Source organism: Xenopus laevis, chromosome 1L (assembly GCF_017654675.1).
Source record: "Xenopus laevis strain J_2021 chromosome 1L, Xenopus_laevis_v10.1, whole genome shotgun sequence".
NCBI classification, from domain to species: domain Eukaryota; kingdom Metazoa; phylum Chordata; class Amphibia; order Anura; family Pipidae; genus Xenopus; species Xenopus laevis.
This window is the reverse complement of record NC_054371.1, coordinates 18,620,280-18,684,404: the sequence shown is the minus strand read 5'-3', so window position 1 is coordinate 18,684,404 and position 64,125 is coordinate 18,620,280. Positions and strand designations below refer to the sequence as shown.

Here is a 64,125-nt window from a genome sequence, read left to right as displayed (position 1 = left end):
TGGAAGTTTATAGACTCTGGATGTCAATACTAAACAGAATCACACCTCGGCTTAGTGTACCCACCTCGTTTAGTCTACATAGTAGATCAGTAGTGTCTTTAAGGCAGGTACTAATATTGTTGACGAGCGGCTGCCGGTAACTATCGACAAATTTAGATAAAGGTTCCAAAATGGACCCAATTCCTGACACGATCGGCCTACCTGGGGGGTTTATCAATGTTTTGTGGCTCTTTGGTAGCAAATAGAGTACAGGGGTGTGGGGACACTCGTCTGGGATAAGAAAATCTTTTACATGACCTGGTATAATCCCGTTTTCATGTGCTTAAAGGAGAAGGAAACATAGTCGGTGCAAAAACCCTCCCCCCCTCCCGTGTGTTGCCCACCCTCCCTCCTCCCCCCCTGGCCTACCCGTCCCGCTGGGCAAATGCCCCTAACTTGTTACTTACCCTTCTGCACAGGTCCAGTCCAGGGAGTTCACAGATGACATCTTCTTCCACGCGAACTTCTTCCTGCTTTGACCAGCGTTTTGGTGCATGCGCAGTAGGAGCATTTCGCCGGTACGGATCTACTGCGCATGCGACAAAAGTCACAAAGTTTTCTTCGTGACTTTTGGCGCATTTGCAGTAGATCGTACCGGCAAAATGCTCCTACTGCACATGCGCCGGTCAAAGCAGGAAGAAGATCGCTTGGAAGAAGATGGCGTCGGTGAACTCCGTAGACTGGACCTGCGCAGAAGGGTAAGTAACAAGTTAGGGGCATTTGCCCAGCGGAACGGGTAGGCCAGGGGGGAGGAGGGAGGGTGGAAAACACATGGGAGGGGGGGAGGGTTTTTGCGCCGACTAGGTTTCCTTCTCCTTTAAGTGACCAGCAACTCAATTTCCTTTTTAATGGTACCACTTGGGTAACTGTTGATTTTTTCGTATGGCCAGGTACAGCCAATTGTGCAAAGGCTTCACATAGATATTTTTCTTTATCAATTATCACTATGGCTCCCCTTTGTCTACTTTCCGTATTACAATGGAGGTATTCGATTTTAACCCTTGTATTGCCATTCGCTCTTCAGCTGTAAGGTTCTGGTGGTGTTTACCATTTAAACTCCTTTTGTCCCGTATTTGTTTTACCTCATGTGTAACAATTTTCTAAAAGCCAGACAATGACTCATTATTTACATCAGGGACAAATGTGCTTTTGTTCTTAAAGCGGCACATTTTGTCTTTATGTATTAACCCTTTTTCCTCAATAGGTGGGATACAATTGGCAAAATGTGGCTTTAGTTTAAGATTCCTAATGAATCCTAATGTAGCTACTTCTTTAGTTAGACTTTAGTTCAACTTTAATTTTATTCTGAAAGGTAGTGGAAGCCAGTGAAGGGATTGGCAGAGTGACATGGCAGAGGAAGAGCAGTTGCTGAGGTGAATAAGCCCGGCGGCAGTGTTCATTATGGACTGGAGAGGATCCAAACACACTGAACAGTTATGTCCCATGTGGCCCCCCTTCAGGTCGCTGACTAACTCAGAGTTAGAGAGCTGAAAAGCAGGAAGTAGTGTTCTGGCTATTATGTTACACATCCAGTCACTCCAGCCTTTATACATTACATTTTTGGCTAACTAACTATATTAGAAACATTTTTTATTTTGCACAGTCTATCTATTTACCCAGATTTACTTTTACACTGAACTGTTCCTTTAAAGTTGTTGTTATGGTTGAAGTACGGGTTGTTTAGTTTCTGCAAGTGCAAAGTGCAATTTCAGGTGCAGTCACCACTTTTTTTCCCGACATTGCAGAATTTTTTCCATAACGGAAATGATGCGCATTTGCATGTATGCTTTAACTCAAATCAGACGCCATTGTGCCATGTCGATTTGGCGTCGCTTCCTTAGACGCAAGTTTGCTGCATTAACTGACTGTAGAATCCACAGAGCTAGCGACGCCTGGTGGTGGTAGTGGTGGGTCCAGGATTCCACTGTGTACGTCGGGCTTTGGATGCAGGTTCCTTTGATGAATGGAGTTACTTGTTCAACAGCAAATGCAGAAAGTGAATGACCCCTTATATGTCTTACGTAAAGGACTGCACAGAACCTATGGGCTAAGCAACATGTAGGACATTAACGGTGAAACCTTCGAGAAAACATTTGGATGGCCTCTTGCACAATTATTCTCTGTGCAGTGCCACCCCACTAAGGGTCTAGGGGATAGCATCTCTATTGCACTCTCTTGCACTTGAAGAGCTGAATTTCCAGTTTAAAATTTGACTATTAAAGTTCTTCAATGCAGTGCCCCTGGTTCTAGCTATTATTATTGGTACTTTTTATTTCCACTTATTATTCAAATAACTGCCTGGTTGCTAGGGTAGATTCTTGAGCAACTAGATAGCTTCTCAAATACCAATCTGGAGAGCTGCTGAACGAAAATCTAAATAACTGAAAAAACACACAAAAACAAAATATGAATAGCAATTGCAGATTGTCTCAAAATATTAATATCTACATCATTAAAGGTGAAGTATCCCTCTATGGCTGCTGCCCTGGGACTTTTGGTCCATACAGCTGGACTGCCACATTGTCACATTGTTACTGGAGTTTGATCTGAGCCCATGGTTTGTCCCTCAGCAGGGGCAGATAAAGCAGCAGGCTTCATACCCGGGCCCATCTGGTGGCAGATGAAGGAACACCTTGACATTATAGTGCTAACATTTTCTACAACACAAAGGAGAAAACATCTTGCACAAAGTACAAAGATCTTTTAGATGTTCCCTGAGCAAAGGTAAGTCAGCCTCTTACAGTCAGGTGCTGCCTTCTTTTCACCACTTTCCTACAGAGGATGTAGGGTGCAGTCTTTGAGGGTCTTTTAAGAAACCCACCAGTCTGGTCCTGTGGTCCAAATGTTTGGTATGTAGGTGCATTTCATGCTCTCAACTTAACCACACTCAACTTCCACCCTCCACCTTGTTTATTTATGAGCAGGCAGAGTGCACCTGCAGGGTACGTCGATCATGTTTTCAGGCACAGCAACAAAGACGATATGAAGCACCGAATTAAGGTTTTTAAATAACGGGAAGCAGTCATTAGTGTAACCTTGTTGTGCACAAACCATGATTTTGTCTGATAACTCACCCTCACTTGAAGGTGATTGTGCAGAACTAGAGAGGATATCACCTCTTGTGACCCGGCTGCCTTTATCTGCAGTATAAGAGGGGTATATATATAGTGAATAAAGTACCACCTCTTGTAAAATATAAGGATATTATAAGTTACCGAGGAGTTTCATGACCATATAAAAACACGAGGCCGAAGGCCGAGTGTTTTTATATAGGTCATGGAACTCAGAGGTAACTTATAATATCCTCATATTTTGTAACTGGGGGTACTTTATTAATTATAATACACAAGTCTCAGTGAGTCATGTGACAGAAATGACATCAGAACTCACCATTTATAACTGATGACATCAGAACTCACCGTTTATAAGGATATAATTTACAGGATATTCATGGCTTTTGTGTATTATAGAGATATAATCTGATTATTACCCTTCCCTTCCTTTTTTGACCTGTACCCAAAGGCAAAAGTTGAGGCTTGGAAATGCAGGTGAATTTTTGGAACACTTGCCAACAGAGCAACAAAAGGATAATGTGCTTGGTGAACACTCTACATCAGTGATCCCCAACCAGTAGCTCGTGAGTAACATGTTGCTCTCCAACCCCTTGGATGTTGCTCCCAGTGGCCTCAAAGCAGGAGCTTATTTTTGAATTCCAGGCTTGGAGGCAAGTTTTGGTCGCTTAAAAACCATTTGTACTGCCAAACAGACCCTCCTGTAGACTGTCAGTACACATAGGGGCTACCAATAGCCAATCACAGTCCTTATTTGGCACCACCCAGGAACATTTTTCATTTTTCCAAGTCTTTTTAAATCGGAATGTTGCTCACTTGCACACAGCCCTCTATGACACAAAGTGTATTTCATAGGCGGTGGATGATTTTTATGTTTGAATTCTAGTTAAAGACACTTTCGCCCATTATTTCTGCCCCAGAAAACATGGCAGGATAAATACAGTGAGAATTTAATGGTTAATAGATCCCAAAACACACCGCATGATACATGTGATGCCACGTTCATTTATAATAACCCAGGGCACATGGAAAGAAACATACAGTACAGGTATGGGACCAGTTATCCTGACTGCTCGGGACCTGAGGGTTTCCGTATTAAATAAACCCAATAGGCTGGTTTTGCTTCCAATAAGGATTAATTATATCTTAGTTGGGATCAAGTACAAGCTACTGTTTTATTATTACAGAGAAAATAAGGAATGCTTTTTAAGAAATTCAATTATTTGGATAAAATGGAGTTTATGGGAGACGGCCTTCCACTAATATGGAGCTTTCTGGATAATGGGTTCTGGATAACGGATCACATTCCTGTACATCTTTTATTTAGAAAACATGATCCTAGAAAACATGGCTGGATAAATGCCTATCCCGTGTATAATAATCCCAGGACACATGGTGATATAATTACGTGTCAGTGTCACGTCGAATACACCAGAATACATATCACATGATGAGTTAAATGCAGCATTAATTAATTTCATGTATCATGCCCCCCAGTGTCATAACTAGATGTTACTGGGCTCCACAGCAAATTCAATTTAGGGCTGAAGAACATTGGTAAATTGCCCTATTCTACCAAGATATATTGAAATTGCTGATTAAAGGAACAGTAACACAAAAAAATTAAAGTGTATTAAAGTAATGAAAATATAATATACAGATTTCACTGCACTGGTACAACGGGTGTGTTTGCTTCAGAAAGATTACTATTGTTTATATATACTACTATAGTTTATATAAACAAGCTGCCATTCAAGCACAGGATACACAGTAGATAAAAGATAAGTACTACTATAGTTTATATAAACAAGCTGTTGTGTAGCCATGGGGGCAGCCATTCAAGCACAGGATACACAGTAGTTAACAGATAAGTACTACTATAGTTTATATAAACAAGCTGCTGTGTAGTCATGGGGGCAGCCATTCAAGCACAGGATACACAGTAGATAACAGATAAGTACTACTATAGTTTATATAAACAAGCTGCTGTGTAGTCATGGGGGCAGCCATTCAAGCACAGGATACACAGTAGATAACAGATAAGTACTACTATAGTTTATATAGACAAGCTGCTGTGTAGCCATGGGGGCAGCCATTCAAGCACAGGATACACAGTAGATAACAGATAAGTACTACTATAGTTTATATAAACAAGCTGCTGTGTAGCCATGGGGGCAGCATCAACTTTTACGGCTTCAAAATCGGCGTTTTGCAAATTTTCCGCCCGTTTCGTGCCGAAGCTAAACGGGACAAATTTGCCCCCTTAATGAGAACTGAACATTATACAGGTGTGGAGCCTGTTATCCAGAAACCCGTTATCCAGAAAGCTCCAAATTAGGGAATGCGTCTCCCATAGACTCCATTTTATCCAAATAACCCAAATTTTTAAAAATGATTTCCTTTTTCTCTGTAATAATAAAACAGTAGCTTGTACTTGATCCAAATGAAGATACAATTAATCCTTATTGGAGACAAAACCAGCCTATGAGGTTTATTTAATGTTTATATGTTTTTTTTTTTGAAGACTAAAGGTATGGAGATCCAAAGCATCCGATCATTCTGGATCCCATACCTGTATTGTCATTCCTTCAAAACATTTAGATTTTTTGGTGTTACTGTTCCTTTAATTAGGGTGATACTGAGTGCGCTACACTCCTGGGCCCTGCCTGCAAGTCCCGACTCCAGACCAACTGGTCCTATTTACATCCCATTCCCTCCAAAACAGCTCTCCCCAATACTCATGCAGAAGCCAGTAAGGCGTCAGTACTAGAGGGGATACTCCTCTGTCTTCATGAATGAGCCCCCACATCACATAACGTCAACCTCATCCTTATACCAACCTTTCCTCTACACACATCTGCTGAACTGCTCTACTGTCTCACCCCACGCACCAAATAGCATCAATATCACATGGGCAAACTGCTGACATTCAGGGGCAGATTTAACAAGGGTTGAATTACGAATTTAAAAAACTGCAAAATTCAAATTCAAAAAGAACAACCGAAATTAAAGCGAAGTTTTTTTTGGCCAAATAGGTCCGTTTTCGAACGGATTCGAATCGTACGAATCAAAGTAATAGCGTATTCAAAACATACGATTCAACGTTTTTCCCCCAAAAAACTTTCAAAGTCCACCAATTGATTCCAAATAGGTTCTAGGAGGTCCTCCATAGGCTAAAAACAGCAATTCGGCAAGTTTTAGATGGAAAATGGTCAAGGTTGAATTTTTAAAGAGACAGTACATGATACATTTCGGAATTCGAATTTTCACATTTTTTTCAAATTCGAATCGAATTTGGAGTATTCCCTAGTCGAAGTACACAAAAATTAGCTTGTAATTTGAATTTTTTTAATCTAAATTTCACTTCCATCTTTGATAAATCTGCCCCTTTCTGTAATGACATTTACTGCCTGTAAGTTGTACCTTTTCTACTGACACACATACAGCTGTAATGGAACATCTGCCCTTACATGGTGAGCTGGGGATAATAACGACTCGACTAGTCTTCATCTCAAGACAGCTAATGAAATAAAGGTTATCACCTAAAGCTGAGCTAAGTTGTACAGGTATAGGATCCGTTATCTGGAAATCCATTATCCAGAAATTATGGAAAGGCGTCTCCCAGAGACTCCTTTTTATCCAAATAACCCAATTTTTTTTTTGTTACTTATAATTTTATTGAGAATTTTAAACAAATAAAGCATATACATGACCGTCTGCATAGAATCTTTATAAAGTCATATGCTATAGTGGACACATTTGGTAAATAACCCAATTTTTAATAAACAATTTCCTTTTTCTGTGTAATAATAAAACAGTAGCTTGTACTTGATCCCAACTAAGATATAATTAATCCTTATTGGAAGCAAAACCAGCCTATTGGGTTTATTTAATGTTTCTGAATAAGAGCATTCTGGATATGAGGTCCCACACTTGTACTTGAAATACAGTTCCCAGCATCCCCTAACAGCCTAATGGCTGCTGGTAGGATAGAGTAATTATAGGTTTATTGGTACTGGACTTTAATAGCTAAGGATGTCTACTGTCCATATAATACCATATATAGCATAAAAACTTTTTAAATAATAATAATTATAACAAATAATTTTTCATGAACATACTGTCTATAATTTATTAAAACACCTAATCAGTCAATGTCCCATTGGGCTTCCTACACCTCTTGGACCCCCAGCAGTCACAGGGCTCCTTCCTCTAAAGTTACACCCGTGACTTCGCATTAAAGAGGTATTTCACCTTTAAATTAACTTTAAGGGGTATATTTTATCTCTATTTGAAGTTAGAGATTAGAGGACTGTGGCGACCTCTAACTTCACTCTTTATTAAGTATGTTATAAAGTGTCGTGTTGAGAGTAATTTTACCATTACTTTTCATTATTTATTTTTTTATAGTTTTTATGTTTATATTATTTGTATTTTTTCATCTGACTCTTCCCAATTTTCAAACGGGGGTTACTGACCCCAACAGACAATAACTACAATTTTATTGCTATTGTTACTTTGTTAGGGATGCACTGAATCCACTATTTTGGATTTGGCCGAACCCCCGAATCCTTTGGGAAAGATTCGGCCGAATACCGAACCAAATCTGAATTTGAATATGCAAATTAGGGGTGGGAAGGGGAAAACATTTTTTACTTCCTTGTTTTGTGACAAAAAGTCACAAAATTTGCCTTCCCGACCCTAATTTGTATATGCAAATTAGGATTTGAAATTCGTTTTGGCTGGACAGAAGGATTCGGCCGAATCTGAATCCTGATGAAAAAGGCAGAATCCTGGCCGAATCCCGAACCGAATCCTGGATTCTATCCAGGCTCTCTCCTGTTGATCTTTGTGTCTTTTGTTCCAACCACTACCTGGTTGTTGCTATGGTAAACAATCAATCTAGCAACCAGATAGCTGCTGAAAAACTAAACTGGAGAGCTGCTGAACAAAAACCTAAATAATTGATAAACCACAAATAAAAAAAAATTAAAACCAATTGCAAATTGTCTTAAAATATCAATGTCTACATCATACTAAGGGACCCATTTATTAAACCTCAAATTTATTTGGTCAAGTTTTTAAAGGGGAAAACTCAAATTTTTTTGTGGAAAAAAAGAAAATCTATTTTTTAGAGATTTATTATACCCCAAAGCTGCTAAAAATCTGAATCCAAAAATACTCTCATCTCAAACCTGTCGAGTTCATGTAGAAGTCAATGGCTGATGTCCCTCCGGTGTTTCTTGACATCGTGATCTGCGCTGGATAATCAGATAAAGTCGGGGGTTTTTGTCCGATAATCCAATAAAGTCGAGTTTTCGCTGCGACCAGGCCCAGATTCGTGGAAAGGCCATTTCAGGGGGCGGCATGCTTCCCAACCACACCCACATTGATTCAGAAACATTGGGGATGTGCTGGAGATTTTTTTTTTTTTACATTTCCTGTGCACCAATCCCGATTATTATGAGTGGATAAAAGGGAGGGGATAGGGGCAACGAATGGCAGCGGGCCTAGGGGTGCTCGCTATGTAAATCCGGCCCTGGCTGCGACATTTCGATAAAGTTGAGTTTTTGGAGCGTCAATCGATATGGTTTTTCGTTCTGAAGTTTTCAAGAAAAATTATTGATAAATAAGTTAGATTAGTGGAAGGAAGTTTGGTTGACTTTGGAGGTTATTTACTAAACCTCAAACTTATTCTGGTCGAGGCTTTTTGGCAAAACCTTGAATTTTTAAAAAGAGGAAAAAACGCAAATTTTTCAACATTTATTATACCCGAAACTGCTAAAAGTCTGAATCAGAAAATCCGACAGCTCAAACCTGCCGAGGTCATGTAGAAGTCAATGGCAAACTTCCCTTTTACAATTTGAAGATATTGTGATCTGCACTGGGTTTCATTTGATAATCCTAAAAATTCTGAGTTTTTGGCAGATAACCTGAAATAATTCAAGCAATTTCCCCACCCAACTTTTTTGAGTTATTCTATTGATAAATAAGATATAATTGTGGCTGGGAGTTTGGTCGAGCTTAGTTTACATAAAAGATGAGATAAATTCGAACCCCCTTTGTTTTTATAAAATACTAAGATTAAATTGAGTTTTAGTAAATAACCCCCTAAAAGTTAATTTAAAGGTGAACTACCCCTGTAAAGCTTTATTGATATATTCTGTGGCTGGGAGTTTGTTCGAGCTTGGTTTAATAAAAAGATGAGATAAACTTGAACTCCCTTTGTTTTTATAAAATACTGAGATCAAATTGAGTTTTAGTAAATAACCCCCTAAAAGTTAATTTAAGGGTGAACTACCCCTATAAAGCGTTATTGATATATTCTGTTTGGCCACTAGGGACTGCTCTTGAGTCTTACAACAGCCTGCAGTGCCTGTAGCAATTCATATACAAATAGCTTGTACAAAAACAGTACTTACAGAGCTATTAACCCTTTCCCCTATTTTTTCAGGAGTTAATTTAAAGCTGAACAACCCTTGGAGAGCTACTGCATAAAAAGCTAAATAACTCAAAAAATGAAAAGCCAATTGCAAATGATCTCAGAACATTGCTCTAAACATAATTCTAAAAGATAATTTAAAGAAGAACAACCACTTTAAGGAAATGACTGCCACATCCAGCACAGTGACAGTTGCAGGGTATCCATGTGTACACTTGTGTGTTATTTATCACAACAGACTGGATGGCATTGGCCGTGTCTGTAAGTAGCCCCACGCTGCCTGGAGTGAGTATTGGCACAAATACCTTTTATTAATAGTCTCTAAGTATTCTAGAGGTTGTGGCTAAATTAGCACTTCTAGAAGGTTAAACATTGGTGCAAAACAGGTGCAAAACCATTCACAGATTTTTCCCATATGTTCACATATTTTTATATTCACGACTGCTCCTGCACCACATGTGAAGCAGTAGGAAATTTACCTTTGGGGGAGGGCAGCTATGTTACAACACTGTGCGGTGGATTGATGATGATTTACAATTTATAGATTTTATTTAAAATTGCAGCCTCTCTAAGGAGGAATTGTCTGCCTTTTGGCCCAGTATTAAAAATCATTATATAGTGAGTAAATAGTTACATAGTTACATAGTTACATAGTTAAATTGGGTTGAAAAAAGACAAAGTCCATCAAGTTCAACCCCTCCAAATGAAAACCCAGCATCCATACACACACCCCTCCCTACTTTCACATAAATTCTATATACCCATACCTATACTAACTATAGAGTTTAGTATCACAATAGCCTTTGATATTATGTCTGTCCAAGAAATCATCCAAGTCCCTCTTATAGTCATTAACTGAATCAGCATCACAACATCACCCGGCAGTGCATTCCACAACCTCACTGTCCTGACTGTGAAGAACCCCCTACATTGCTTCAAATGAAATGTGTGTTGTTTTGGCATATAATGGTGAAAACAGTAACAGTAGTTTTGTCCTCACTCCCTTTGTATCCTAATGTGATCCTGTAATGCTTTACAGCTCGGGTTCCAAATACAGGATCAGAATGGGAGCAAAAGTCTTCCTGGTCTTGTGGAAACAACGACTTAAGATGGCCATACACGGAGAGATTCGCTCGTTTGGTGATGTCGCCAAACGAGCGGGTCTCTCCCCGATATGCCCACCTTGAGGTGGGCAATATCAGGCTGATCCGATCGTGGGCCCTAGGCCGACTTTCGGCCAGATCTCGATCGGTGAAGCCCGTCGGGGGGCCCCATACACGGGCCAATAAGCTGCCGACATGGTCTGTCGGCAGCTTTTATTGGCCCGTGTATGGCCACCTTTACCTGTATCAGAACAATGAGCGTTTGCATGTACAGCACGGCAGCCAGTGGTACCTTTAATATTAATAGTTTTAAGATGTTGTACCGTGTTAGCCATTGAAAAAATGCAAAAAAAGTAACGTTTGGTGATACCTTTTATTAGCTAACTGAATAAGTAACAATCGAAAGCTTTCAGAACACAAATATTTGTTTTTGGCCTGACGAAGGGGCCTGTGTGCTCCGAAATCTTGCAATTACTTATTCAGTTAGGCAATAAAAGGAATCACCAAACTTTTCTTTAATATTTAAGCAGAAAAGCAGGAAAACAGAAAATCAAAATCACAGAATGTTAATCCATATGTAGATGGGACAGGGGTCCCAATTACTCCACTTAGATTTCCTCAGACCCAATCAGATTGGGCTCAACCCCTGGCAGCTCCCGATAGGGCACTTGTTACATGTCACTCTTCCTTGCCAGATGGGATCTCGCTTACTATTGGAGGAGAGACTGTATCTTCACCACAAAATAGATTCTTCAAATAACGTGGCCACCAGTGGTTCTGTAAAAGGAGAACAGAGACGTTATTAGGCAAGTAATACTTTACAATGGCTGGTGCTGGTTCTGATGGTACAAGATCAAATCTGTTATTGCTCAAATACTTTATTCTTAATCAGTTGTTACTTCCACAATATCAGCTGTAGCTTTCACAACACACAGAGGTAGGACAGCCTGTCTTGGTGACAATCCCCAGCGCTACAAGAGGCTCAACGTGATGTATTAAGGTGGCCATAGATGTACCAATTACGATCTTTACTGGAAAAGATGTTTTCTGGAAAGATCGTTAGTTTCAATACACACGTGTAGAGCTGAATGGTCAGATATACAGATAGAAACAATAGAATTCTACCTGTATCTGACGATTCAGCACGAACAATGACCAATGTTCAGGTGCCCAATCAAAATTTTCCTCCTGGGCCTATCGATGAGCCGACGGATATCCAAGTTTTCTGTCAATATTGATTAGTTCGTCTCCCACCATACACGCACCGAATATCGTATGAAAATTAGTTTTGTACGATAATATCGGTGCGTCTCTGGCCACTGTTCGGCAGGCATGGATTTGCAGCGAATTTCCGCACTTTGCCGCCCACAAATGTTTTTGCGAAACTGCTGCCATAATTCGCAGTAAAAAAATTAGCTACGACCAAAAAAAAAAAAGAATTGTCGTGCGTCAAAATTATTCCGACGCCCATCGACTTTAATGCATTTGAACAAAAGAGTCGCACATATAAAAATTGTCGCTCACATCAAAATTGTTGCGAATCAAAATAATTTTGACGGCCATTGACTTCAATGCGTTTTGCAAATTTTTCACCGTTTCACAAATTCTTCAGCGAAGCAAAGCGGGACATCACTAATGGCCACCTTTACTCCACAAATTTCTCTATTCCTGAGCCTGACCACTTGAGTCTCTATACTGGCAGCTCTGACACCACAGGGCACTAACACTTATTAGTAGGGATGGGCACATTTTTTCGCCTTGTTTCGCAGCAAAAATGACACCCATAGACTAGTATGGCGTTTTGCGTCAAAAAAAAAAAGACGCACGGTGAATTTTTGGCTAAACGAAACGTGTCAAATTTGCCCATCCCTGCTTATTAGTCTCCTTGTTGGAGCCTCTGACTGCTCTACTAACTATCCCTGATCCTGCCACTGACTCCTAGACTGACTATTACAAATCTATCCTGGCACTTACTTCTCCTATAATGGAACCTACCTCTGTTCCTGGCTCTATGGATCACACCTCACCTCCTCCAGCACGTGGGGGAACAAAGAGAGACAGAGGACATGTTGGCTTCCCTTTTTATAACCAAGGGGTAATCAGATGCCTCGCAGCTCTAATATACACCCAATCTAGCTGGCCAGGAATCCTCCTGGGGTAACTAAGGAATTAAAGGTTAAAAACCCCTCCTTAACATTTTCAAAAGAGGGCAATTATAAAATACCCTTCTCCCACCAGCAAAACACAAATAAGTCCCTAATGGGCAACTCTGGCAACTCTTTTGTGATAAACTAAAAAGGATATGAGTAGCTTTGTCTGACTAGGTGAATAATCATATCATCTGACATTTCTTTGAAACTGGTTCAGTCCAATTAATTTTTGTGGTTTCCTGTAGTGAGCGATCTTTCCTCACCCCTATTTCCTCTTTACAGGGGTGTGCAACCTCTAGTTACTAAGTTATGTATAGTAATGTCATCTTTTTTTTAAACTTATATATATATTAGACGTTTCTCAATAGGGTCAATCTATGATAATGGGGGATGGGAATGTTGGGGTTTACTGCCATTAAAGGAGAACTAAACCATAAAAATGAATAGGGCTAAAAATGTCATATTTTATATAGTGAACGTATTGCACTAGGCTAAGGTTTCAGCTTGTCAATAGCAGCAATGATCCAGGACTTCAAACTTGTCACAGGGGGTCACCATCTTGGAAAGTGTCTGTGACACTCACATGCTCAGTGGGCTCTGATTGGCTGTTGAGAAGCTAAGCTTAGGGCTCGTCACTAATTATCCAGCAGAAAATGAGCTTCCCCTGTAATATAAGCTGATGCTACAGGTTTGCTGATTATTAAATTCTGATGCTAATTGCACTGGTTTCTGTGCTGCCATGTAGTAATTATGTGTATTAATTACTAATCAGCCTTATATTGTGACATTTCTATTCTATGTGTACTGTATATTGTGAGTGGGTCCCTAAGCTCAGTAAGTGACAGCAGCACAGAGCATGTGCAGTGAATCAGCAGAAAAGAAGATGGGGAGCTACTGGGGCATCTTTGGAGACACAGATCTTTACTGCTAAAGGGATGTGGTTGCCTTGGGCTGGTACAGAAGCACAAAACATCATGTACAACATTTCTAGCTACTTCTTTAGTTTAACTTTCCTTGTCCTTTAAGGGATTTGAGGGAAGCACCAAAGCACTGGGGAAGGGTGGGGTAAGATATATAATATCAACTTTAATCCAACCCATATTTATATACCTCATGTTATAATTGCCCCAGGGGCTAAGAACCTTGACCCAATAACATATGAGCAGATTACTGATAAGGATAAAAGCACTTTTTAAATATTCCCTTATCTCTGTTAGAGAAGACTTTGGATTCAAATTAATGCCAAATCCCACAACTGGCCAAATACCTAACCAAATCTGAACCCTAATTGCAAATTCAAGTTTGAGAAAAAAAAGAAATATCATTTGACTTAAATAATTTACACCCCTAAAAAAAAAACTTGAATTTTAACAAAGCAACCCCTTAGGATTCAGCTGAATCCAAGTCCTGCAAAAATTGCTAGGATTCGACTGACTTCAGAACCAAATCCCGGATTCAGTAGGACTTTTACACCTTTCATGAGATTTGGGGTCTACTAGAAAAAAGTCCCCCCCCTATTTTCGCCTTCTCTTTGTACAGGTATGGGATCTGTTATCCAGAAACCTGTTATCCAGAAAGCTCTGAATGGCAGAAAGGCCATTTCCCATAGATTCAATTTTATCCAAATCATTCACATTTTTAAAAATGATTTTCTTTTTCTATGTAATAATAACACAGTAGCTTATACTTGATCCCAACTAAGATATAATTAATCCTTATTGGAAAAAAAAATCCTATTTGGTTTATTTAGGGGCCCGTTTATTAAATTTATCTGGATGAAAACTTGAAATTTTATTTTTAGAGATTTATCATACCACAAAGCTGCTAAAAATCTGAATGTAAAATTACTCCATCTCAAACATGTCAAGGTAATGTAGAAATCAATGGCAGAGGTCCCTGAAGTTGTTTCTTTTGTGATCTGCACTGGATAATCCAATAAAGTCAGGTTGTTTGTCCGATACTCCAAAAAAGTTGCGTTTTTGATCGATTTTGTCTCAACGTTTTATCTCTTTTTCCATGAATTTAACTCATTTATCAATAATTTAGAGAAAAATGATTGATAAATGAGTTAAATTCATGGAAGGAAGTTTGGTGGACTTTTTTTTAATTTAAAAAATTGATCAATTAAAGGATACATTTTAAAGTGATGTGAATTTTTTAAAACTCTAATACATTTGATTTTATTCACAATTCGAATGGTATGTTATTTCTGAAAAAATCCCAATGTCTAAAATTAGATCGAATAGTGCCGACTTGAAAATTTGAATTTGAAATAAATTTTCCTCTGAAAAAGAAAACGTGATTTTTGCACGTCAATTTTGTTTTGACTCACATCAATTTATTTTGGATGCGCATAAAATTTTGTTTTTGACACGCATCAGATTTTTTTTTTACATAGGACATTTTGAACTCGCCAGGTTTTAGGAGGAGAATAGTCAAATCTGAATTTTTGAAGGGTCCAACTGTAATAAATCTCACAATTGAATTTGAGTCTGAATTTGAGCTGGGGAATTTATAAATCAAAATTCAGAGGTTTTAGCAAAAATCCCAATTACAAATTCGAACTTTAGTAAATCTACCCCTATATGTTTAAATGATTTTCTAGTAGACTTAAGGTATGAAGATTCAAATTATGGAAAGATATATTATGATCTGTAGGTCCCAAGCATTCTGGATAACAGGTCCCATACCTGTATGTAATAATATAGCAGTGCCTTGGAGGACTTTATCCCAACTTAGATATAATGAATAATCATATGAACAGGAGAAGTGTATGTGGATTAAAGGTAAAAATGATATTTTCCTGTGAATTTATCTTTAACCCTGTTCAAAATTGAATATAATAAGAAATCAATATAAAGGTGTTGTTCACCTTTAAATTAACTTTTAGGGGCAGATTTATCAAGGGTCGAATTTCGAAGTAAAAAATTGGACCATCGAATTAAAATACTTTGAATTCGAATATCGAATTTGAACTTTTTTTCATGGAATTTGTGTATTCTGCGGTCGAAGTAAAATCGATCGAACGACTAAATATTTTGAATCGAACGGTTAGAACAATTTTATCTTCGACTTCAAAAAATTTTTGACTTTTTTTTTCGGCAGGCTTAATTTGGCGAAGTATTGAAGTCAAAGTTTTTTTTAAAGAGACAGTACTTCGATTATCGATTGTTCGAATATTCAAACTATTTTACTTCGAATCGAATTCGTAGTCGTAGTATCCTAATCGATGGTGGAAGTATCCAAAAAATTACTTTGAATTTGGAATTTTTTTACTTCTACTTCACTTCGACCCTTGATAAATCTGCCCCCAAGTATGATTTGGATATTCTGAGACAATTTTCAATTGGTTTTCATTTTTTTTTATTTGTGTTTTTCTTATTTTTTTATTCAGCAGCTCTCCAATTTCAGTAGTCTGGTTGCTAGGCTCCAAATGACCCTAGCAACCATGCCTTGATGTGAATAAAAGGCTGTAATATGAATAGGAGTGGGCCTAAGGAATAACAATTAGCATCTGTTCATTAGATGGGTGACCCCCGCCCCATTTGAAAACTGGAAAGAGTCAGAAGAAGGCAGCACAGAATTAAAAAAAACTATAAAAAGATAAAATGAAGACCAATTGAAAAGTTGCTTAGAATTAGCCGATCTATAACATACTAAAAGTTAAAGTTTTCAGTGCATTTTACTTTTCTCGTATGTAACAACACACACAGAAACAGACAGGGCCGCACTACAGATGAGACAACAGCTTCCAGCCGTGCTGTAGAATTTCAAATAGTTTCGATAGAAGGCAAAAACATTCTTGTAACCAAAGAGTTAATGTTGCTGGCAGAAGAGGTTGAGCAGCTGCAGAGCCCACCAGCCCCTGTAACCCAGAAGTCAGGTATGAAAACCTACATTCAGCTCAAGCCACATCAAGAATTCCACCAGGTGCAGGTGCACAACCCACGGAGGGGGGGGGAAACGCCACTTCCACAGGGTTCAGCGTCGCTCACATTGTCAACATCGTTTTCCCCCAGAGAAAAAGGGCCTTGTTGTGTATTGCCACTCCTTATAATGGCCAGACAACATTTATATACAGATATGGGACCTGTTATACAGAATGCGCTGAACCTGGAGTTTTCCGGATAACAGATCTTTCCATAATTTGGATCTTCACATCTTAACTCTACTAGAAAATCCTGTAAACATGAATTAACCCCAATAGGCTGGTTTTGCTTCCAATAAGGATTAATTAGATCTTAGTTGGGATCAAGTACAAGTTACTGTTTTATTATTATACAGAAAAGGGAAACCATTTTTAATATGGGAGACAGCCATTCTGTAATTCGGAGCTTTTTGGATAACGAGTTTCTGCATAACAGATCCCATACCTGTATATATTCCCTCCCATGGCAAATTCAGTGGCAGAAATTTTTTGATACAAGATTGCATTGGTTTAATATTTATATTGCTTTCCATTCCCAACATCCCCTATGATTTATTATTATTGATGGGCGAATAAATTCGACTGGCACAAATTTGAGGCGAATTCCCACCTTTCACCTCCGGCGAATAAATCCCGCGAAAATTCGATGGTGAAAATTCACCGGCATCAATTTCCGATTTTCAAGATTTTTTTTTGTGAAAATGGTCGAATTTCAAGATATTTTGCTGAAAACATTTGAATTTCAAAATTTTTTTCAAAATTTTTTTGTGAAAACATTAGAATTTCACGATTATTTTGTAAAAACTTTCAAATTTCACGACTTTTAGTGAAAACGTTCGAATTTCATGATTTTTTGGTGAAAATGGTCGAATTTTCATTTTTTGCGAACTTTCCGATTTCACGATTTTTCCGCAAAATTTTCGTTGTTTGGCGAATGCCGTGGGAAATTCGCAAATTGTCACTGTATAAAATATACATTTTTACCCCTTAAAATGCTGGCTCTTTCTTCGCCCACTCTTTAATAAATTGGAAAGACAATACAGGTATAGGATCCGTTATCCGGAAATCCATTATCCAGAAAGTTCCAAATTACGGAAAGGCCGTCTCTCATAGACTCCATTATAATCAAATGAACCAAAGTTTTCAATATGATTTCCTTTTTCTGTGTAATAATAAAACAGTCGCTTGTACTTAATCCCAACTAAGATATAATTAATCCTTATTGGAAGCAAAACCAGCCTATTGGGTTTATTTAATGTTTATATGATTTTCTAGTAGACTCAAGTTATGAAGATCCAAATTACGGAAAGATCCATTATCCAAAAAACCCCAGGTCCCGAGCATTCTGTATTTCACATTTCACCTTGGTTTCACATGGGAAGGGGAAAACCGAAAAACAGAAGACACTCAGTTTGCCAATTAATATAAATGTGTTTTTCTTGCATCTTTTAAAAGCCTTTGAGAAATTATTTATAACTATACATATCTCAAAGAATATGAAATGAATAAGGAAAGCTGTTTGTAGTTTGTTGCTTTCTGTAGCAATGACAGTTTCCATCAAGCCTAGGAATATACAGGCATGTATGACAATAATAATAATGATATAAAAGGAATTCCATTGGCTCTCATGGGATGTTCAGTAAATGCCACATATAGTAAATGGCAGTTATACTTACCTGGCTCGTATTAAGTGACCAGACGGCATAGGGGTCGGTGGTTTCACTTCTCTTGCCTCTGAGAAGCTGGTTATCTTCAGCAGGGTTGCAGAAATATTAGGAATCTCAGGTTATTTCATTCTTCTGTAAGGCAAGAGCCTAATTGGCTGCAGTGGAAACATTTAGCAGGTGCAGCCAAATTCAGTTTACGTTAAACATTCCCCTTTCTCGTGTTACATTCGTCTGCAGAGAACAGAACTGAAGCCAGGGCTTGCCCCGCGGGGTTTCTTTCATAATATGAATCATATATGTCTAATAAACAGAACTCGTGCCTCGCCACAGAGAGGAAACACGTAGAGTCTACAGGAGTGAATAGTGTTTGTCTCTTCTACAGTTGGAGAATCCCCAGTGGCCGTGGAACAGTTATTATGGTACAGACTAGAAGGAGGCCCTGTTGCACAAGTGGTTTCATTCTGTTTCCTAAAGGAATATTTATTCGGAATATCATGTTTTAAGGTATAAAGCATTAGTCATAGGTTCCCTGCACAGGAACTGTCCCTTCTTCCCAACTGCACCCTCAGAATTCTCCCTCTACCAGTGTTAGATGGGCTGGTGGCCACCATGTCTGCCCAGGGCCATCATTATCTCCATCTATGTTCCAGCATCATGAGTGAATGATCCCTATTTTACACTGCTGTGAAAAAATGTTTGACTTTTACCCTTTTATGCAGCTTTTTGTTATTAGGTTTAATCAGTTTGGCCCTTACAGTCAGTAACTAAGGGCCACCTCCATGTAGAACTACACTGGCTACACATTTCTTTATGTTATACCGGTATGGCACCTGCTATCCAGAATTCTCAGGATCTTCCAGATAACGAATCTTTCTATAATTTGGACCTTCATACCTTCAAGTCTACTAGAAAATCATATAAACATTAAATAAACCCAATAGGCTGGTTTAGCTTCCAATAAGGTATCGTAAGGTGGCCATACACGGGCCGATAAAAGCTGCCAACAGACCATGTCGGCAGTTTATTGGCCCCTTTTAAGGGGCCCCCCGACGGGCTTCACCAATCGAGATCTGGCCGAAAGTCTGCCAGATCTCGATCGGATGGGACAAAAAATCCCGTCGGGTCGCGGCCGCATCTATTCGTTGATGCGGTCCCGTGATCCGACCACCCGTTAGGCATCGTTATGATCCTAGGGCCCACGATCAGATCAGCCCGATATTGCCCACCTCAAGGTGGGCATATCGGAGGGAGATCCGCTTGTTTGGCGACATTGCCAAACGAGTGGATCTCTCCATGTATGGCGACCCTTATTTGGGATCAAGTACAAGCTACTGTTTTATTATTACACAGAAAAAGGAAATTTGTTTTATTTGGATAAAATTTAGTCCGTAATTCTAGTTTTCTGGATAATGGGTTTCCAGATAACAGATCCCACACCTGTATATTCTATATTTCAGCTAAGCATTTCTAGGTTTTTGAGCAGCTCTTTTTCTGGCCAAGCTACACCATATCAACCCAATTCAGTAGTTCAGGACTTTCATTAAGGCCCTTTTTTTTCAGCTGTTTGGCTGTTGCAAGTTTGGGATCATATTTTTACCCAAGTATTGGCCTTCAAAGAGGAATTCATGGTTCATTCAATAGTAACTAGGAGACCAGGTTCTGTGGCATTATTAGATACTTACAGCCACCACCATGCTTGACTGTTGGTAGAAGGTGTGGTGTTCATACAAATGAGGGAAAGTTGTGCTCACCACAAAATTTTTAAAACCATTAGGCGGGGGTGCAATGAGGCTGTGACCTAAAAATACATATAGACAAATACAAGAGTCCTCTGCACTCAACCCATTATCAATATATTTAAGACAGAGACATTTTGTGCATACTGCTACTGAAAGATGCCTTACCCTTTAAACAAAACAGGGATTGTTTGTCCATATATTGCAATATATTTAAGCTGCCAACTACGTCACAGTCATCCCATATCTGGCCAGTCCCAACTCCCACCCTTCCCAGCTATAGTCAGGTGATCCCACTGGTGTCTAATAAAAGGGCAGCCAAGTTTGGGAGTTTTACTTTGAAAGCAGCAAGTAAGTTGCAGGTAAAACTTAGTCCCTGTGTAAAATGTATAATGAAGCAATAGAATTCTTAATGAATCAGATGAAAATTGAGCGTAGGACTGGCCAGATATGGGATGACTGTGACGTAGTTGGCAGCTTAAATATATTGCAATATATGGACAAACAATCCCTGTTTTGTTTAAAGGGTAAGGCATTTTTTAGTAGCAGTATGCACAAATGTCTCTGTCTTAAATATATTGATAATGGGTTGAGTGCAGAGGACTCTTGTATTTGTGTTTATACAAATGGCCTGTAGGTGTCACTGTGCACAAGAGTTATACTGTATACATAGTACTTTCTATACTGCTTAAAAGGATTCAAGTTGAAGTTCCTGTTGAAGTGTAATGGCTGCATAAACCTGCTACTAAAGCACTGTTATACTCTACTCATCCTCGGCTATCAAAACGCAACAAATTGGCGACGAGATGTTTCTTCTACCTCTGCAGCAGCTTGCAGCTTTTCTTCCAAACCCTGGTTAGCCTACCATACCTTTTAATGCTTGGATCCGTATGTTTAAAAATTACATTATTGCTGCTGACCAAGGGGAGATTTCTGCTGCTAGAAAGCACTGTTATACTCTACTCATCCTCGACTACCACAACATAACAGAAGGTTCTGGTTTTCACCAGTTGACCATGTTGTCCAAAATGTTTACTTTTGATTTGTTAGTTCACAGGACATTCTTCTCTAGAAGTATTCAGATACAGCCATATACTTTTTTGTTATAATAGTCATGCTAAGGCTTTTAGTTAGCCGTCGCTTCCACCGACTGACCAGAGGTCTTTAAAATTTTCCCTTGAAGGTTGCCTTGTGTGCTTCCATGAATCACTGTCTTGCCAAGTTGAATAGATCTGTCTACGACTCTATGATTTTAATGGTTGATTATAATTGTTTCTACTTCATGGAAAATAATCTAAAAACAACAACACTGATGTCTCCACTTGTGTCTCAGGCTCCTTTGATAAACTTTTAGACTGAACAAAAAGATCTCCTCTAATATTGTCAAGAACTTCTCCTTTTAAGAGATGTTTTCCTATAAAATTCCAAATTCATATTTATTAATAAAATGTAACATTTGAGTGTGCATCACTAAAAAAGTGAAGATGTCAGCACGGGGCGTACCCTGAGGGGCTTCTTTATAATAACGAAAGAAACGTGTTAAAAAACATACTGTGACATTGGCCACAGAAAGGAAAAATCAGACAGAAGCCCCTTGTTATAAGGATAATGAGTCAAACCAAGAGAGATACACATTACATTTCAGGTTAGTACGAAACTATATACTCCCACCTGCTCTTTTTCAGGTAATTATTTCCCTGATAATTCAGCTCATTAGCCAAAAACAGTGGAAAGGAAACTTAGTTTTTCCTTTCTGTGGGCAAGTTAAATTGGCTTGAAAACATCATTTAAATTGTCCCTTTTCTATGCTGGTCTGGGACAATATGTGGGAATCCTGTGAGCTGCAGTATAGGGCTAGGGCCACACAGGGCCAAAATCAGCCGTCTGAAATACACAGACCAATTTCAGCCCCTACTGTGGGTAATAGCCTGAGCCTTCCTCTTCTGTTCCCATGCAGAACCATTGTGTCGGCTCTGGCGTGAACACACTCTATGGATTTAAGCAAAGAAACGCAAGACTTTATATCGCAGTAGAAGCTTAAATTGGCCTGAATATTTTAGATTCAGAAGGCTGATTTCGGCACCGTGTGGCCCCAGCCTAAGGCCTAGCCATGAAGTATCAGGTCCATCAAAAACTAAAATTTCCATCTGTGCTTGAAATAATAGGGCTTATTTACTAAGGCATGGCTGGGTGCAAAGTACATGAAACAGGGGCAAAAGCAACATACCACCCTCATGTTCTGTCTGGTGCCATAGAAGTGAAGAGCAGAGAGAGGTGTTGTAAGTTGTATGTGACTGTGCCTGCTAATGGCAGATCTATATACTGGAGGGGACTGGCTTGTCACACCTTCATTTCAGACACCTAAGTCAGTGGTGTCAGGGTAGTATCAATCCTGCATAAGACACAGAGCAGAGAAGCACTAACTATGGGCAGGGGCTCAAGCACTAAGTGTATTTCCTCTAACTGTGCACCTTTTAACACTCCAGCAATTAGTTAAAGGAGTTGTTCAGTATAAAATTAAAAACTGGGTAAATAGATAGGCTGTGCAAAATAAATAATGTTTCTAATATAGTTAGTTAGCCAAAAATGTAATGTATAAAGGCTGGAGTGACTGGATGTCTAACATAACAGCCAGAACACTACTTCCTGTTTTTCAGCTCTCTTGCTTTCCACTGATTGGTTACCAGGCAGTAACCAATCAAACTTGAGACTTGAGGGGGGCCACATGGGTCATAACTGTTGCTTTTGAATTTGAGCTGAATGCTGAGGATCAATTGCAAACTCACTGAACAGTTATGTCCCATATGGCCCCCCTTCAAGTCATTGACTAACTCAGAGTTAGAGAGCTGGAAAGCAGGAAGTAGTGTTCTGGCTATTATGTTAGACATCCAGTCACTCCAGCCTTTATACATTACATTTTTGGCTAACTAACTATATTAGAAACATTTTTTTTATTTTGCACAGCCTATTTATTTACCCAGTTTTTATTTTTACACTGAACTGTTCCTTTAATGAGCCTTTAAAATAAAGAAAAGCTGCACGAGTATCTTTTGGACACAAATTTGCAGTTTTTAACTGTTAGGGGGTTATTTGTCAAAAACCGAATTTTTCAAATAAAAAAAGTCAGACCAAACTAGAATCCACAATTTGACTTTCTTTATTATTAAAAAAGCACGATGTACGGAATTGGTTCGGGTAAAAACTCGTTAAAATCTAGCGAAACGCCAATCATATGCTTTTTCCCTGAATGGCTTGATTTTCCAGAAAAGCCCATTTTTTTAGATTTTTTTAGGCTAATTCCAGTGCAGACAACAGAAACTTAGGATAGGGACCTCTGCCATTCACTATCTATAACCTCGGCAATTCTGAGTTGGGGGATTTTCGGATTCAGGGTTTTTGCTGCATCAGTCTTTAATAAATACTCAAACAATTTGAGTTTTTTTAAAAAAAAATTTATTTGAGTTTTGCCCCAAAAATCCAATCGGAGTTTAGAAATGAACCCTTAAATGTCAACTTTTCTAGTGAATAGGCTGCAGGTTTTCTTTCCACACTAACAATCCTGCCCCCCTGTAGCCTGGTTTGGACACTCAAAGTAAGAAGTGGGGACAGTTTTAGATAAAGAAGCACCTACTGCGAGTAGAGGTTCACTCCCCTCCATGTTTGCTGCCATTAAATTGTTTTTAGTTCTGCAATAACATCTACATTGTCCTACCTTGTTAGAGAAGCTCCTTTCCACTATGTGTTCTTCATAGAAATATAACATACCTCCCAACTGTCCCGTTTTCAGTGGGACACACTTGCTTTTGACAACTCAACCCGCAGTCACTGGTTTGTACTGGAAAGTCCCGATTTTCTCCGCACTGAAAAGCTAAAAGACACAATGTTTCTAACTTAATTGGCTTTTGGCAGAGAGCCCAGAACAGCCACGAGGTGCAGATAAGATACTTTGTAACAATTTAGAGATAAGCAAAAAAGTAATTATAGCAATTTAGATAAGGAGGCCCCTTGGGAGAAGTTAGACTCACAGCTTAAAGGGCAATTTACCTTCATTAGCAAAACTGTAAAAATTGAAAAAAAACCCACAGAAATATGTTTAAACTTTCATAACCTGCCAAGTTTTGTAAAATGAACATGGTAATTAGGGTGTGTGACCAAAATGGGCGTGGTCAAAACATTGTCACTGCGCTACGCACGGCAAATTTTTTGTTTTTATTTCCTAAATGTTGGGAAGTATGATTTAAAACTCCCATGTTACCATTTTCTTCCAAACATCCAACACCGACAGCCTCTGACAGGGGGAGGGCTCTGTATTTTTTCCCCCTCGACAAAATAGACCACAAAGTAACTGCATGGCAAAATTCTAGCCCAGATTTGTGGAAAAAGTTCAACCACTGGTAAAACTGCGACATTTTGCAGCAAAACTGGACCTGGTGAAAAAGCTTTCTTATCCCTAATCAGGAAACAGGATTTATTCATCTTACCCGATCATCTTGCAGTTTTGGGCAGGACAGAGAGAAATGTGCGATAAATGACAAACACACGTGTAAGCACACGATAGAACTACAATGAATTAGAGACAGAAATAGTTATGCAAACAATTTATTTACAGCACACGGAGAAGTAATGATAATTGCTGCTAAAATGACATGAAAATCAGGGGTCCGTTTACTAAAGCGCAGTAAATATATTCTCACGATATATAGACAAATTTGGTGCCAAATATGTTTTCGCCAGTTTACTAACCTGCGGTAAATATAAATTTTCAAATTTTCTTGCGCAAAAATATGTTTTTGCCAGCTATCGCATTCGCTGAAAATAACGCTACGTACACATTAACGCCTGGTTTACTAAACAGCGAAATGTGCAAAAGACTAAATTTAAGCAAGAATATTTGCAACATTTAACCGCCACCTATGTAGTGGCGTAAAAGTATTTTTTTTGCCAGAAAATTCTCAAGGGGCAGGAAAAAATACTTTTTTTTTTTACCCATCATTCTTTGCTGACAGGAGAGAGATCTGTAGCTTCTGCTTCTATCTGGTGCAACAGCAGCAGTTTCAGCTCAGAGTCGTATTATTGGCAGCGGCATCACAGTCCAAGGATTCGTCAGCCTCTACGCTTTTTTGGTTTCATTGTGATTGGCGACATTAAACTGTGCATTTCTATGAAGCAAAGATATTGACTGGCATGATTTCTTGTTCATATGATTCTCTTGGGTTTATATGATGCAGACATGTTTGATTGGTGTTACTCTGGTAATGTTGTTGGATGGTATAATCATCAGTCAATAAAGTTTATGAGTTTTGAAGATGCATTTCTGGCCATAAATGTCACAGTAAAATTTGCCATGATAACCGCCATAAAACAAGACTATTTTATAGCATATATATCCGCAAAAACATAATTTGTCGCCAGAAAACTCGCTAAAATTACCGCTAACGTAAGCTGGTTCCATAACGTAGTTACCGCAAGTGATCGCAATGACTTCTGAGCGCATCGCTGTTTAGTAAACGTAGTCGCTGCGAATATTCTGGCGGAAAATTATTCTCAGCGATAACATGCGGAAACGTAAAGTCAGATTTACCGCACTTTTGTAAACAGACCCCAATAACTGATTCTTTACAAGCAGGCGCCATGACAGGGAACGATCTGAACCAAATGCGCTGTCTGACGGGAACAATAATTTCCATTTGTGCATTTAATCCTTTTTGTTACACAGCTCCCATCCCAGACAATCAGAGATCCCCAATAAACAATGGACTTTTCTTATTTACACGCGAAAGGTTAAAAAAAGGTAAGATAGAAAAAAGAAAACACAAGAACAAGATCCCAGTCAGGCAAATTAGGTCTTGCAAGTCTGTCCCACTATGAAACTCTTTCTTATGTGTATGAGGATCAGGGTGCCTGGCCATGGAGAAACATTATAGAAACCAGGGCCATTATACTCAATTCTAAAGAATATCAAGGGCAAGCAGAGGACTTTTAAGGTGAACGTGTCCTCCCTAGTTGTACTGTTCACAGCTATGGAAGGCAGTTTAGTTCTTGTGACGTAGGTAATTTGATTCCCAGTGCACGGAGTCATTTATAACAAAGGAAGGGGTTAAATTCTGGGAAACCAATTATCTGCCTTGCAAGGACCAAACATGGAGAAGGTTCAGTTTCCCTTCTGTTTGCCCTTTTCAACTCATGAAATAACAAAACCACAGCAGAAATAGACAAAAAGTACAAGGTCTATTCATTGCACATATATAGTCTTTAGAAACCGGCATGATGTAAAAGAGTAGTTGACATGAAATTTTTTTACAAATTGTGGCAGTATAGGAAAACTGATAATTGGAAAAAAAAACCATACAAAACAAATAATGAAGACCAATTGAAAAGTTGCTTTGAATAGGTTGATCTATAGCTGTGCTGTCCAACTGGAGGCCTGCAACCCCTGTTTAGCTTGTTTTAAAAGCTATCAGTATGGCCCCTGCATTTTCTCGGAACCGTGCAATGAATGAATGATCCACTAATGTTCTTCTTGATCCAGAAGCTTATTAGTGGGCCCTGACCAAAGGTTGGACCTTCAAGGGGGGCTTCATCTGGAAAAGTCAGACAACTACTGCTCTGCGATTACTTACTCATAACAACCAATCACATTTGCTTTTCTTATTCTACGTTAAAGGGATCCTGTCATCAGAAAACATGTTTTTTTCAAAACACATCAGTTAATAGTGCTGCTCCAGCAGAATTCTGCACTGAAATCCATGTCTCAAAAGAGCAAACAGATTTTTTTATATTCAATTTTGAAATCTGACATGGGGCTAGACATATTGTCAGTTTCCCAGCTGCCCCTGGTCATGTGACTTGTGCTGTACGTTAGGAGAGAAATGCTTTCTGGCAGGCTGCTGTTTTTCCTTCTCAATGTAACTGAATGTGTCTCAGTGGGACATGGGTTTTTACTATTGAGTGTTGTTCTTAGATCTACCAGGTAGCTGTTATCTTGTGTTAGGGAGCTGCTATCTGGTTATCTTCCCATTGTTCTTTTGTTTGGCTGCTGGGGGGGGGGGAAGGGAGGTGGTGATATCACTCCAACTTGCAGTACAGCAGTAAAGAGTGATTGAAGTTTATCAGAGCACAAGTCACATGACATGGGGCAGCTGGGAAATTGACAATATGTCTAGCCCCATGTCAGATTTCAAAATTTAATATAAAAAAATCTGTTTGCTCTTTTGAGAAATGGATTCAGTGCAGAATTCTGCTGGAGCAGCACTATTAACTGATTCATTTTGAAAACATTTTTTTCCCCCATGACAGTATCCCTTTAAGCAGACCTACTGCTGACTGGTTGCTATGGGTTACTAGACCTGGCACAAGCTTTGCACCTGTTACTGTTATGTGCAATAAACAGTGCAATGTAGATTATTCTGGTCACTGCAGAACATTTCTTATAAATTAAACGTTGGAAACTTTGATTTGCTTTTACTGAAGACTTGTAAGAAGCAGAAGCAGCCATTCCAGAAGTCTTGTTTTTCAGTTCTACAGTCTTTTGCAACTCCTACTCCTCTACTTTCTCCAAATCCATTTCATACTGTACCACCATTATAGACAACCAACGAGTAACACTGGCTGCTCAGCTCTGGCTTGTTGTTATGACCTGGACAAGCTTAGTGTGCCTTATTTACAGATGCAGGTGCTAGAGCAGTAACGGGTACCTGCTTATGCTTATTTAGAAAACACTTGTGCCTGGGGACTTGTTGAAACCCCCTACCTTGTGCCTCTAATTGAGAAGAAATTTCAGGGGGCAGGATTGGAGACACCTAGGTGCCGTATATATATATATACAATCTATTGCACAAGGATGGGAGCAGGGTGCAAAAGTGTGAAAAATACTGTGTTTTTAACCGTTTTTTACAGTTTGCACCCTGTCCCACACTTTGTAATTGAGGCACCTTTTATTACATTACATTACTGCTTAAGCTAAGTAGGGCTTCTTTTTACAACAAAAGCTCCATTCCATGCGTGAATTCATGATCAAGTCCTTAACAGCCCTAAGCTGACATTTATGCATTTAAATTCTGAAGAGCTGGTGTTTGCAACTGGCAGCTTCATCTCTTCATGTAACAGCCAATGACAGTCAGAGCCTTCTTTGTATCTAGACCAGCGATATCTTTAGTCTTTGGTTTTGTTGTTTTCAAATGATCATTTTGTTCTGCGGCTTTTTAGTTTAAGGAGTCATCCGGTTGCCATGGGTGCCATTTATCCTAGCCACTGGCCAGTAGTTAGAAGCCATTCAGTGATGCTGCAGCTCAACAATCCTTAGATCTCTGTCTGTCCATAAATTTGGAGTGGAATCCCGAGTCTCTAGCAGGGCTCATGGGGGAGTTCTTCCTAATTCAGTGGGCTGGGAATAAAAAGACAAATAAAAGGTAAGTATCATTTGGGTTCCTGATGATCAATGTACATCAAGTATATTTGCTGTACTGTGTGTTACAGGTGTATTGGAAGTCATAGGAGGTCCTATAACCTGAAATACAGAAAAGAAGGATATGTATATGCAAGCCATGGGGATATCCCTTAATTCCTATTTAATAGGAAATATATATTTGTTGATTGAAGTTTCTTATGAGGAAAAAATAGTACAAATGCACTCATGTCGGACAAGAGGGTGTACTGTTCCTTTAAATGTTTAACTCTGAGTTCACTTTTAGTGATGTAGAGAGAGATATTCTGTGACAATTTGCATTTTTGGGTTTCATTTTTCATTATTTGTGGTTTTTAGCTTTTTGTCCAGCAGCTCTCCAGTTTGTAGTTTGAACTGGTTACTAGGGTCCATAATACTTTAGCAACCAATAAGAATAAGAGACTGGACTATGAATAGGAGTACTAAAAAGTAGTAAAAAAAAGTAGTTGGGATCAAGTAAAAGCTACTGTTTTATTATTACAGAGAAAAAGGAAATCATTTTTTAAAAGTTGGATTATTTGATTATAATGGAGTATATGGGAGACAGCCTTTCCGTAATTCGGAGCTATCTGGATAACGGGTTCCCAAACCTGTATATATATATACAGGTGTACAACCTGTTATCCAGAATGCTCGGGACCTTGCGTTTTCTGGATAGCTGATCTTTCCATAATTTAGATCTTCATACCTTAAGTGTACTAGAAAACCATAAATAAACCCAATAGGCTGGTTTTGCTTCCAATAAGGATTAATTATATGTTAGTTGGGATCAAGTACAAGGCACTGTTTTATTATTACACAGAAAAAGGAAATCATTTTTAAAAATGTTGATTAATTGACTAAAATGTCTATGGGAGACATCCTTTCCGTAATCCTGAGCTTTCTGGATAAAAGGTTTCTGAATAATGGTTCCCATATCTGTGTGTGTGTGTGTGTGTCTATATATATATATATATATATATCTATATCTATATCTATATCTATATCTATATCTATATCTATATCTATATCTATATATATATATATATATATATATATATATATATATATTGTAAATATAAAATAATTATATAGGCACCCAAGAGACACACCCTTAAAGCCTAAAGTCTCTATATATTAATACGGCCCAGTGAGAATCAGGAATAAATAGTGGAAGTTACAGCCCCTTTAAGTTTCAGCAGGGGGAATAGAAAGTTTCGTAGTGACTTACTCCAAGTGCCATTTTGTCTTGTGTTGTGCTTTTTGTGAGAAACCACTAAGCCCATAATAAATTCACTGAGGGGACAGGCACATGACAGAACAGTGTAGTTAAAGGTTTGTATCACATTTACCCTTTTGATTATTACACTAAATACTTCAGATCTCAACCTGGCGAGACTTCTTAGAAATCATAAAGACACAAGTGGCGGCTGTTGCTCCATATTGTGGCACCACACGTGTGCTCCACTTTCTACTGCAGCTCAGAGTTGTGTATTGTGGTCTGTTCCTTTGCTTCTTATTGTGGGTAACAAGGAGGCACCTCCCAAGGAGAGTCGTACAGACATGACAGGGACCCGTGTTATATGTGCTTACACTTTACTTCTGCCTCGTCTGTGTGACAGAAAGGAGCTTGGGGTGGATAGAAGGCATGTAGTTCTTGGTATTACTTTGTGGAATAATAATAATAATACATCCTAGCAAAACAATATACATCATAGTTATAATATATGATTATTAGACAGTAGGGGTAGGTGCATGTGTGGGACTCTAGGATGGGGCACCCCAGTATAATGCACAAAGGCAAACACTATTTTGTACTGTAGTCGAGGCTCAATTCTATAGCAGCCATTGTCTGGTGTTAAATAAGGGGCGTAATTTGCACAGCCAATGCATATAGGTGCCCAAGGCAAGCCCCTGGCATCTAAATGCCCCCCCACATGCTTGAGAGCCTCTCCCCATCATCACAGCCCCCCATTTGGCAAATCTCCATAATCACACGTCTGTGGCCACCTCTCCTATTTCTTTGTTTGCTGCTGTGCCTGCTGCTAACCAATCAAATGAAGAGCAAGGCTAGAGTAAAGCTGGGCACACTAGAAGATCCGCTCGTTTTGCGATCCCCGATATGCCCACAATGCAGAGCTATATTCCGAATGTTTGGCCCTAGGGCCGAATGATCGGATTACAATGAGAAGCAATGGGCTCCAACGGGTCAATCGCTTGAAAAATTAAACCTTCCCGATCGATATCGTGTGCAGATATCGATCGGGCAGACCCGTCGGAAGCCCCATAAATGGGCCGAATTGATCTAAAGGACCGATATCTGCAGATTTAATCTGCCCTTGTATGGCCACCTTAAAAGGTATATTCCTAGCCCCCCACATGCCTCTGCTACCCTTATATCTGGTCCTGCCTGCTGAACTAATCAGGGATATACAAAGTATTGGAAGATGTAATGTAATTAGAATCCAGGCTGGTTAGGGAAGGTGATTATACAGGGTCGGACTGGCCCGACGGGGCACTGGGAAAAAACCCACCGGCCCAGATTTGCACTGGCTTCTTATTGCCACAACCATCCAAAAAACGTAGTGCACATGCACGCCTGCACACAAGCACACACACATGCAGCGGCGCAGTAGGGGCCGGTGGAGCGGCAGTCTGATCTAATTTTACTTTTTTCAGGGGACCAGGAAAAAATTATGTAAAATCCGGGAAAATATTAAATCAGGGAAATGTGTTAAAGTAAGTTTTTTTTTCAAGTACTGAAAGGATATAAGCACAGAAGTCCGTTTTACTGTTTTAAAGGAGAAGGAAAGGCACCCCCAAGTGATTGTATTGACTTACCTGAAACCCCGGGCCGGTGCTCCTATCAGCAGAAAACTAAACGGCCCAGGGTTATACCAGTGAGCACCACAGAGCGAAACTTTTCTGGCTTCTTCTTTCTTCAAATTTCAAAGAGGATCGCTCCATGGTGATCACTGGAATAACCCCGGGCTGGTGCCGTTTTCTGCTGATAGGAGCATCGGCATGATCTCTTCTAATTTTAGTGGTCCATTTTAGTGTTTTTGTGTATTTGAGGGAGGTGGCTCTCTGCTCAATGCCTACTCTCCCGACCCCTGCGTAATGGTGGATTTGAAAGAGATAATGCCAAATAAAGAGAAAAGCAGGTATGGTCTTTCTCCCACAAAGAAAATATTCTTTTTGTCACTTAGTTAGGACTGACGCATGGACACTGCCTTGATGGGGCACGTCACACATACTTTATACAAACTTTGAAACCAAAAGTGTCTCTTTTTACTAAATGTTCCCTTCAAGATGGGCAAAATTAAGTTTTTTTTTAGGCTATATAATGGAGTGCTGGGGTTATGTGTTTAGTATGTGATACAAGCCACACCTACATGCACCCAATAAAAGGGATGAGCTGCATTTTTGCATTTTAGTGTGTTATATATATATATATAGGTTTAGTTAGTTATGGTAGAAATGAGTAAATTGTGAAAAATATTTAAAAAACACACATTAGGGCTTATTTGCAATGTATTTGCCTAATTTTGTGCATGTGACAAGCTGCCCCACAGGCTACGCCCTATAAATACAAGAAACAGCTGCACCTTGTTCTCAATGCAGAGCTGCATGAGGTGCAGGTGCTGAGTAACAAGGGGGTGCCAGGCCCTAAACTTTTCACCGGAGTTTTAATCCAAAATAACCTGCACAGACTACTGCCCCAGGTGCCAGTTATGTGAATAGGGCCAGTTTTGCACCCCTTAGTGCTCATGTGCCCAGGGCTATGGTATAGTAACACTATTGTGTAGCACTAGGGTTGCCACCTGTCCGATTTTGACCTGGACACCCCGGTAATTTTAATTGCTCCCTGGGTCAAAACGTCCTGCCCGGTTGAAATGATTGACACATTGATCGACCAACTGCGATCGCCGCACCATAGCCACGCCTCCTGATGTCACGGCCCGCCCCTGTCGCATCGCGGCCCCACCCCACATCACTGCCCCACCCCTGCCCGGTTCCCACCGGCAGAAAAGGTGGCAACCTTATGTAGCACTTTATATAGTTACATTATATAGATTAGGAATATGCAGCTGCATCTGTTGGTATCTTGGAATGAAACCCCCACTATCCTGCAGACCCTGAGAAACTATTTTTTTACTGGTTGTAGTTTAAGGACATTCCCTAATTTATATAGTGTTTCTTGATTTTTTCCTTTAGATTGAGGTCTTCCTGCAGGAAACAACAACAGCAAGACAAATCAAGGTATGAAAAATGATAAGAATATTTGTGAATATTGCCATTCTTTCCAAGGTGGAACCAACAATGAGACAGACCTATACAGGAGCTATGGGGGCCCAATGGTGCACTAAGGGGGCATTTAATTATTTTGCTTTGGGGCCAATTCACTTCTAGTTTAGCCACCGCTACTCTCTTTTGAGATCTTTATTTATTTTGATTTCATTGTCCTTCCACATTGAAATCCAAGGGGGAACTCTGACCTGACTGGGGGTGTGTCCATAAAGGGGCGGGTTGTGATGTGGAAGGGGCGGGGTTGTGCATGACGTAGGTGGAGCCACAATGTAGAGGGGCTGCAGCCTGACACGGAGTGTGGAATTGGCTGGGGATTTGGTAAGTATAGGGACTGGGACTGCTAGACAGGGGTGGGGGTGGTTATTACAGATTTACCGGCAGCTATAGTAATACCAGACTCAGCCTTGCTGGTGTTTTGGCTGGAAATACCAGCTGGGTGGCAACCCTCCAGTTGAGTCAGCAAGCAGATTATAGTGGGTGATACATGAGCCTTGGGGAACCCTTTTACTTTTACTTTGAATCTTATCTTTAGAGAAAATGTGGAAAAGCTCCGAAGCGGAGACCTGATCTAAATCATCACATAAAGCTGCAATCATGATGAACTGTTATCAGCCACTGCTGCATGTGTGTGATGTGGCTACAGCAGCCATTATCTGATGGGCCCAAGATGCCACAAACATGAGTAAACAATAAACACACTCACTGCTTCCTGTAGAACTGCTGGGTTCTTCTGTAGATTCCTGTTGAACAAAGCAAAACCTTATATCAGGTTTATTCTACTCTTGAGACAGTTTAAGAATATTATTCATTACGCAGCAATGGGTGGAATAAAGAAATAAGCAACAACAAAGGACACAAGTGTGTTAAAATACTGCAGGGCAATAGCTGTGCTGGGAGCTTTGTATGCTTTAGGATTCTTTTAAATGATCCACTATTTTAGATTGTAATAAAGTGGTGCCGCAGCTACAAGAAGCTCTTTGATGGCCACATCCAACCCTAAGGGTCTAGAGCTAGACAGCCCTAGTGTAGGCAAAGGCCTCGCCACGTTTGTGGATCCAGTAGTTCAATGGTCAGACAGTGTTTGTATAGTTCCAAACTGCCGCTATTTAGGTAGTAGTGTTATATAGCAGTGTATGAAGTAAGGACTTGCATTGAGTTGAGTGTGTGATCTGGTCGTATATGTGAGTTACCAATATATCAATTTCAAAAAGGGAACGTTGGTAGATATATGGCTGATGTCTGCATTTGGTGATCAATATAATCATCCGCTGCTCATATATCCTACCTGTCCCAAAGTCTGCTGCGTATGCAGTGTGTTCTGATTGGCTGTAAGGTAGTTGTGAGCCAAGAGCTATTAACTTCTAGTGCAAAATTAAATTGCCAAAATCTTAAAGATGGCACACCAATAAATGTCAAGCTTATTGGGTCATTCTACTTCAAGGAAATATATACAGGTATAGGATCTGTTATCCGGAAACCCATTATCCAGAAAGCTCCAAATTATGGGATGGTCATCTCCCATAGACTCCATTTTAAACAAATAATTCACAATTTTAAACATGATTTCCTTTTTCTCATTAATAATAAAACAGTAGCTTGTACTTGATCCCAACTATGATACAAGTAATCCTTATTGGAAGCAAAACAATCCTATTGGGTAAATTGATGTTTAAATTATTTTTTCGGAGATCCATATTATGGAAAGGCCCCTTATCTGGAAAACCCCAGGTCCCGAGCATTCTGGATAACAGGTCCCATACCTGTAGTGTATATACTGTAGGTGTAGCAAAATGGCTTACTACAAAGAAACCAGACACTATATGGAACTATGAAGAATTGGAAGAGAGGAGAGGAAAATAATACTTACGCTTTGTATAGGAGACAGTGACGCCCAAGACTATCACAAGAATAAGAGCAAATCCAGCAAGTGGAGCCCAGACCACAGCACTGCAGATAACTATATAGGAATGATATAGGGATAATGTCATACGGGTTCTCCTGCTAAACAGTCGGGAGATTAAAATGGAGATCTTGGTCAAGATCTGAAGTCCAAAAAATGCATGCAAAGTGCCCTCTTCTTTATTCTTTGCACTTTGACTTGTGTGTTGTGCACTAAGGCACCGCTTTTTGCTCTTCTAGACTGAAGCTCAAAGAAGTGCACCTCACTTTATATGCAGGACTGGCCTGATCTGATCATTCACAATGTGCAAGATGAGGACATTAGGGGGGTTATTTATCAAAATCTGAAATGATCTGAGTTTTTACTGTAAACTACTCTGACCAAATCTGCACAGGTTTTTCCCCCTTATTTATTAATACATTTTCCCAAAAATTTTGTGTATGGGAAAAAAACTCAAAAAAAAAAACCCGTGAAAATTCCACCCGAAAACTCAGATTTTTTCAGATTTTTTCCTGAAAACCACAAAATCTTCGGATTATTGCAGGACACCCAATTCAGACCTCTCCCATTGACTTCTATGCAACCTCAGCTGAATTTTCAGATTCTGACTTTTTCCATCCTCCGGGTATAATAAAGTGGGTCAGCAAGATGAGGGTAAAAACATACCTGGACTGGGAGTCTGCGGCTTTTTACATTTACAAGGTTTTCTCTTTGTTGTTGTCGTTGGCGCTGCTGTAGTGGGCAACGTCTCCACTATGGAAAAGAAAATATGCAGAATGTAACACCAGAGTTGGCTCTGGGTCTACTGACTTGTAGCAACCAATCAGCAGACAGGATTCACTGATCTGTGGTTTGGATGCAAGTTTATGGGCTACTAGCCATGGAGCAAGCTTTGTGTATATATTACTTTTCGGGAAATGATCCATTCATACATTTTTTAATTTTCCATTTTCTTTGTGCTGATCAGAGAACTTTGACAAAGCCCGCAAGTGGCAGGCGAAATACGCGTCAGGCGAAATACGCGTCAGGCGAAATTTTTAGCTCTGGACAGGCAGGGTGCCATACTTAAACACAGATCATGGGGCAATACTCATTTCACGGATCGGGAGGGGACTCTATGTGAGTGAAGGGGTTGGTGATTACTGTGGATCCGAGGTTAAGAGAGGGTTAGCGGTGCCTTTAAAAATCACCAACCCACAGAGAGTCCCCTCGCGATCCGTGAAGTTAGTATTGCCCGTGATCTGTGTCTAAGTACAGCAGGTAGTTTAGTTACGGACAGTGGGTCATTGGTACGCTTTAATATTGACCTTCGACTGAATCGCCGGATGGGAGGAGACTCTATGTGGGTGAAGGGGGGCTCACAGTGTAACTGAATGGGTGACTCTATCAGGCTCGTCAATTATTACCGCATTGTTCCGCAGTTTGCAACATAACATATCTGGTCATTTGATCGCATCTCAATTGTACATGCAAACGACAAACCCACTGCCTCCTGTTTATTTTTAATACAATTGATGCGCACTGGACATTGGATTTTAATAATTCATTAAAAGTTTTATTAACTAATCACAGTCAGTGAGGTGTTGGATGTGATGGATGGGAGAGTGCAGTCACACGGGTCACTTCTTTTTCCTTCTCTTTTTTTGTTATTTGATCAGAGAACTTTTTCTGCACCACACTAATAAGCTACAGTAAGGGTAAAAACATCAGGCTTTTGATATTAGATCAGCAGTTATGCCAAGTGGGTGGGATTTACCTATAGAATATTCCACTTTAGGTGCAAAATTGAAGTCCGTACAAGTTTAGTACCACTAAATGTCCTTTTTTATGATAAACAAAGACTTACTTCTTGACACTACTAAAACAGTCAATATTAGTAATAAGTTTGTGTTATTCTACACAACGCTGACAGATCAAACCTTGTTGCTATGGATCACAGTGGCGATTTGCTTACTGTAAATAAATGAGCGATTCTTACATTAAAGGAGTAGTTCACCTTTAAGTTAAGGAATTCACAAAAGTGTCGGGAACTAAAGAATGTCTAGAATGTCGTAGAAAGTGACGCAGTAACAGCCGACAACTTCACAAGAGCATTTACCCGCCAATTTTCAGACGTGTACGACACTTTTGAAATAGTGTCGTTAAAAGTGGGCGTGGTTTTTTCATCGCCAGTTTTCGCAAAATTTTTATGAATTGCTTGTAAACTCAATTTTTACGACACATTAGGCTCTCCAAAATGAAAATGTTGGTCAAATTGTATTTTGAAACCGCTCAGTAAAATATCGTCTGTCCGACGAAAAGCTGTACGTCATTTTAGAAAATTGTCGGACTTACGAGACGGTAACAACTGCCTTTGTGAATTTGCCGTCCGTACGAAATTTTACAAATTTGTCGACCGCCACTTCTGGGTTACTTATTTTACCGACACTTTTGTGAATTCCCCCCCCTAGTGTGTTACAGAATGGAGAATTCAGAAATAGTTTTTTAGGTTACCATTAGATTTTTTTTACTAAAAGAGACACCTCCATATCTTACCGACTTGCAGGGAGGTTCCATTCCCAAATGCTACTTTTCCCGCATTCTCCACCATGCAGTAATAGACTCCACTATCGGAAAACTCTAGATTTTTTATCTTCAGGGTAAACGTGTTCCGAAAGTTTTCCCTGGCCACCGAGATACGTTCTGAGGAGAAGAGGGAGCCATATCTGATCTTGTTTAGAATATGTGAGAAAACAACAAACTCCAGCTTGTCTGCAGTCGCGGACGTCTGTTTATACCAGTAAACTCCTATCTGGTCAATATTCTGATTTTTCATGGTGCAGAACATTTCTGTGTTTTCTTTGAGCAGTACAAGTGGTGACTTTGACGTTTGTACTAAGGAAAAGGACTGAACTCCTGCCAAAAAAAACCCAAAAATGAGTCATTATAGGATGGTTTGCATATCTGTAGACATAAACTTGCTTTCTTTTACTCTGCCTCACAGGAATAAAAAAATAAGTGGAAGGGCCCCTCCAGATTAGCAAACCTTGTATATTGGACTGTTCCTCAGTAACAACTGAGGCCAGAGCATGGAGAATCTTAGTTATTATGCTAGGCTGCGCAATATGTTGGCGCTCTAAAAATACTTGTTAATAATAATAATAACAATAATAATAATAGGCTGACCATTATGGGATTGTCTACATTGGAGAAGAGGCACTTAAGGGTGGGATTGACCTCTATGAATAAATATATAAGGAATTCCTAAAATAAACTTCATTCTTCATTCACTGGGAGAACTTTCTAAAACACATGGGTTAATCCATTGAGATTAGAACAGGGATTTTTTTTGTGTTGGGACCCAAGTGCTTAGGTTAAGCTTCTCTATATGAGTGTGAGTGGCAGTGGAACTAGCATGCATTCCCTATTGTTTACAGGGACTTGCAGAAACTGGGTTGATATTGAATGCTCCTTAATTACAGTGTAACTGCCATGATTTGATGTGTCTTTTATATTGATCCAATCCATTAAACGAACAGTAACACCAAAAAAATAAAAATGTTTTAAAGGAATGACAATATAATGTCATGCTGCCTTGCACTGGTACAATTCTTCAGAAACACTACTATAGTTTATATAAACAAGCTGCTGTGTAGCCATGGGGCAGCCATTCAAGCACAGGATACACAGTAGATAACAGATAAGTACTACTATAGTTTATATAAACAAGCTGCTGTGTAGCTATGGGGGCAGCCATTCAAGCACAGGATACACAGTAGATAACAGATAAGTACTACTATAGTTTATAGAAACAAGCTGCTGTGTAGCCATGGGGGCAGCCATTCAAGCACAGGATACACAGTAGATAACAGATAAGTACTACTATAGTTTATATAAACAAGCTGCTGTGTAGCCATGGGGGCAGCCATTCAAGCACAGGATACACAGTAGATAACAGATAAGTACTACTATAGTTTATATAAACAAGCTGCTGTGTAGCCATGGGGCAGCCATTCAAGCACAGGATACACAGTAGATAACAGATAAGTACTACTATAGTTTATATAAACAAGCTGCTGTGTAGCTATGGGGGCAGCCATTCAAGCACAGGATACACAGTAGATAACAGATAAGTACTACTATAGTTTATAGAAACAAGCTGCTGTGTAGCCATGGGGGCAGCCATTCAAGCACAGGATACACAGTAGATAACAGATAAGTACTACTATAGTTTATATAAACAAGCTGCTGTGTAGCCATGGGGCAGCCATTCAAGCACAGGATACACAGTAGATAACAGATAAGTACTACTATAGTTTATATAAACAAGCTGCTGTGTAGCTATGGGGGCAGCCATTCAAGCACAGGATACACAGTAGATAACAGATAAGTACTACTATAGTTTATAGAAACAAGCTGCTGTGTAGCCATGGGGGCAGCCATTCAAGCACAGGATACACAGTAGATAACAGATAAGTACTACTATAGTTTATAGAAACAAGCTGCTGTGTAGCCATGGGGGCAGCCATTCAAGCACAGGATACACAGTAGATAACAGATAAGTACTACTATAGTTTATATAAACAAGCTGCTGTGTAGCCATGGGGCAGCCATTCAAGCACAGGATACACAGTAGATAACAGATAAGTACTACTATAGTTTATATAAACAAGCTCCTGTGTAGCCATGGGGGCATAGTACAAGGTTACCATGCTTGATAAAGGGGTTTACCCCGAAACGTTGCACCTTCGCAAATTAAACTTAGCAAGGGCTTGTACCTGCTTGAATGAACCTTTGAGTGCCAGAGAAATTCTTCTTTGTAGCCATGGGCAGCCATTCTAGAACAGGATACACAGTAGATAACAGATACGTACTACTATAGTTTATATAAACAATCTGCTGTGTATCCATGGGGGCAGCCATTCAAGCACAGGATACATAGTAAAACTCTATACAAACAGGACTGCATCACCAGTGGAACAAGGTAGAGAGGTTGGGGGATGTGGAACAAGGTAGAGAAGATGGGAGCTGTGGAACAAGATAAAGAAGATGGGAGATGTGGAACAAGGTATAGAGGATAGGAGATGAGGAACAAGGTAGAGAAGATGAGAGCTGTGGAACAAGGTAGAGAAGATGGGAGATGTTGAATAAGGTAGACTAGATGGGAAATGTGGAATAAAGTAGAGAAGTTGGGAGATGTGGAACAAGGTAGAGAAGATGGGAGATGTTTAACAAGGTAGAGTAGATGGGAGATGTGGAACAAGGTAGAGAAGGTGGATGATGTGGAACAAGGTTGAGAAGATGGGAAATGTGGAACAAGGTCGAGAAGATGGGAGATGCGGAACAAGGTAAAGAAGATGGGAGATGTGGAAAAAGGTAGAGAAGATGGGAGATATGGAACAAGGTAGAGAAGATGGAAGATGTGGAACAAGGTAGAGAAGATGGGAGGTGTGGAAAGGAAGAGAAGATTGCAGATTTGGAACCAGGTAGAGAAGGTGAGAGATCTGGAACAACGTAGAGAAAGTGGGAGATGTGGAACAAGGTATATCAAATGCCGAACCTGTGCTGCTAACTTTCTTTATTGTTCACACAAGATATCATGATGTAGTTCTTTACTGAGTGATACTCTGACTAGAAATGAGGTGATTGGGAAGGTTGTGCTGAAGGACAAACAGCATATAATGCTAGTATATTGTATAAATGAAAACATTACTGAATTAATATGAAACCAAAGGAAAATAAGCTTAGCCATATTAGTTATTTACTCATGGAACAATATGTTTAAGCATATTTATCAAAAACATGTTTTTCTTACGTAAATGAAAAAATAAGAGAGGCTGCAAGGAAAGTCAGAGTTTATTCACTGGCTGTGGGGGAATCTATAAGAGTATTACTCAGCCATGTTTTCACCGTTGATACACAAGTGTAGGTTTAGCTAAATCATGTCATACCCAGATCAGTGCAGTTGAGTTGGGCTTAGACTGACACATGGAACCCTGAAGTTCATTGAAATGACACATCTCGGTGATTCTGGCTGAATAAGAAACATCAACAGGAGAATTCCGGGAAAGCCCCGATACCTTGTTATTTATAAATGACACCAAAATGAGCAAAAGAACACGATGTGCTGAACAAAAGGGGGAAGCCTTTTTTGTCCCACAAGTGCAAGGAGTCTGCATATTCTCTATCGGCCAGATTTATTGAAATTCAAAATCGAGTTTTTTTCTGAGATTCCAGAAAATCCCAGTGAAAAAAATAATTGCAAATTCTAATTTTCAAAAAAAATTGAATTTATAATTTGGTAACTAAAAACCTGTTAAGCTTCTATAGAAGTTAATAGGTGGATTATTTCCAGCAATCAAGTTTTTTTTAAATATTTTTTTTTACAGTAAATATGCCAGCGGTCGAAAAAACAATCTTGATTGTGTTTAACAGTAGTGTTTATACCTTATTAAAGAGAATTTAGGGATTTTCCAGTTCAACAGATATTTGTTTTTAGTAAATTTCACTAAACAGAGCTTTTAGCAGTTCAAACTGAAGTTTGGGAGGTCTATTTAACAACATTTTAGTGTTTTTTTAGGTTGTTGAAACCTCGAATAAACTCTATTTCTATAAAATCACGAATGCCTTGTAGTTTATTAAAAGATCCAAATATAAAGAGCACAAACATCAAAAAAATATGATGAGCTAATAAATACGAAAACCTCCAAAAATGTGAGTATGTAGGACAATTACTAGCGTAAAAATCAGAAAACTGTTGAATGACTAAAAAAAAGACAATAGGATGAGCACAGCTCCCATTGACTTCTATAGGACCTAGACTGCTTTTACTTACTAAAGTTTACATTTAATAAATCAAAAATGTTCTTGCGTTTTAAAAAAAAACCATGAATTTTTAGAGAAAGAGTTTTATTTTTGAAAAAATAGAAATTCAGATATTAGTTAAAAGTCTGAATTTATCTCTATTTTCTGCTATAAAGATGAAATCCGCTCTGGTTTTTTGCGATTATTTATTATTACATTTTCCCGAAAATTTGCTTTGCGGGAAAAAATGTTCAAGATTTTTTCGGATTTTTCACCCCAAAACTCAGTTTTCTGCCAAAAACTCTGAAAACTTCAGGGTATTGCACGAAACCCATAGCACATCAAAAAAATCATTGGGACTTCTCCCATTGACTTATATGCAACCTTGACGGGTCTGAGATGCCGGATTTTCTGATTCGGACTTTTCCATCCTCTGGGTTTAATAAATAAAGAAAAATTTGTGATTTCTTAAAGGTCCGATTTTATAAAAACAAACAAACAAATTATTTGTGATTTTTGCATTCAGAGTTACCCCCAAGTGTTGGTTTGGCACTAAATTGAACTCATAGGGACTTCATCTACTTTTAAAGGGTCTGGTAAAAAAAAACAGCCATAACATGAATATAGTTATTTATTACTGAGAGCAGAACTGCATGGGAGGGTTAGAGAAATAAATCAGTCCCTAATGAGCTTCTTAAAAATACCTAATAAAACCATAAAAAACAAAGGAATTTTCCTACCTGCGGGATTTATAAAATTGTTTCTGTTTATTCTGCTCCGGTAAATTATTTTCAAGAATTGTTTTGGCATATTGTCTGTTTTTTGGCAATAAAATATATCAATCAGCGTTTAAATGAAGAAGGAATCCATTTTCAGATCAAAGTTTTATATTTACTAGAAAGCAATGGGCCTTATTTACTGATACCTAGCACAGCACATGGTGCGATATAATCCGAATAGATTCAAACTGGGCATTTGAATTTTTTCTTCATTTAGAATTTTTGCAACTTTTCAATTTTTACAGCTTTCCAGGAAAGTAAAGCATAGAATGGGAAAAAGGGAAGAAATGGAGATTTCCAAGATGGGAGCTCAAGCCCTTATATCTGTTACACCAATGAACTAATCATATAGGGGCCGATTCACCAAGGGTCGAATATCGAGGGTTAATTAACCCTCGATATTCGACTGGGAATTAAAATCCTTCGACTTCGAATATCAAAGTCGAAGGATTTTAGCGTAAATAGTGAGATCGAACGATTGAAGGATTATTCATTCGATCGAACGATAAAATCCTTGGAATCGAACGATTCGAAGGATTTAAATCCAATGATCGAAGGAATATCCTTCGATCAAAAAAACTTAGGAAAGCCTATGGGGACCTTACCCAGAGGCTAACATTGAGTTTGATAGCTTTTAGATGGCGAACTAGGGTGTCGAAGTTTTTTCTTAAAGAGACAGTACTTCGACTATCGAATGGTCGAACGATTTTTAGTTCGAATAGTTTGATTCAAAGTCGTAGTCGAAGGTCGTAGTAGCCCATTCGATGGTCGAAGTAGCCCAAAAAACACTTCGAAATTCGAAGTTTTTTTACTTCGAATCCTTCACTCGAAGTTAGTGAATCGGCGTAGAACACATGCTGAGGCACGGTCTAGAAAGATCGACAGGTAAAGGGGGAAGACCACAAACTTGGCATTTGAATTTTAAGAGGGGTATCACAGGGGTCAATTGTTATAAAAACAAGAATTAGAAAGTAAAATGGCCGTATTTATAAATAACGCTAAACTTAATTTAATTAATTAATGATGCATAATTTGCACAAAATTTGTGCATATTGTTTGCAATTTTGCACCCTTTTCTTGTTCGAAAAGTACAAACTTAGCAACAAGATCGACAATAAAAATTGACCCATATTTCTGCACTCTAACTAAAATCTGATTCTACCAACATTTATATCATTAGTGGGCAGCCATTTATAAGAAATATATAGTACGGGAAGTGACTATGGAACAGTGATCTACTTTGCAAGGAAATACATTGGAGATGGTTTCCATATTATTAGATAGAGTTTCTTTAAGAGAACAGAATCATTGTTTACACATGTATGCAAGGCCAACATTAAGGGGGTTATTTACTAAACCTCGAATTTATCTGGTCTGGCTTTTTGGGGCAAAAACTCAAATTTTTTTTAGATTTATTACACCCTGATGCTGCAAAAAGGCAGAATCCGAAAATACGCCATCTCAGACCTGTCGAGGTCCTGTATAAGTCAATGGGAGAGGCACCAATCTCCATTTGAAGTTATAGTTTGTGCTGGGTTTAGCCCGGAAATCAGGGTTTTCGGGCAAAACCGAATTGGGGAAAAAAGTCCCCCAAAAAAGTGTTTTCTCTCGATTTTATCAGGTTTTTTCTTGATCTGATTTATTCAAGTTTTTTTAATTAGTAAATAAGGTCAAATTGGGCATGGGAGTTTGGTTGTGGTTTTTTTATTACTATTATAAATTGCGATTTTAGTAAATAACTCCCTAACATTTGTCTAATGAACCTTTGTAGAACATTGCAGGTGAGAATAAGATATGCCCTTAGACTAGAAAGATATTCCACCATCAACATAAAAGCGTTTTCCTTATTGTGAAAACAGGTTGTTGAACTTCTCCTTCAAGGATTGCGTGATTTTTGGTGGGTTAATCATAGAAGAAATGCTTCATTGTAAGAGTAGAGTGCAATAGTGATTAAATAGCCACTTGCATTTATTCCACAGAAATCGCTTAAGGCTATTTGGGAATCGGTATAAAATTGATTTACTCAGTTTGAGAATAAACTGATAAGGGACCTGCTGCAATTTTTGCTTGCCTTGCACTGGATCCATGTCTAGAGTAATATCATTACATTACCCGCTGATAATTTGATGTATATTACGCTGCAGTAGTTTAGTAAATAGACTAGATTCTCTGAAGCATATTTCTTCCTCGTGGTCATGTATTTGGTCCCAGAATAACTTTTCTCCAAATATAAAGGTTGTACTTTTAAACCCAGCCACCACTATTTACTACAAATGAGTGTTTTTTTTTTATATACATTTTTTATTTATACAAATTTTTCAAAGGGATACAGAGAAAACTAAACAAAGGGAGGGAGGGGGAAATTTGTACAGCACGTCATTCTCCTTCCATGTATATTTCACATACAGCTTTAAATGTAAGCATATAAAAATAAAACAAAGAAAAATAAAGAGAGTATAATATGGTTTCAACTACTAATACTAAAATGTCTTAGTAGATATCAAAATTTTTGTTTTTTGGCCGCAGCTTATCTACATTTCTCTCAACTAGCACAAATTTGGAATCTATCACTTTTTTAACTCAAGATATTCTACCCACGGAGCCCAGGTCAGCCAGTACTTGGAATTTTTGTGACGAATCACTGCAGTTATTTCTTCCATTTTCCGAGTATCTTCCATAAGGAAAATCCAGTCTTGAATTGTGGAAGCATACCCGTCATTCCATTTGTTTTAGCTTTTGCAGCTTGTAACATGAACAGTATCAATTGATTTTTTATCGTAGTATCTTTATGGGGATCGTAATGGAGTATTAATTTCACTATGAGTGAGGTTTTTGGGTACAAGTCTGACATAACACAGTCTTGCCTTAAGGTTTCCAAATCCCTTCCAGAAATATTTCTATTGTCTCACAGTGAGTGTGGAAAAATAAAAACATCAGACTTTGCAAAAAAACCTTAATAATCCTCAAATGGGCAGAATGCTCTATATACTGATGCATAGGACAGCAAACAGAAAACAAGTAAAATGTTTTTATTTGACCATCAGAAACATTCTTTCCCTAGAAAGTCGCCCCTTTCTGTGTTTGAACCCCAAAAAAAGAATCCTTGCAACACTATGAATCCCATAAGCAGACTTTTTACTGTCAAAAAACTCTTCCTATGCTAATGGTGAAAACGTCTTTCCTCCAGTTTCAGCTGATGCTGTCTTGTACAGGTACGGGATCCGTTATCCAGAAACCCGTTATTCAGAAAGCTCAGAATTACGGGAAGGCTGTTTCCCATAGATTCCATTTTAATCAAATAATCCAGATTTTTAAAAATGATTTCCCTTTTTTCTGTGTAATAATAAAACAGTAACTTGTACTTGATCCCAACTAAGATATAATTAATCCTTATTGGAGGCAAAACCAGCCTATTGGGTTTATTTAAGGTCCCCAATCTTTTTAAACCATGATCCACATTCAAATGTAAAAAGAGTTGGAGAGCAACACAAGCATGAAAAAAGTCCATTTGGTGCCAAATAAGGGCTATGGTTGGCTATTTGGTAGCCCCTATGTTGTCTGGCAGCCTTTAGGAGGCTCTCCTTGGCACTATACTTAGTTTTTATGCAATTTTAACTTGCTTTCAAGCCTGGAATTAAAAAATAAACACCTGCTTTGAGGACCCTTAGAACAACATCCAAGGGGTTGGAGAGCAACATGTTGCTCACAAGGTACTGGTTGGGGATCACTGATTACATGATTTTCTAGTAGACTTTAGGTATGAAGATTCAAATTAATGAAAGATCCATTATCTGGAAAACAGCAGGTCCCGAGCATTCTGGATAACAGGTCCCATACCTGTACCACAGTTGAAAAACTTTTCTGAAAAATTGTTTTGCACAGCATCTAACCTTCACAATGAAATGAAGACTTTATTTAGAAAAAACTATTCCCTTAATTCATTTGGCTGCCTGATTTTTTTTTATAAAAAAGTACCCCAAAAATACTTCCAGAACCCAAAATGGTAGCTGATTGCAACACCTGACCGTTGCTACTGGTGAGCACTTGCTCACTCCTACTTCTCTTGGTAGGGGATTTCATAGAGTGATTGTGCTTACAATAAAGAAACAATTCTGGAATAGGTTTGATTGAATCATTGCTGGTTCCATACATGTAGGCCAAACCCATGTATTCACTGCAATTCATCTTATTTGCCACTACGTTGCATATCAGAGCTGGACCTTTGCTCAACACAGAATGATTATAACATGGCGGCAGCATGCATGATCAATCTATTTGGAGCAGACGTACAACATTTCAGTCAATCGTTTGACCTTTATCAGGGATGTCTTGCCAGGATTGAACTCCTATCTTCTACATTAAGGGGGTTATTTACTAAAATCTGAATTTATCTCATTGTCCCAATTAGGGATGCACCGAATCCAGGATTTGGTTCGGGATTCAGCCTTTTTCAGCAGGATTCAGATTTGGCCAAATCCCTCTGTCCAGCCAAACCGAATCTGAATCCTAATTTGCATATGCAAATTAGGGTCGGAGAAGGAAATTGCCTGACTTTTTGTCACAAAATAAAGAAGTAAAAAATGTTTTCCCCTTCCCACCCCTAATTAGCATATGCAAATTAGGGGTTGGTTCGGTATTCGGCCGAATCTTTCGAGAAGGATTCGGGGGTTCGGCCGAATCCAAAATAGTGGAGTCGGTGCATCCATAGTCCCAATAAAAATAACCTGACCAAACTCCCATGCCCGATTTTGCCTAACTAACTCAATTTAATTGGATCGGTAAAAAAAAATTGACAAATTGAGGGAAAATCCGAAACATATAATTTTTCCGAGCTTTTCTTCCAAAAAGCTACTTTTTTCACAGTTTGTGCCAGAAAACCCCCAACAATTTGAATTTTGGGCTAAACCCACCAAAGACCAGGATAAGTTCAGTTTGGTAAAGGTGCCTCTCCCGTTGACTTATAAAGGACCTTGACAAGTCTGAGATGGCCGATTTTCTGATTCAGGCTGTTTGCAGCATTGGGGTATAAAAAATCTTGAGTTTTGCCCCAAAAAAATTTGAGGTTTAATAAATAACACCCTCAAAGTATGACATTTTGAAAGAGAGCTGCGGATACTATTAGCAGTCTAACATCTCAGAAATCACTTATAAAATATAAAATGAATGTATATTGCAAAAGTGCTCAGAAGAGCACGGTTATATCAATTCTGGGTTTTTATGATCTAGATCTTTAAAAAGAATACATTTAACTAGATTGTAGAAAACGTGTGATAATGATCTTTTTAAATGGAGCGACATGGTGATACATTTGAAGCAGATGTCTAGAGAGACTTTGATCTATCCGTACGTAATAAGACTGGATAAAATATACATCTGTAGTTGATCTGTCACTGTCCATTCATGCCAATAATGTAGCCGAAGTTAAAGCTCGGGAGTGGAGTATTTTCTCTACCTTGTACAATACCTGTTGCAAGTCATGAACAGAATGGTCATTTCTGAGTTTATTGATCATTATCCGGAAACCCCACTATACAGAAAGCTTCTAATTATGGGAAGGCCATCTATTTTAATCAAATCATTCAGATTTTAAAAAATTATGTGTTTTTTCTCAGTAATAATCAAGTATAAGGTAATGTTTCATTATTACAAAAAAAAAGGAATTCATACTTAAAAAATTTAATTATTTGCTAAAAATGGAGCCTATGGGAGACCGCCTTCTTGTAATTTGGAGCTTTCTGGATAAAGGGTTTCCTGATAATGCGTCCACTACCTATATTCCTTAAAAACATCTTACAATGTAGGGTTTAGTACCTAGGAACAATGGTGCTACACACTTGACTGTCTGTCATCTAAAGGGCATAAGTGTCAACAAAGCACCTTGTTTGGCAGCTGCAGCCAATGGGGATGATATAAAGAATTACAGGTGCTGGCAATTACTACGGGGCAGATTTATCAAGGGTCGAATTTCGAGGGTTAAAAAACCCTCGAATTCGACCCTCGAAGTAAAATCCTTCGAATATCGAATTCAAAGGATTTAGCGCAAAAGATCGAATAAAAACGATGAAATCCTTCGAATCTAATGATTAGAACAATTTTAAGCGATCGATCAAATGATTTTTATTCTATCAAAAAAAAACGTAGAAAAGTGCTCTGGAAGGTCCCCATAGGCTAACATTGCACTTCGGTAGCTTTAATGGCGAAGTATGAAGTCGAAGTTTTTTTTAAAGAGACAGTACTTCGATTATTGAATGGTCGAATAGTCGTACGATTTTTCCTTTGAATCATTCGAATTCGATCGAATTTGACCAATTCGATGGTCGAAATATCCAAAAAATACTTTGAAATTCGAATATTTTTGCATTCAAACTATTCACTCGAGCTTAGTAAATCTGCCCCGACATGTATGTATGTATGTATTTGCTCTTTGCAACACAGGGAGCTCTAGGGCACGGCTCCAGGGTACTATGGATTCTTGTTATATAAGTAAAATAATATTAATAATAAAGATGAAACTGTCAGAATCAGTAGTAAATGTGACAGTTTGAAAAAAAAGTAGACACTGTTTATAGTGCATGGAGATCACTGGATATTGTCAGAATCTAAACTGAAACATTTATGACTGCGGAAAGATGACTGTGTCTAATGCACCTTTAAATCAAACATATTATTTGCCCGTAGCTCTGCTAATAGTATTCGGCTGTAATAATTCAGGTGAAGACAATCCCTGTGGAACACAATAAGGCAGGTATCAGTGTTTTTATTTCATGAGGACACAATCCACAATAACCTTAAATGTCTCATAGCCGATAAGTAAGTGCATATGAAGCACTAAACCTGAATATACTACTACCTGCCCCATAGAATATAATTTTTATTTTGGAGCATTTATAAAGCATTAAACATATTCCATATACACAAAACATACAGCTACAGCAGATAAGAAGGGGCTTGCTCATTAGAGCTTACAATCTAATGTTTGCAACAAGATTTATTGGTGTCTCTGCTGTCAATACATAGGATTTGACTGTAGTTAAGAGGCACACAATGAATCTCTAGTCTAGAGCTAGTTAATGAAGATCATTCAGTCCAACAGCCAAGTCATAGGCAAATTGTGGAGCCAATAAAACTACTGTGAAGCCAATGGTATAGATGTACCTATACCCAGTCATTAGCCATTAGATTGATTTATCAGCTTGTCTTAATGGATATTGTAATGTTTTAAAGCAAATACACAAGCCAATGTAGGTCTGGTAGGTCCATAATGTGTGCAGACTAGTTGTCTTTAGTGGTATAATAAGTGGTGGTGCACAGCTCAATACAACGCGACAATAATAGTCATGGTGCTGTCTAAAGGGGCCACTTGTAAAGCTCCCCATAGACGCGACGATTCTTCTTCCCGAACGACCGATTTTAGGGAAGCCCGACCGATCCTTCGAAATTATCGTGCGGTTAGTGGGATTCGAACGATCGTACATCTTATGATTTTTCGGCCGACATCTGTCAGGAAATTGATCGGCCAGGTCAAAAAACCTTTGTTGGTCCCAGTGCAATCTATCTATGTTTGCAGGGCCAAGCAGGCAGCTCCCCTTTGTTTTCCTGCCAAATTGGTCTTTTTAGTTGATGGTAAATTCGTACGATCGTTCTGAGAAGATCGTGGATCTGATCTTTTAAAAATCTCAACATCTATGGCCAGCTTAAGATCTCCTAGTATCAAATAAATAAGGAAAAGCGTGGCACTCAAAATATTATATAAACCAAAAAATCTTTACATAATACCCAACGCATTTCAACCCCATAAATAATGGGGGTCTTTGTTAGGAAAGTGCAGGCCTGCTTTTCCTTAATTCGTTGTCAGGTTTTTCTGCAAAAAAAGAAATGCCCATAGACTCCAATGTATTGTGCAATAAAAGTCACTGCATAAAAAAAAAAAGTTGTGTGGTGACCAAATTTTTGCTGTTTTGCCAATTTTTCAGTTGTCTCTTTTTACCCGCATGTACCCTTCATTCCCCTGCAACATTTGGAGGGCTAAAGGTATGAAACAGTTTATGAACCGTGCAATAACATGGACTCATTATAGGCCTAACCTTCATCGTTAATGTTTGAATCCAAGGAAAATGCCCCATCTGCTGTAAAGGTGGCCCTAGATACAGGGAAACCTGAGAGAAACGAGGCAAGAAAAGCCAAGGTCGTTATTAGTAGGTTGGTAGAATTTAGAGGCCAACTGAGAAGCTGCCTGTTGGAATCTACTTCTCAGAAAGATGGAGGTGATTTAATTGCCGTATCATATATATCAAACGGATTCCTTCTTAAGGGAGTAGAAGCCTGCCATTAGGTCTAAAATACGTTGCACCACTTTTATAATTGCTATTATTATTATAATATATTTATATATACTTGGTGTGCTTTGTACCAACATCTGACGTTATCTATAAACTGCCATATTATTATACATGAGGAATTAATGGGTGATAATTGGCAATTTCCTCTATAGATTGCCAAGAAGAGCACAATATTGAGGTCATTAAACAATGTTGGTCTAGACATTAATCAGCACTTCAAACTGTGGGCCCCACTCACTGTCATCTGCAAACATGAATTCTACTGTCTGTTTACATCTCTTCGGGGGATTCTCTGTTTTTCTGCAATTTCTTACTATCTCCAAACACTGTTTAGCTAATTCCTATATCAGTTCAGCTCTGGTGCCCATTTTGCATTTCATTTAAAGTTTTAATAGATATACTGTATCTACACGACTATGATTGGGTGTGTAAAGGACATGCTAATTACAATAATAATATCCTTCAGTGTTATGTTAGTCTGTTTCAATTAAGGGATAGAACCACAGAAAAGATACAGATAAATAAATCTCTTGCCGGTACTAATTTGTTTCTGATGGTGCTTTAAAAAAACAAAAAGCAAAGCTTTAAAAAACAAAAAGCAAAACTGTATTTCATCAGAATCATAAAAAACAGCGATGTCTTTAATAAATAATTCAATTAAATAAAAAATGAAATAAGTGACTATACGTATAGACATGGTGGCAAATCTACAGCCTCAAATAAACTTTCCAGTCAGTACAGAGTAGGCCCGGCTATGTTACAATGTGATTATAGGATTAAAACCATGTTTTATTTGGTTTAAAAGCAAATTTTTCAGATCAGAGTGAAATACTGAGCCGCTGTGTTGATTTCAGCAGTCGCTTTGGGATCCCGTGAATTTTGTAACAAGGAACTTGTGCTGTTACGAAAGTTATTATAGATCTCACATACAGTCTGATTTATAAACAGAAATATTTTGATTTATAATTTTTCAAATCTTCTTTTAATCATAATAACAATCGGACATGGTTTCTCCCCTTGAGAAAGAAAAAAATTGGCTGCACAATATCTGCCAAACCATCCCAGATAAATGTGATAATATGTTAAAAATCAAATCTATGCCGATAACGTATTCATGTATTTTTGACGCTCAAAAATCCCCAGACACTTTGAGAAAGATCCTGGCTAGATCTGATGCCAGTATATCACAAAGGAAAATGATACATAGATTTTTTTTCTCAAAAACCATGAACGATAAACATACATAAAGCGAGGCCCCAGAAAAGCCCAAATGATCAGCAATTCCTGTGCAACAGCGCATACAAATTGTGATGATTTTTTTGGCTAGTATAGAGATACAAGTACAGGTAGTACGGGACTTGTTATCCAGAATGCTGAAGACCTGGGGTTTTCCGGACAACAGATCTTTCTGTAATTTGGATCTTCATACCTAGAAAATCAACTAAACATGAAATAAACCCAATAGGCTGGTTTTGCTTCCAATAAGGATTAATTATATCTTAGTTGGGATCAAGTACAAGCTACTGTTTTATTATTACAGAGAAAAAGGAAAATCGTTTTCAACAATTTGGGTTTTTGGATAAAATGGAGTCTATGGGAGACAGCCTTTCCGTAATTCAGAGCTTTCTGGATAACGGGTTTCCAGATAACAGATCCCATACCTGTACTGCTAAATCCATCATTATTTTTATGTAACCATCCCTGTTAATACTTTCTTCATGCTGCCCTGGCCTGTAAGAGTGTGTTGATCTCCCCAGATCCAAATAATATAAAGTTACAAATGTACAATGTAGAGATGAAGCCGAGCTTATTGGCGGCAACATTAGCCATGTTAATGCAATTATTATGCATAAAAGATTTCAATATGGAGGTCACGGGTCAGGCATCCATCTTGTCTCTAACAGGTGGCGTATATATATATTATAAATATAAATCCAGAGGTCTTAAATAAACTTAGAATCCCAATGATGTAGAAGAACAGTTAAACCAATTTTCACTCTATTCAACTAGAATTCTGACGACGGACATCATTTGTGGTGTTCCTAGCTCTGCCGTTAAGCTAAATATTTGGAAATATTATATATATAAAAATAACACTCAAATGCCAATGTGTGTATCTCTCTAGAGAATATGCCCTGGATTACTGTGTCACACATTCACTTACCTGTGCCCCAGAAAGAGATGATGATGATGAGGAGGAGGAAGCAGCAGCTGTGGGGTGACATGTCACTTGGGTGCTTCATCTTTGCACTTTAAAGGTGCCTGCACCTGTCACACTGTAAAAGAGGCAAAGCTTTCACTATCAAGACAGACGGCACATGACCTGCAGCTCCACCAATCACAGGGCTTGACCACCTTTAGCATAGAGTGAAGTCCTAGAACTCTAAATGTAATTCCCCAACCAATCAATAAGCTTCCTGGTTTCTCTGTTCAAAACCGCAGCACATTCTTTACTAAGTCTCCGCATCCTTAAAGAGACAGATACGGTCCATATAGCAAGGACATTTATATACAGGAGCTGTGTTTTAAGATGAAAAGCATTCATTGTAAAGCAAAGATTTCTCTCATTTCATTTCTTCATTCTTATTACCGTTCTCCATGAATATAAAAATCATATATTTTACATATAATACGCTTAGGTGCAGGGCTGGGAATATAGAAGACCCTGATGAGAAGGTCAATAAGATGCAAATCCAACTAGCAACAACAGCTGCAGGAGCCTATGATTAAAGGAGAAACAAACCCCTTATTAAAAAAAAAACCAACCCCCTCCCGCCCAGCTGCTACCCTGGCAAATGCCCCAAACATCTTACTTACCCCTCCATGCAGATTCAGGGATCGGAGTTCCAGGTCTTCGCGTCTTCTTCCGGCGCTTCGGCAATTTCCTTCAATTCTGGCGCATGTGCAGTTGTCACGAACCGGGAAATTGCTCCAATTTTGCATGCGCCGCCACTCCGGTCTCATTGTCAGATTACGGAAGACCCGGAATATGGCTGCGGTGAAAGAGTTAGGGGCATTTGCCCGGGGTAGCAGCTAGGCAGGGGGGAGGAGGGAGGGGGTCTATGTGGGGTAGTGAGGTAGCGTTTTTTTTTTTGATAAGGGGTTTGTTTCTTCTTTAAGTGCCCTATAAGGCATGAAACGCTTCTGTTGGAGGTTGTTTTTCTTTAAATAAAACTATTTTTTAACGGCACTATTTCTTCTGCTTTTTCAGAAGTTACTGTTCATATTTTCTTAGCAAATGTGCATATTAACTAACTGGCCAATAGATTCATTATGTTTGCGAATTCAACCTGACAAAGCTACAAGGAAAAGTGATGAAGAAATAGGTTAGAAAAAGCCATAAAGACATGCGTATAACAATTTTTATGATTTATGGCTCTGTTAATTCAGAAGCAGGCCCGAATTTGTAGAAAGGCCACCTAGGCCCGGGTCTAGGGCGGCATGATCCCCAACCACACCCACATTGGTTCAAAAACACTGGGGATGTGCTGGAGATACAATAATTTTTTTATATTTCCCCTGCGCCAATCCCCATTGCTAATGTCCCCCTGGATCTTCCTACCTTAAGTCTATTAGAAAATCATGTAAATATTAAAAATAAACCGAATAGACTGGTTTTGCTTCCAATAAGGATTAATTATATCTTAGTTGGGATCACACTGTTTTCACACTGTTTGTTGGGCCCAGTTTGTAAATATGGATTTTCTAAGGGTAATGACTGAGTTTTGCAATTTAATATGTAGCGATGCAGCGAATTTCCGACGGCCGCCCATTGAGTTTCATTTCCGACGGACGCCCATTGACTTTCATGCATGTGAAATGTCGTCACAAATTTCGAGGCGAAACGGGACAAATTCGCCCATCACTGCTGATATCATCATCATGATAAATTCATCTCATATGTCAACTAACTGAGCTGGAAACCCCTGATCTAAGAGGCCTGACATTAAGGGGCACATTTATTAAGCTCGAGTGAAGGATTAGAATGAAAAAAACTTTTGGCTACTTCGACCTTCGACTACGACTTCGACTTCAAATCGAACGATTCGAACTAAAAATCGTTTCGACTATTCGACCATCCGATAGTCGAAGTACTGTCTCTTTAAAAAAAACTTTGACTACCTACTTCGCCACCTAAAACCTACGGAGCACCAATGTTAGCCTATGGGGACCTTCCCCATAAGCTTTCTAAGCAATTTCTGATCAAAGGAAAATCGTTCGATCGATGGATTAAAATCAATCGAATCCCTTAATGCGGTAAATCCTTCAACTTCGATATTCGAAGTCGAAGGATTTTACTTCGATGGTCGAATATCGAGGGTTAATTAACCCTCGATATTCGACCCTAAGTAAATGTGCCCCTAACTATTCAATTAAAAAGGACTTCATAGAAAACATCTGTATGAGAATGAAAATTCTACATTTACTCTCGTATTGAGCAAGCCTTTGTTAATGTAGAGTTTTCTATTTTTTTTGTGAGTGTTACTGCTCCATTGATAGAAGTCAGAGATGACAAACTTGTGGTTCCAGTTCATGATTCCACTTTGAATCGTTGTAAAACATCTAAATTCTCACCGCACCTGCATTTTAAAAGCAAAATAGGTTAAATGTTTTAAACTGCTATAAAATGCCTTACACTCCAGTACACTATAATAACTATAGTTTTTGCAGTTTGTGCATTCATTTCTATTTACTATGTAACATGAACAACTTTGAATTAACCAAGTACAATTATTAGCACAGGAGTTAAATCGACACAATGAGATTCAAATAAAATAAAATTGTAAGTTCACAATTAAAATTAGGGAAAAAGATTTATGATATTATGTAAAGAGAAAAATGGACCAGTTTATATATAAAAAAAAATATAGACCCTTTTCACCCTGACGGGCTTTTCTGCCTTCGCTGCGTGTTTTGTTGTTCCTGGATGAATAGAAATCATTTGCTGTGTATATAGTTAGAGCCCTAGCACATGAGACTGATGAATAACCAAATTAGCAGCTAAACAGAAACAAGGTACAGGTACAGGACCTGTTATCCAGAATGATTGGAACCTGGGGTTTTCTGGATAAGGGGTATTTCCATAATTTGGATCTTCATGCCTTAAGTCTACTGGAAAACGCTGAAACATTAAATAAACCCAATAGGCTGATTTTGCTTCCAATAAGGATTAATTATATCTTAGTTGGGATCAAGTACAAGCTACTGTTTTATTATTACAGGGAAAAAGGAAATTGTTTTTAAAAATGTGAATTGTGTGATTAAAGTAGAATCTACGGGAGATGGCCTTTCTGTAATCTGGATTTTTCTAGACAACGGATCCCATACCTGTAATGTGAACATGTGAGGGCACAATAAGTGGTAAAAATGTAGCTACACTGAAATAGATATACAGTATTAAGATCTAGTACAGGAATGGGACCTGTTATCCAGAATGCACAGGACCTGGGGGTTTCCGGATAATGGATCTTTCCGTTATTTGGAAGTAAGTCTACTAGAAGATTATTTAAATTAAAAAAAAAAATTACATAAACCCAATAGGCTGGTTTTGCATCCAATCAGGATTAATTATATCTTAGTTGGGATTAAGTACAAGCTACTGTTTTATTATTACACAGATAAAGGAAATCATTTTTAAAAAATTGTATTATTTAGATAAAATGGAATCTATGGGAGACGTCCTTTCCGTAATTATAATGGGTAATAGGTTTCCAGATAACGGATCTTATACCAGTATCTGAAATGCTTGGAACTAGTGGTTCGGACAGGGAATGAAACACTGTGTCTAAAAATATTCAAACATTAAAGAAAGATGTTTGCTGCTTGTAAAGTTACTTATTACTTATAACATACAAATTTAGTATTACTGAGAAATTGCAAATCCACCAAAAATGTAAGAAATGTTCATGTATTTAGGAGGCTGTGGGAAAGGGAATTACTGTATTATGGAGCTTTCTGCATAACTGTATCCCATTCATTTATTCGCAATTTCTTCTAAAAGTAGGGCCCGTGTTATTTTCGTATTTAGGTCGATATAGTTTTGGTAGAACCACTAGGAAGTTGCGAGTTGCAAGATGTGCATTCACTTATGTATGTTCTTTACATGCACAGTCACAATCACCCTTTCACTTAACAACAGACTAAGCAAAAGGTGATTTGAAATGATCTCTGGATCCTGTTTTGTTGCTTCAACTTTTGTCCAGCTGGTTTTCTAAATATGTTGGTGCTATATAAATAAATAAATACATTGCTAAATAAAGGACAGAGGGCTTTGCTATACACAGTAGAAACCCCATTTTACGTTTTTCAGGCAACCAAAAAAAAAAATGGTGTAAAATCAGGCAAATGTATTATGCGTAATATATAGGCCACAAAACAGCAATATAAAATGAGGGACAACTGTAAATCAGGGGATGTAAAATTGAGGTTCCACTGTATAACTGAAAGCAGTTACATATATATATATATATATGTTGTTTTAGAAAATGTTTATTCTTGGGAGGTTATTGTTTTCCCTGAGGAAGATCACTATGATGTGAACGAAACGTTGGACTTTCTTTTGTTTTTCTGTTAAAATCAGTTACTCTAACTTAGCCTGTTGAGTGCGGTATTTTTCCACTATTTTATATAAATATATAAAAAAGTTGTTTTAGAAAATGTTTATTCTTGGGAGGCCACAAGGTTGACAATAACAACAGATCATTATTTTTTTGGGCTGAGTAGCCAAGCGGTTACGTATTGCTCCATACCACAGATCAGCATCATCATATTGTTTATACGGAGGGGCAGAACATTATTATGTTGTTTAAAACTCTATTGTAAATAAAACGCAGTTCTCAGAACATTTCAACTGTTCTTGGTTTTCTTGTGGGGGAAGGAAAGAGATGTATCAAAGCCACAATCTACATAAGAACTAACCCCCCCCCCAAAACATTTTTTTTCCGACATGTGTGGATAATGTTTCTCCCATAAAAGGAGTATATTGATACAATATCCGTATAACATTCATACACTGTGGATTATTAAATTCGAGTGAGATGTAGGTTGTGAGCGTGTGATCAGGGGACCAAAACACAATTGCGTTGGCTGCAGAAAGCTCCATTAATTCTCACTAGAGAAATAGCCTACTGTTCTACAGTCCTATCCATTATTAGTATTATTTATTATATTTGTTTATAAAGTGCCAACATATTCTGCAGTGCTAATAGCCAATGCCAGAGAAAACACCAGAAATGTCGCTGGGCAGACTTATGACTTTTTTCCGAGGTGGGACGGTGACATATAGAGGCATTATTATTATTATTTATTATATTTGTTTATAAAGTGCCAACATATTCTGCAGTGCTGTACAATGGGGTCCATAATACATACCAAGAAAACCATACAGCAGGTAATGAGGACCTTTCCCACAAGAGCTTACAATCTAAAGGCAGTGGGGATAAATGAGACAAGGGCCCTGTTTGGAGAAGTTTATATTGGGAATAGCTGGGGGGGGCAATGTGTTCAAGGAGATAAAAGATATGAGGAAGCAGATATGGAATTTACAGGCTGTGCATCCCCAGACTGATCAGACAAACTGAAAGAAGACCAGACCATGGTGTAAGGTGTGATAAGCAGTGATAATAGCCAACGCCAGAGAAAATACCGGAGATGTCGCTGGACAGACTAATGACGTTTCCGGGGTGGGACCGTGACATATAAGGGCAGGGCAAAGATGGCAGGGGCGGAGTTATGATGTGGTGATTGGCCGATCACCATGTCAATCTCAGGGAATCCTGCCGGTTTTCCTAATTCGGAAAAATAGGCAGCCAGTTTTGAGCCGGACAACCCTTCCAAAAACCGGGCTGCTCAAGTCAAAACCGGACAGGTGGCAACCCTAGGATAAGAGCAGGATAAGAGCAAAGGTGAGGCCACCCCTTTATTTATGCCGCTCCAGGCCTGGGTGTTTGTGGCCTTGCCACCAGGGTCGGAATGAGGGACTTGGGGCCTCCCCATCCTAGTGGCAACTCAATTGCAGCCCCCGCGCATAACTTTTTCCTGCAGCAGCCAGTGACGGAGAGGGAGGTTGGGGGTAGCTCAACAGATTTGGCCAAGGAGCGGGTTTGGGCCAGCAGAAGGGCTGAATGTCTTCACATCTTGGTTAACCTTATTCACGATGAATCACATTGAAAAGGCACAGATTACATAGCAGATAACAGATAAAACTCCGTTTCACTGTACGGTGCTTTTCACCTTTGAATTAACTTTTAGTATGGTGTAGAGAGTGATTTTTTAAAATTGATTTTCATTTTTTTTATTATTTGTGGTATTAAGCTTTTTATTCAGCAGCTCTCTGGTTTGCAATTTCAGCCATCTGGTTGGTAGGGTCTAAATGACCCTAGCAACCATGCATTGATTTGAATGAGAGACTGGAATATGAATAGGAGAGGTCTGAAAAGAAAGATCAGTGATAAAAAGTAGCAATAATGATACATTTGTAGCCTTACAGAGCATTTGTTTTATAGAGGGGGTCAGTGACCCCTATTTAAAAGCCGGAAAAAGTCAGAAGAAAAAAGCAAATATTTCAAAAACAATGAAAACATTAACAACGAAGACCAATTGAAAAGTCGCTTAGAACTGGCCATTTTATAACATACTAAAAATTAACCTAAAGGTGAATCCTTTCAGTTTTTCCTCGTTTTACATTGTGTGTAGACAGAACAACAGACAGATAAACAGAGAGACAGACAAACAGAATAATCTGCTAAACCTGGCCTATAGACAGAACTGACAAGAGTCACCCTCTTTTGCCGTACCCCCACCCAGCCACCCACAGTTACAGTCCAGTCTCCCACTCGCTGTAATTTGCACCTGAATAATTATAGTTCCCACTATTAATAGACTTTATAAGAAGCCTTTGTAGTGTGATCGGGGGCTTGGTATGGAATCTGTTATCCACAAACCCATTATCCAGAAGGTTTCTGAATTACGGAAAGACCGTCTACCATGGACCCCATTTTATCCAAAAAATCCAAATTTTTTAAAAATGATTTCCTTTTAATAATAGAACAGTAGCTTGTACTTGATCCCAACTAAGATATAATTAATCCTTATTAGAGGCAAAACCAGCCTATTGGGTATATTTCATGTTTACATGATTTTCTAGTAGACATAAGGTATGAAGATCCAAATTACAGAAAGATCCGTTATCCAGAAAACCCCAGGTCCTGAGCATTCTGGGTAACAGGTCCCATACCGGTACATTCAGACCCGTTTCTGACGTCATTTGCCTTTTTTTATATGCCCTAAACTGATCATTGTATTGATAAATATACCTGCTGCCTGTTAACTGTCAGTTCTTTTGCAGCAAAATACTTCCTAGTGATCCTTTCACAGCAAATAGGATGTGAAGCTGGCCATGATCCTTCCTTTGACTGTTCTTTCACAATTGTACTTCAGTCTCCAGTTTCGGGATGTTCACGCTGGAGAAGAGGCACTTAAAGGGGAAGGAAACCTAGTTGGCGCAAAAACCCTCCCCCCCTCCCTTGTGTTGCCCACCCTCCCTCCTCCCCCTGGCCTACCCGTCCCGCTGGGCAAATGCCCCTAACTTGTTACTTACCCTTCTGCGCAGGTCCAGTCCAGGGACTTCACAGATGACATCTTCTTCCACGCGATCTTCTTCCTGCTGTGAACGGCGTACTTTTGGCGCATGCGCAGTAGATCGTACCGGCGAAATGCTCCTACTGCGCATGCGCCGTTCAACTAGGTTTCCTTCCCCTTTAAGGGGTAATATGATAACTATGTATAAATATATAAGGGGATCAGATACAGTGAGAGCTGTGAAGATGTGGAATTGTCTCCCTGAATCAGTGGTACAGGCTGATACATTAGATAGGTATAAGAAGGGGTTGGATGGTGTTTAGCAAGTGAGGGAATACAGGGATATGGGAGATAGCTCATAGTACAAGTTGATCCAGGGACTGGTCCCATTGCATCTTGGAGTCAGGAAGGAATTTTTCCCCCTCTGAGGGAAATTGGAGAGGCTTGAAATTGGGTTTTTTGGCTTCATCTGGATCAACTGGCAGTTAGGCAGGTTATATATAGACTTAAAAGGTTGAACTTGATGGACGTGTGTCTTTTTTCAACCTAACCTACTATGTTACTATGTTACAATTGATACAGGATTGTATAACTATATCCAAAGAGATGGAAATATGTTTTTCAAAGTTGGAAAGATCACAATCTATTATATAAATATGTGGTTATTTTATCATGATAACCCACGGATGACATTTGCCAACTGATCTGATATTCTGTTTCCCTTTAGTTCTTCACTAGAGACTATTCCTGCACTGAACCAGCAACAATCTCAATACAGACACATGAGAAATCTGATATTTACTGAAATTAAGAAGAGTCAGATGTTTCCCTGCAGTACAGTTTGCAGTAGGTAATCCATTGTAAATTATAACACAGTATAGTAATACAGTAGGGGGTACATTATCCCTTATAATACATGAGTGATACTCAGAGTTCCCTGTATAACTCAGCCTGCAGCCTTGTGCCTTTATATGGTCATAGAACCCCTCAGTGACTTCTAATATCCTTATCATTTACAGTAGGGGGTACATTATACCTTATAATACATGAGTGATACTCAGAGTTCCCTGTATAACTCAGCCTGCAGCCTTGTGTCTTTGTATGGTCACAGAACAACCCCCAGTGACTTCTAATATCCTTATCATTTACAGTAGGGGGTACATTATCCCTTATAATACATGAGTAATACTCAGAGTTCCCTGTATAACTCAGCCTGCAGCCTTGTGTCTTTATATGGTCACAGAACAACCCCTCAGTGACTTCTAATATCCTTATCATTTACAGTAGGGGGTACATTATCCCTTATAATACATGAGTGATACTCAGAGTTCCCTGTATAACTCAGCCTGCAGCCTTGTGTCTTTATATGGTCACAGAACAACCCCTCAGTGACTTCTAATATCCTTATCATTTACAGTAGGGGGTACATTATCCCTTATAATACATGAGTGATACTCAGAGTTCCTTGTATAACTCAGCCTGCAGCCTTGTGCCTTTATATGGTCACAGAACAACCCCCAGTGACTTCTAATGTCCTTATCATTTACAGTAGGGGGTACATTATCCCTTATAATACATGAGTGATACTCAGAGTTCCCTGTATAACTCAGCCTGCAGCCTTGTGTCTTTATATGGTCACAGAACAACCCCTCAGTGACTTCTAATATCCTTATCATTTACAGTAGGGGGTACATTATCTCTTATAATACATGAGTGATACTCAGAGTTCCCTGTATAACTCAGCCTACAGCCTTGTGCCTTTATATGGCTTACAGTAACTTCATATAACTTCAACTTAATTTTGGTTGGTCTTTTTGAATTTTGAAGTTTTCTCAATTCTCAATAAGAGTTAATTTAATCCCTTTAAGCGCACTGGCACTCCACATCCAGTAGGAAGAAAGAATATTTTCAACACGACAGTTCTTTAGTAGCCAAGACAGGCATAGCTTCCAAAAGCATTTAATTTAGTGCTGTGAACATATGGGGTTATGTAATAAAAGGCTCTAAGTTTGCCCAAGTACAGTATCCCGAAGGAACAGCAGGTAGTATTTACTAGTCACCTATTTAAAAACAAACGCTTTATTGGTTGCTATGGGTTACTGCTCCTGGACAAACTTAGTGCCTTTTATTATATATAGGGGATAGTATTTTAGGAGGCACAGAGGGAGATGTAATTCTAGGCCACAACTTGTGTCATTTAACTTTAACTTCTCTTTAAAGGGGTTATTCACATTTAAATTAACTTTTAATATAGCGTAGAGAGTGATATTCTGAGACAAATTGCAGTTGGTTTTCATTTATTATTATTTGTGGTTTTTGAGTTATGCAGCTCTCCAGTTTGCAGTATCAGCCGTCTGGTTGCTAGGGTTCAAATTACCCTAGTAACCATGCATTGATTTGAATAAGAGACTGGAATATGAATAGGAGAGGAGCCGAACAGAAAGATGAGCAATAAAAAAAGTAGCGATAACAATACATTGTAGCCTTATAAAGCATTTGTTTTTTTAGAGGAGATCAATGACCCCCATTTGAAAGCAAATTATTAAAAAACTATAAAAAAAATAAATTGAAAATTTGCTTCGAATTGGCCATTCTATATCATACTAAGGGGCACATTTACTAATGGTCGAATATTGAGGGTTAATTAACCCTCGATAATCGACCCTCGAAGTTAAATCCTTCGACTTCGAATATCGAAGTCGAAGGATTTAGCGCTATTCACTCGATCGATCGATTTTCCTTCGATCAGAAATTGACTAGAAAGCCTATGGGGACCTTCCCCATAGGCTAACATTGATGCTAGGTAGGTTTTAGGTGGCGAAGTAGGTGGTCGAAGTTTTTTTTAAAGAGACAGTACTTCGACTATCGAATGGTCGAATGATTTTTAGTTCGAATCGTTCGATTCGAAGGTCGAAGTAGCCAATTTGATGGTCGAAGTAGCCAAAAATATACTTCGAAAAAAGTCATTTTTATTCTATTCCTTCACTCGAGCTAAGTAAATGTGCCCCTAAATGTTAACTTAAAAGTGAACCACTCCTTTAAAGATTCGGGGAGATAATTAGCCCAGCAACAAATCTCCTCTTCTGCGGGCGACTAATCTCCCAAACTGCCTTCATTTTCCAAAGTTGCCTCACGAGGAAACTTCAGGTGACTTCGGAAAACAAAATGATTGCCATCCCGCCGGCGATTTTACATTCTAGCCGGCAGGAAGGCAGTTCGGGGAGATTAGTCGCCCGTAGAAAAGGAGATTTGTTGCTGGGCGACTATTTTCCCCGAATCTTAGCGTGTGTCACTGCCCTTAAGGTGAATCTTATCATTTAAAGTTCTCCAGTTACACTGGTAGGACAGTAGTGATTGTACCATAACAAATCTCTCTAAGGGAACCTGGAAATTCTGTGCCGGGGAAGTGGGAGAAACTCATTCATTCAAGTTACTGCTTCTCCACAAATACTCACACTCCTTGTACTTCTTGCTTATTTATTACACTTACTTATAATGTTTACAGGCTAAAATCAATTGACCTCACATTAAATGGTAAATTAGGTTCACATCATTTCTCTCCATATCCATGTTCAACATTACAAAATTGTACAGGTATGTGATACGTTATCCGGAAACCCGTTTTCCAGAAAGTTCTGAATTACGGAAAGGCCGTCTCCCATAGACTCCATGTTTTTTTAAAAAAAATTCTCTGTAATAATAAAACAGTAGCTCGTACTTGATCCCAACTAAGATATTATAAATCCTTATTGGAAGCAAAACCAGCCTATTGGGTTTATTTAATATTTATATGATTTTGCTAGTAGACTTAAGGTATGAAGATCCAAATTACAGAAAGATCTCTTATCCGGAAAGCTCCAGGTCCCGAGCATTCTG

The 64,125-nt window shown here is 38.8% G+C and overlaps 1 protein-coding gene across 1 annotated transcript; it reads right to left on the bottom strand.

Annotated features, from left to right (window-relative positions):
• Positions 1–27,425: 27,425 nt before the first annotated feature.
• On the bottom strand, positions 27,426–53,063 carry cd8b.L (CD8beta receptor L homeolog). Its single transcript, XM_041587484.1, has 6 exons — positions 52,835–53,063; positions 37,305–37,664; positions 35,436–35,522; positions 34,737–34,826; positions 33,573–33,609; positions 27,426–28,519 (listed from the first exon to the last, which is right to left on the bottom strand). The coding sequence occupies exons 1-6, from the start codon at positions 52,911–52,913 to the stop codon at positions 28,507–28,509; spliced, it is 666 nt and encodes a 221-aa protein (XP_041443418.1). The 5' UTR covers positions 52,914–53,063; the 3' UTR covers positions 27,426–28,506.
• Positions 53,064–64,125: the final 11,062 nt, after the last annotated feature.

What these genes read in the sequence shown, in the direction of transcription:
- cd8b.L (XM_041587484.1), bottom strand. Translation starts at nt 52,913, where the DNA reads ATGAAGCACCCAAGTGACATGTCACCCCACAGCTGCTGCTTCCTCCTC. An exon ending in TGGAACCTCCCTGCAAGTCG is followed by an intron (nt 35,523 to 37,304) that starts GTAAGATATGGA and finishes TCTTTTCCATAG; the next exon opens with TGGAGACGTTGCCCACTACA. An exon ending in GCCGCAGACTCCCAGTCCAG is followed by an intron (nt 34,827 to 35,435) that starts GTATGTTTTTAC and finishes ATTCCTATATAG; the next exon opens with TTATCTGCAGTGCTGTGGTC.